The sequence below is a fragment of the Hydractinia symbiolongicarpus genome, chromosome 5 (assembly GCF_029227915.1).
Source record: "Hydractinia symbiolongicarpus strain clone_291-10 chromosome 5, HSymV2.1, whole genome shotgun sequence".
Classification (NCBI taxonomy): Eukaryota; Metazoa; Cnidaria; class Hydrozoa; order Anthoathecata; family Hydractiniidae; genus Hydractinia; species Hydractinia symbiolongicarpus.
The window spans coordinates 34,609,766-34,681,854 of record NC_079879.1 but is presented as its reverse complement, the minus strand read 5'-3'; the positions used below and the strand labels follow the sequence as shown (position 1 = coordinate 34,681,854).

Here is a 72,089-nt window from a genome sequence, read left to right as displayed (position 1 = left end):
AAGCTTATGCTATTTTAAACTTGTCTTTATATTTTACTTTTTACCACATTTATTCTATGACGAGTTACTATAGTAATTCTATACTTACAAGGTAATTAATTAGTAAAAATTACATTTATTTTTATATTTATATAGCATTCTAAAAAAAAGATGAAACAACTTTAAAAACAATCCACAAAATTTTGTAAATTCCTCAATGCTAAATATTTTACGCAAATTTGATGAAAATGTTGTGAGAATATATTAATGTTTAAAAGCAATCAATATAAAAAACGAAGTAGTTCACCATGTCAATAATTTCTCAATAATAAATGATACCATTTGAATGTTTCAGCATGTACGGTTTCCAACTACTTCTCTTGCACTTGTTTAAAAAGGGCTGGTTACGTTAATCTCAGCGGATCTAAAAAGAGAAAAGTAAAAATAACATTTCGGCACAATCTTTAAACTGGTGCTTAAAATACTTGAATAAAGCGTCAATTTAAAGGAGGTACCAAAAAGACACATCAAAATGACATTTAAAGCACAAGTTATATGAAAGCTAAATACTCTCAGAGCTAAAAGAAAGCAAGTCAGTACACGTTTAACCCTTACTGGGATTTTGTCAAGTGTACTTGAATTTTCAGTATAATTGCTATTCCTACTTTGAATGCTATTGTTTTGTGTTTGAAGACTTTTAATATCTCATTTAACAGCTAACATTTAAAAAAAAGGAAAATATCAAGGATTTAGCCATAAATGCTCTTTCTCAGGTCTATTTCGCAGAAGTAAAAAATTAAATAACTCTGGTAAATGGTAAGATATTGACTTAAAATTTACTATGAAGTATTTTTAGACCTGTCTGATGATATTTGCACAATAAGTAATTTTTTATTAAGTAATCAATGCCACGACTGTTTTTTTCTACAATCACAAATGACACAGTTATTTTCTTCGTTTCGTCACCCGCCTTTCTGTAGACATGTTGAATCGGAAACACTTCTGAATTACAGCTTGACGAAGTTAGCCTAACTTATCAAAAAATCCGGTTACCACCTCCAAGCATTAACAGAATAAAGAATGTATTATTCCAATGCACCATCCCCTAACTCCACCCTTTTTGCTTCCTTAAATTTTAACGATTTTGGTGAGATTTTTCTTTACGTCACAATATTTCTGATTTAAGAGGGTCCAGAATTTTCGCATTGGCAAATTATACTTAGGCAAGTGCCAAAGTGACCAAAGTCTAAATCTGCCCCTGGATTTAGTTTGTTTCGTATTATTTGAACAGAAAAAGGAAAGGTAGATCACGATTGTGGTGTAGCAGCGACTTAGTAACAATAGAGGTTTCGTTTTGAAACCTGTAATTGCTATTGGACGGATTTCAATGTAATATAATAAACGACAAAGTTATTACCTCGCAAAAATTATAAAAGTCTAAGCAACTTTTTTCTTCTTTTTTCTTTTCTTTGTTTTGGAGGGGAGGGGGTTGTCTCGTTTCTAAGCTGGAATAGTAGTGTTAATTTTACAACCCCAACTTAATTTAAAAATAGAAAAACGCTTTCACTAAAAACTTGGCACAAATTCGATTCTTTGCGTGTTACCAAAAGCCGTTAAACGCCATAAATATAGTTATGTGGTATTTTTACAGCGAAATTACGAAGGTGTATTATGTATGCAGGGTAGTTATTTGCTTTATACTTATTGACTAGAATGTGTCGAGACCATAGCCATCGTGGCCTAAAAATATTGCAATAGGTCAATTTTTGCAATAGTATTTTTCAATATTTTTGACAGTGTACAGTTACGTTAACTTTTAAACTACAGATAACGTTGATCTGGCATTTTGATTATTGATATAATTTCTTGTTTATGTTAATTATGTTAGATAGCAACATAGTAGGTAAATAAAGTATATTGACAGGGCTAAACTAATTATAAAATGACTCGTCGCCCCCAATAAAATTATAGTATCGGAGAGTATTCATTGCTACTCATAAAGTATATAATTTAGGAATCTTTAGTGTTTATCATAAGTTGCCAGTTAACGATCGATCGAATAGGGTTGATTTCGGACTGTTGACAAGCGTAAAATTGTCGGCAAATCGGTTTTATGTGGCCTGTATTAGCAAACCGCACAAACAAAACAGGGATCATTTGTTGATCGCTTGTCTCTGAACTTTTATTCTGTTTTATTCATGTAATGTAAGATCATTCGTATATTCCAGAGCTATTTTATTAACATTGTGCTGACATTTCTACACATAACCCATCTTAGATGTCAAGTGGTGATATATGCCAATATACTTTGCAAAATTATCCTTTTCTTAAATCTTGCCCTGCATTGGATGAAGAACGAGGAAAAGTAAAAAACATTCTAAAAACGTTTTCATCAACTTAGATCTAGGGTACGTTTAACTTTCCTTGTTTATTAAATATACATGAGCTGGAGGAACATATTTATAGCTTCGTAAAGGTAGAAGAAAAAGTTGCTCATATTCTGAATATTGTGTATCCCGCTTTAAACGAATATAAGGAGAAAGTTAATTAAGAAATGCGAAACGTACAACATGTTAATGATTACCAATCAGTTAAACAATTGACCCATTTTTATAATCGTTTTCGTCCCGCGAAATATACATGAGAAAATGCAGAATAACATGAAAACAGGATAACTTATGAGAAAAATTTTATGTTTGAAGTGTAGTAGTACAGATGTGGTGGGTTTTCTTGCAGCATTGGCAAAATTAATTTTTTTATACAATTTGATTATCAACATTTGGTAACAACATGAGGCAATAGCTTGCATCTACCAAACATTGCATTATTGATTTGTTTATTAAGGTTAGTGCTAAATGAGCATTAGTATAGCTTTTAATACCATTAGTGTAGTTAGTTGGCTGCGTTCTCCTTTCCTCCAAAGGGAACACCTTTTTAAAGTTGATAAGATCTTTTGTCACGTAAGTGTCCGCTTGAAAGAGCTGCAAGCGCAAAGTTTCATAAAAACATATTCATCATGACCACTGTTTGCCTATACAAGACGATATAAAATTTCATCTAAATCTATCTACACAAACTCATTACCGCTAATAACTTTCACCGTTTCTACTGTCATCATTTTAAAAAGTTGTTTTTGACCTCAAGTTACTTACTTATTGTAATTACTAAGCAAAATAGCCTCCATATGCATGGTACATCTAGTGTGCATATTTTCCCGAACACATTCTTTGCATGCAAATTTTACCACAGATGACTTACTGTCTGACCGATTCTGCATCAATTTGTTTCGTGATTTGTTGTAGTAAAGGGGCTTCAGAAAGGGAATTAATATTACCCTGGGAAGCAGAATTTTGTGGGTTGGTTTTAATACTAAATTATTAAATAAATTAATTTCTTAATTAAAATTCTTATCACAAACCCTTAACTAAGTATATATATCTATGGTAAAACAAGCTGAAAATTTTTTATTATAAATTGATGTCCGTATTCTGTATTAAACTTTGTTAACTAAGATGGGTGAAAAAATGTTTTAGTCAACAACAACAAAAATGTCGGTAAGAAAAATTGCTAGGTAAACTAAAATTCGGCTCAAATTTGATCACTTTATTCCTGAGCAATTATCTTTTAATTAAGGTGAGGTTATTGTTAAAATAACAATAACCTCACCTCCCTTGCGCAACAAATTGGACCATAATTGTAATAATTAATTCCCGCAGCCGTTCTTATTGTGAAAGGTAAAAAAGATATATTCATATTCTCATTGTATCAACTCTGTACAGGCTGCCATCCTTAAAACGGAGGCCAGCTTTGCCATAAAATTTTGAATTGTCTTTTAAACCGTACCAGTCTGCTTGTGCCAAAAAGTTGCGTCACATACTCGTAGCAACATGAACTTAGCAAAAATCTTTCGATATTACTAGCTTTTATCGCTTTATTAGTGAAACGATCGACCGTGGGACGAGGAGGATATGATTGTGATCTTTGGCTAAGTAGTTGTAATAAATTACGCTTTTAACTACGAGAAGTAAACGTGGAATTGCTGCGTGAACTCTGCAACAAGATTAGCCGTTGTGCTAGCATTTTATTCATGTATTAAAAACATCCGACCATTTTTAACTGTGGTGCTAATGCTAGATTCAAAAGCGCGATGAAAAAGTGAAAACTGTTTCTAAAACTAAATTTCATTGGCGTTCCAACGGTACCAGTACAATTGTGTTCAACCAGTTGCGTCACATATTCGACATAACTAGGTTTTTCTTTAAAGATAATTTTTTTATTTTTTATTAAAAATAATGATGACTAAATCATTTGTCACTGCAGTACCAATCCTAGTCTTTAGAGCTCGCCGCAGATGTGAAGACAGTTGCGAAAATTACTTTTAATTGTGTTTCTAACGGTACCAGTCAGTTTGTGTTCAAACAGTTGTGTAACACATTCTTACCAACATAAAATTGGCCATCATCTTCCATATTACTTTATTGCTTGATTGGCCGTGGGACGCGAATAATATGATTGTGATCTTTGGCGTAATAACTGTGATTATTATTATTATTATTATTAATCATATTTATACAGGTTTACATCTTTAGTATAATATAATATATCTGCACTGTTATCAACGAGTGACCTGCCTAAACGAGGCATTTTCACTGCGTAAAATAACATTCTGCCGAATTTGGAATGACTGCTTGAACTAAGCAGCGAGATTGAGCGCTTTAATAGCCCTTTATTCAAATATTAAGATAAATACTCACTTTGCTACTGTGGTACTAATCCTAACTTTTAACCCACGCTGAAGAAGAGAAGAGACTATTTCAAAAACTTCATTTCATTGGCTTTCAAACAGTACCAGTCCGTTTCTGTTCAAACAGTTGCATCACTTATTCCTACCAACATGAATGTGGCAAAACCCTTCCGACATTACTAGATTCTATTGCTTTTAAAAGTGAAACAATTAACCGTCGAATGCGAACGATATGATTGTAATCTTTGGCGTAGTAAATCTAATAAATGAGACATTCAACTGCGAGAAAAAACATTCTTTGAAGCTCAAAATGGCTGAGTGGACTATGCCGAGCGATTGTGCACTGTGCTGGCTTTTTATTCAAAAATGAAAATGAATGCATAATTATTCTCTGTGGTACCAAGTCTAGCCTTTAGCATAGGCTAAGGAAGTGAAGACAGTTTAAATAACAATATTTCATTGGCTTTTAACGGTTTATGTTAGAACAGTTGCGTCACATATGCATACTAACATGATATTAACAATACTCTTCCGGTATTACCAGGTTTCGTCGCCTTTAATGGTGAATGACAAGTAAAATGATTTTGAATTTCGGTGTAATGACTTTGATAAACGAGACCTATCCACTGCGTGAACTAACATGCTGCCAAACTTGTAATGACTGCTTGCGCTACGCAGCGAGATTGAGCGCGTTAGTAGCGCTTTATTCAAATATTAGGATAAATGAGCCATTTTGCCACTGTGGTACTAATCCTAACTTTTAACACACGCTGAAGAAGTTAAGATTGTTTCGGAAACTAGATTGCATTGGCTTTCAAACAGTACCAGTTCGTTTATGATGCAACAACTGCGCCATCTATTTGTACGAACACGAATTTAGTGACAATCTTTCGATATTACTAGGTTTAGTCGCTTTAAATGGTGAAACGATTGGCCGTGTGACGTAAAAAATTCGGCGTAATAAATGTGATAAGTGAGTCATTTTCACTGTGAGAAATAACATTATCCTAAACCTGGAATGACAGCTTTAACTTCGCAGCAAGATTGAGCGCGCGTTGACCTTGGATCGCAAAGGATATGATTGTAATCTTCAGAGTAGTAGATATGACAATCGCTGCAGAGTTCACGTAGTCAGTTTAAGTTTAAAGGTTTAAAGGGTTTCATTTCTCGCAGTTATCACACCAAGTTTCAAAATCAATACGCTTGCGTCACACGTTCCCCTTATTTCACTAATAAAGGGGGAGAATTCTGGTAAAATCGGAAGATATTGCTAAGTTCATGTTGGTATTAATATTTGATGTAACTGTTTTGACAAAAACCGACCGGTACCGTTAAAAAGCCAACGAAATGCAGTTTTCGAAACTGTCTTCACTTTTTTAACATGCATTAAGGGCTAGGATTGGTATCACAGTGAAATATGATTTATTTATCTTCATTTTTGAATAAACCTCTAGCACAATCATCAATATCGCTCTGCAGTTCACATCATGACACAAAAAAGAAATGGCACCGCTGGAATGTCACGAAAATGTTGTCTTCGAATCTTTCACTTCTTCTGCGCGTGTTACAGGCGCTGAGTAGAGGGAGAGTAAAAACTGCCTAATACTTTTTCGTTTTTAAATGTTATATTCCGCAGCCGAAAGGCTTTATTTGTCGCAGTTATGACTCCAAATTTAAAAATTATTTTACATACTAATCCAATGTGTAACGATATTGATGCAGAAAAAGGGACTGGAACTGCGAAGAATTCAATAAATGCAATTTTTGCAATTGTTGCTGTTTTTTGGGCGCTCGTTATAATGCTACACCATATTGAAAATTAATAAAACAAGTTAATGTTCCCACAATATGTTAACGCAGCGAGTACGCTCGTCTCGGAGCTGAAGCAATCGTGCCAACGGGATAAGGAAAGTTATTCTTCCTCAGTCGAAATCATTTATCTCAATTATCATTTCAAAGTACAAAAATGTTTTAATCGGGTCTCCATATGCCTATCGTTTCACCTGAGAAATAGACAAAAACTGTAATATCGGAAAATTATCGCTAAATTCGTGTTAGTACGAATGTGTGACGCAGTCCTTGAAACCCAACTGAACTGGTACAGCTAGATAGTCAATGAAATGTTGTTTTCGGAGGTGTTTTTTTCCGTTGTTCGTGTTAACTGGTACCACAGTGAAAACGACGCAATCTCTTTTAACTTTTGAATAAAATGGTAGTACAGAATGTAAACTGACCGTAGAGTTGAAAAAATGTCATTCTTCTTTTCGAGAGGTCAACTTTATTACAATTATTAAGATAATGTTTAATTCCATTCCAAACGGTTCTATTCGTCGATCATTTCACCCTTAAACAAGGCGAAACCCAGTGAAAGATCGCTGAATGCATGCTGGTACGATTTTTTGGAGGAAACGTTGAAACACAAATAAAGTGATACAGTTAGTAAATTGACTAGTATTGGAACTAACAGACATATTGGTACCAAAATATAAATTGTTCTTAATTTTCTATCAACATTATTGCATTTTCGATGACACTTAAAGACGTGGTAGAGAGAGGTGTTCGAAGTGTTGGAAATAAAATTTGCCATTAAATTTTTCACGCTTTCTATTTGTGAATTCTCATTTGTGTATTTAGCAGGTATCCAATCCTAGATGAAATTGAAGCCTAAAATGAGATTTTAGATTTAATATGGCTAACTACAAGCTGGTTAAAATCCTCATTATCGTAGCTATATTTACAAATTTACTTAAATAAAGCTACAACCAAGTGTTATTTCCGTGAAATGATGAAGACTAAGAAGTAATTGCTTCGATTGCAATTCCAACTTAGTTATTATATTGCTGGATTAACTTAATTAACTGTGAAGGCGTTTAATTATGCCAGATGCATTAAATGAGAATATTTTTCACAATTAGATTTTTTGCATTTCGCCTAGAACTGAATGAAAAGTAATTCATTTATATGACAGCCTTATGTGACATGTTTGTGTAACATTTTGAGCTAAATGTAGACCTCTTTTTCATTTCATATTAACCAATTTGTTATCACATTTGCCTCCTTGTCGTTACGCAGCGATAATATTTTGGCTTAACAGAGACAAATAAATTATGCTTGCAGGGACTGAATTGTTACAAACTGCTTTATATACTTCCTAAAAAAGAGTTAAAATGACTAAAAAATTTACACAATACTTTTTTGGGTCAAAGTAGTGACCAAATTTATCTAATGATAATAAGACCAGTAAATTTTTTCAAGACTTTACAACAAGTTATTACCGTAAGATAATACGAATGAAATTATTTTTTTCAGTTCAATTTCAATTAAGTTTGCGACAAAATGTATTAACTTAATTTATTGCGAAGGTGTTTAATTACCCCAGTCGCGTTAATTAGGCTGCGTTTTCACAAATGTTAAAAAAACAAATGTTTTAAATGGTCCGTTGTATAATTTTAAGCTGGTGCATGCTAAAGACAGTTTTATCTGTAATTTCAGTCTGCTGAAAAATCAGTTTAAACATAATTTAGGTTAGGTATTTTAGCTTGCGTAGGCACAGGAGAGATGTAATTGGATTATATACAGTCAATTTATTGCAGATTTACGTCTCGTCATAATACCATGCTACTGCTGTAAAACAAGACTTGCCTTTTACATGTCAATTTTTCCTAAATTATTGTCATCTCAAAAATTTCAGTTTTAAAACATTCAGCGCAATCACTAATACCAGTTTTTTGTTATAGAACAATGTCAATAGAAACGAATGGTATGGATTCTTGCACATTTATGTTGAACTGATACCCTTTTTTCAAAAGATTTTAAAAGAAACAAGGTTCCATACGAGGAATTCACCATAGCAGTGATAAGATATTATAGGTTGAACAGTATCGTCTTTAGCAAACATTTTGCTTTTTTTTCTCTCTCTCTCTCTATCAACAATTTTATTTAGGTACAAAAAGTACGAAAGTATTTGTTAAATTTTGTTGTTAGTGATCTTTATGCATGATGATATGCAGTTCTCTTTATGTAGGTGGATGATGTGAACTACGTTATCAAGGTCAAACTGAGCAAGACAACTATTAATTAACAATGACTGTGTATCACTCTGATGCTATTGTTAACTTCAACAAATTGCATCATGTATAATGTTGACTAAGATCAGCAAATGTTATGAGTTATGAGTTTGCACTAGTTTCGCCTAAAGTCCGGGAGTTATTACAAAGAATTGAAGTGACAAAAAAATCTCTCGCGAAACAGTTTGGAAACGTACAAGATATCAAACCAGTTAGACAATTTTTTTACAACGAACATTATTTCTTTTTCCTGGCGCAATCTATATTTAAAAAATTCAAAAAAAAGTTAGAAAGTTGTTGAAGTCTACGTGTGCATATAACTGCAGAAGCAATTTTTTATTGGATTCCGCCTCTTGTATCTGCTTCTGTTATTTCAGTGAAAATTGCTGATGGTGAGAGAATAGTTTTGACGTGGACATGACTTGAAAGATATAACTTAAAGAATGAATCTGTTTTTTTTAATTACATGTCCATATCTCCACACAGGGAGAGATAGGAGGAGTTTGCGTGAAAACATTTTCGGGAATGAGTGTTTCTAAAAATATTTAGGTTCAAAAAGGAGAGTACGGTATGACCGAATTTCAATAAAAGATATTAATTAATACGTATAGTGCATAAGCCAGAAGAGAATAAACTTATATCGGTATGACAGACACTTACAGCCCGTTTTTTGTATACAAATCTTTATTGTCCAGTCGTTAAAGTAAAAACACTTAAGGACTGGGCTATTAAATTACAGAAAACTGGTTTCTTTTATAAATTTTGCAAAAGATATATTTGGCGGGTCGAGCAAGTTTAAACTTTTCACAATGTTGCGATTTTTTTCCAGAGTTGTGGTAATTTTCCTGTCCCAGAGACATTAAATATGCGCCAGAAATAATAACGCCTATGTGAATGCGAGTTTCCTATCAGTGCAGAGTATTACAAATTCACAGATACGTCGTTCGCTAAATATACAACACACGTACAACTGGATTACGTCACAGCGTAGTAATAATTATGGTGGAAAACAAGTGCCGACAACACTAACATGTATATCGATCTTAATTACTTTAGAAACATGCTTTGTAGTGATCGTGAATGGTGGAAAACGTAATCTCTTTATTTCTTTGATGTTCCGTTAATATCCGTATATGAAGTTGCAATGGAAGCCGTTTACATGTGTTAGCACCTCCTCTTCTGTTTGTAATTATAAATTTCCTATAAATGATGGTAGTAAAGCTAAAATGCATTCTATAGGGAAACAATAATAAATTCTCTGACATTTTTCGAAATATAGAGTTAGTGAAAATATTTGTGTATCGATGCAGTTTGTTCGGCCTTATTGTCAAAAAGGGGAAGTGTCGGAAACCATCTAAATCAACAGTAGTTAGAAAACTTCGTCCGATGCTATTTGCTTAAACCACTTACACATGCCGAAGTTATGCTCTAACGTCAAAATTATTTATTTGTGCGAATAATGGGGATTTGAATTATGGGCAGGTAGATATAAGACCTCTTATGCAATTTTCACCTTAACAAAAAAATTATATAAAAATGAGGTAGTTTGATTACGGAGAGTCTACTGCTAATTTCATTTTGTTTTTGAAGCAGTCACACTAATAGCGTTACGCCGGTTTAACTATTCCTGCTAGAGAAAACTCAGTGAGAGGAAAAGTTTATTTGCATGGGTGATTTTGTACTTCTTTTTGTACTTCAAGTAATTTAAGTCTGTTAAAAAATAAAACTGTTTTCTTTATCAAACAGATAATTCATGTTCGTTCATAATTATTTCGCAATTTGTCGCAATTAGCTTAATGATTCACTTTCATTAAACGCTTCGAAAGAATATGTATCGCTCAGTACGGCGCGTGAAATTATAAAAATCCAACCAAACAATTTAAATTTCTTGGTAAGAAACTGACGACAAAGATCTTGCCCCTAATCGGCATTGTTTACCAGAGTCCTAATAATGTTTAGTTTTTAAATGCGTTCTCAAAGCAATGACTTCAAATGTTATTTCAGTTCATAATAGAATGAGTAATTGTTCGCTTCCTGTGTCTAGATAACGCAAAAAATTAACTTAATTGATACCGAATTTCCTTATTACTGCAATTGGTGTCCCCTTTGTTCTGTAAACAAAAGAATTAATAGTATATATAACGTCCCTCTCTTAGTAAATGTTAATTGATACATTAAGGGCGACTGACTCTTAACATAAAGTTCTTCATCTTCAATTTCTTTAAAAATGCAATTGGTGACATGCATCTGTGCAGTTCTTTTGCTTCTGGCTATCGCAGATGTCTCCACACATCCAGCACGCCAAACCAAAGAAATTAAGAAAGATGTGGGAAATGGCGTCGATCAGTTAAAAAATAAACTTTTTGTAAGTTGTAAAAATATTAAACTTTGCTTAAACAAAATTGTTTTTAGATACATAATATTTGCAGCGTTGATTTTAATCTTGGTTATCTTATAGACCCTTTGTAAAAACGTAAAAGCTATGTAGGAAATAGACATAAAGGTACAATTAAACATCACCGTTGATAGCCCATCTATAACTGTTTAATTACACTGTCATGATACAAGAGGCGTAATTGGGTTATCGTTAACAAAAACTTTTCTGTTTAGCATACCTATTTTCATTTTAGATTGTTTTGGCAAAAGAAAATACAAAGTACTCATTGCGTCACTGCCCAATGTTGTTTCGACGATGTAAAGACGATTGTGATTGTAAATGTTTGCAAGTATTGGCATGTATGAAATTGTTGCATCAAAAGAGATGTGTTACCAAGTATCAGTTCGATCCTATGTAGGTAATGATCACAGAGAAGCTTGCTTTTTAACATCTACTGCAACATTCCCTAACATGTTTAAGTTGTTAAGAAATACAAGATAACTAAAGAACGTAAAGAAGAATTCCCGGTCCGTTAAGAATCAGAATACATAACTTAGAACGACATTATGGCACTGAATAGACAGAATTAAAGGCCCGTTATCCGCGATTTTGCTAAAGCAAATAACGACAAGGAAAATTAAATATTCTTCTGCTTTTAAATTGTAAATGTTTCATATATACTGCATCCATAATAAACATTAATTATTTTTCAATTGCTTTTTGTTTCATAATGAATAAAATGTTTTATTATTTCTATGCAGCAAAGGTTGTATTAACACAAGTGTAGAATAAAAACAAAATCATAACTTCTGATTGTGTTGCTCTAGTTATGAAGTGCTATGGTGAAGTTTACAAGTAAGTAATTGGTATCCTTGTTTGGTATCTAGCTACACATTAAAAACCTTTCGACCTCGTGGATGGAAACCATTTTATTGATGGCTCATTAAATGTTTGACCACATAAAGACCTAATTTTGTGTCGACATACGATTTTGAGGCCAAAATCAGTGTTCATGAAAATAATAATTTCTCTGTGGCACAAAATTCAGATTGCGTTTCCGGAGAGCGGTCACACGCGCATGCTGATATTTTGACAATAATTACACAATTGTCCATCATAAGCTATTTATTTTTTTGAAAACAAAGTAGGTTCACAGCGAAATAACTGTGTGTTACATCTCCTTTGATAGACTATAGGAAAATATTTAGTGCGATTACAGTTATTGATAGATTGTTTTATGTATTTGAGAGGCCAGTTCTGTCACAATTACTAAGAAAAAGTTTAAATCAATTTCAAACGTGTCCCTTCGTCGATAATTTCACCCTTTAACGCGGCGGAATTTAGTTGTATTGGCTATCTAAAAGCTGCCTAAAGTCCTTGTTATTGTAGCTATAGTTACCAATTTCCTTGAAGACTGAGAAGTAATTGGTTGGATTGTAAATCCAACTAACTTATTCAATCGATTAACTTAATTAACTGCGAAGGCGTTTAATTATGCCAGATGCATTAAATAAGAATAACTTCACAATTAGATTTTCTTTATTACTTCTCCTATAACCACATAATAAAGAATTGCTTTATATGGCAGCCTTATGTGACATGTTTGTGTAACAGTCTGTGCTAAATTCTCTCCTCTTTTTCTTAGAAGTAATACTCGAGAGTTTAATCAATCTCCATCTTAATAATCGGCGTTTTCTTTCTGTCATAAACAAAAACATCTAAAATCAGATGGGCGAAGAGAAAGAACGACGTGGTAAAGAATTACAACAAAAAGGCAACGCTTAATGTTTTAACAAAAAAAAACAATTACCCAAACAAATTTAAAAATGAATCCTTCGGAAAGCTTTTTCTTTTTGGTGAGATTAGCAGGTCACAACGTTATATTATTCTCACAAAAACATAGTTATACCTTACACTTATTGTATATATTAAACGAAATCTAAATGCATATCTGAAATATTTCCGTTTTATTGCTATGCACCGCCATTTTTTATAGACAGCTACACCAGAACAGAAAAGACCAGCTTCATTGACTCACCTACCGTTAGTATCTTTGCGAAGAAAGAGCAATCGCTGCAAGAGATTGATTAAAAAGGGGAGACAAAATTGTTACTTTTTAAATTTTGCCCATTTTTAAAATCTATATTGACCTCAGATTCTAATTATCCACAAAGAGTAGCAAGAGAAACTTGGCCTTTTGATATAACATTCTTTGCATTGTAAATTAAGCAAGATGTTTTCACATTTACCTTTTGTCGTGATGCAGGGATATTTTTTGACTTAGCGGAGACAAATAAATTATGCTTGCATGGGACTGGATTATGATAAACTGCTTTATATAATTCCTAAGAAGGAGTTAAAATGACCAAAGTTTTTACACAATATATCTTGAGTCGAAGTATTGACAAACTTCATTTAATGATAATAAGACTAGTAAACTTGGTCAAGATTTTAAAACAAGTTATTTCCGCAAGATGATACAAACAAAACTTTTTTCTCTTAATTCAATTCCAATTAATTTAGCGACCAAATAGATTACCTTAATTGATTGCGAAGGAGTTTAATTACCCTAGTGGCGTTAATTAGGCTGCGTTTGCTCAAGTGTTAAAAATTTTAACGCAAAATAAACGGTCTCGTGCGTATTTTGAAGCTCATTCGTCCTAAAGACAATTTTATATCTGTAATTACCGCTTGCTGAAAAATTATTTCAAACATAATTTAAGTAAGATAATGCAGTCGTCGTTGGTAGGGGTGATATGATTTAATGACACGCAATCAATTTTATGCTGATTAACATACGACTCGTATGACTAATTTCATACATACAATGCTACTGCTGTAAAACAAAACTTGACTTTTACATGTCAATTTTTGTGCATTATTGTCATCCCAAAAATTTCAGTTTTAACCCTATTTGATCCGGGGCAGGCGGATTCACCTCACTGACGGTTTTTTCTTAATATCTCCTTAACTTTACGCTGCATGGCTATGATACTTACTGAGTTTCAATATTAATCTATTTGACACCGGCAAACCAAATTTCACGATTTTTTCGGATTTTTCCCGAATATCTGAAAAAACGGATTTTCAGGCAATTTTCAGCAATTTTTTAAAAGACCTATGCAAAAACTGGAAACTATGTTAAATAACTTTTTTGTAAATTTTAGAAACTTCAAACAAAATGTAAAAATTCGCTTAAAACTAAATTAATTTCATTTTAAGCAGAGGTTGGCATTTTGAATAAACTCGAAGCTTTTGATGACGTCATATAAAATGTGCTGACACAAGGAAAAAAATTGCCGACATTTTGTTTCTCTTTTGACGTAGTATATTTGTGCCAAGTTGGCTTCAATTAAGCAAACCTATGAAAAAATATTAGGAAGGGGGATCCGCCCCCTGTTTATAATATGTTAAAAAAAAACCGGTCCGAGTAGGTTTAACACATTCAGCGCAATCACTAATATCAAAATTTTGTTTTAGAACAATGTCAATAGAAACGAATGGAATGGATTCTTCCACATACAAGCAGTTCGCCATGGCAGTTATGAAATGTTATAAGATAAATAGCATCGCCTTTAACAAACATTTTGTTCTGCTCTCTCTCAAAAATAATTTTCAAGTACAACAATCGATGGAAGTATTTGTTGAATTTTGTTGTTATTGATATATTCATGATGATATGTGGTTCTCTTTATGTAGGTGGATGATGTGAACTACTGTATCAAGGTCAAACTGAGCAACACAACTATTAATTAACAATGAATGTGTACCACTGTGACGCTATTGCTAACTTCAACAAATTGCATCATGTATAATTGTGACTAAGATCAGAAAATGTTATGAGTTATAAGTTTCGACACCGCGTAGGACAGTAGAAGATGTCAAATCAATTGGACAATTTTTTTATAAGCAACTCAAGTTTTTTCTTCCCCTGCAATTTAATATTTACCAAATTCAAAATAAGTTAGAAGTTGTTGAAGTACTGTTATTACCACAAAATCCAAAATCTCTAAAACAGAATAAAAAAAACAATAAAAAAGCAGCGTATTACAAAAGTTTGTGTGCATATAACTGCAGAAGCGATTTTGTACTGGATCAAGAGGAACTCCTGTCCTGTGCCTGTCTTATTAGTAAAAATTGCTTAGTGTAAAAATATAGTTTTGATTTGGACATAACTTCTAAGGTGAAATTGTTTTTTTAATTACATGTGCATATTTCTGTAAAAGGACAGAGAGGATGGGTTCCGTGGATACATTTTCGCGAATGAGTATTTCTGAAAACGTGTAAGTTTAGTTTAAATAACATAGTACGTTATGACTAGAATTTAAGATACTATGATGAATTTAAGATGGTATTAGCTATGGTGCATATATGAGTCTGAAAGATATTTCCAGCCAATCGTTTGTATACAAATCTTTAATTTAAACTGTTTTCTTCTAAAAATATTGACATTTCGGGGGGTCGCTCGAGTTCAAGCTTTTGGCAGAGTTGTGATCTTTGTGTAGAACCTGTATCTTAGCTATAAACGGTACCTTCTTTATGTTATTGACACTTTTCCTGACTCAAAGACGATAAATGTGCGACAGAAATAATTGAGCATATGTCAACGTGAGTTTCCTATCAGTGCAGAGTAATACAAATTCACAGATTTGTCGTTCGCTAAATATACAATACACGTACACTACACTACGTCACATAGTAACAATAATTAAAATGGGAAACCAGTGCCGGCAGCGCTAACATGTGTATCGCTCTTAATTACTTCAGATGCATCCTTCGTAGTGATCACGAAGCGTAGAAAATGTAATATCTTGTATATCTTTGACTAATATCCGTATATGAAGTTGCAATTGAAGGTGTTTTTACATATGTTAGCATCTCCTCCTTCTTTTATTTGTAATTATAAATTTCCTATGAATGATGGAAGTAAAACTAAAACACATTCTAAGCAAAATTAATAATAAATTTTCTGACATTTTACGTTTGGCAAAACGGAACATTTATGAAAATTTTATAAAGAATGCTTGTTTAGTTAGCTTCTTTAAATTCCCCTTTACAGCTTAGCTATGCGGAGTAAAATTATTCGATTTAATTTATTCATAACTTGCAGGTAAAAACGAAACCTGCTGTTTGACATGCATTGGCAGACATGATTTATATAACACACATTTTATAATTCTAAGAAAAATTAACTTTTCGTTTTACAGTAGCCTACAATTTAAACCCACGTGACCAGAAAATGTGTTCGCAATATACAGTTGACATGTTTTGAAATATCTGTGTATCGATGAAGTTTAGTTCGACTTTATTGTCAAAAGGGGTAAAGTCAGAAATCATCTAAATCAACAGTAGCTAGAAATTTTCGTGAGATGCTATTTGCTTAAGCCATTTACACATGACGCAGTTATGCTCTAACGACAGAAAATAACGTCAAAATTATTGATTTGTTCGATTAATTGGGATTTGAATTATGGGGAGGTACATATGAGACTTCTTATGGAATTTTTACCTTAACACGAAAATTATATGAACAAAAAGCTAGTTGAATTTCGGAGAGTCTACTGCACATTTCATTCTGTGTTTGAAGCAGTCACACTATTGGTTTTAGGCCGTTTTAATATTTCCTGCTAAAGAATTTTTTTTGTACTTCTTTTTTTACTTCAAGTAATTCGTTTCTGTAAAAAATGAAACTGTTTTCTTTATCAAACAGAAAATGCATGTTTATTCATAATTATTTCGCAATTAGTCGCAATTAGTTTAATAAATCACTTTCATTAAACTTGTTGAAATAGTATGCCTCGCTTAGTACGGTTGGTGAAATTAATAAAATTCAACCAAACAAGTTAAATTTCTTGCTAAGGAAATCACGAAATAGAGCTTACTCTTAATCGGCATTGCTTAACAGTCATAATAACGTTTAGTTATTGGATACGTTGTCAAATCAATGACTTCAAGTGTTATTTCAGTTCGTAAAAGAATGACTAATTGCTCGTTTCCTGTGCCTAAATATCGCAAAAGTCAACTTAATTGATGCCAAATTTCCTTATTACTGCAATGGTTGTCCTCTTTGTTCTATAAACAAAAGAATTAATGGTATAAATAACGTCCCTCTCTTAGTAAATGTTAATTGATACATTAAAGGCGACTGACTTCTGACATAAAGTTCTTCATCTTCCATTTCTTTAAGTATGCAACTGGTGACATGCATCTGTGCAGTGTTCTTGCTTCTGGCTATCGCAGATGTCTCCACACATCCAACACGTCAAACAAAAGAAAATAAAAAAGATGTAGGAAATGGCGTCAATCAGTTTAAAGATAAACTTATTGTAAGTTGCAATATTTTGAATTTTGCTTGAACAAAATTGTTTTTAGATATATAATATTTGCAGCGTTGATTATAATCTTGGTTATCTTATAGACACTTTGTGAAACGTAAAATCTATGTAGGAAATAGACATAAAGGTACAATTAAACATCACCGTTGATAGCCCATCTATAGCTGTTTAATCACACTGTCATGATACAAGAGGCGTAATAGGGTTATCGTTAACAAAAACGTTTCTGGTTAGCAAACCTATTTTCATTTTAGATTGTTTTGGCAAAAGAAAATACAAAATACTCATTGCGTCACTGCCCAATGTTGTTTCGACGATGTTAAGACGATTCTGATTGTAAATGTTTGCAAGTATTTGCATGTATGAAATTGTTGCATCAAAAGAGATGTGTTACCAAGTATCAGTTTGATCCTATGTAGGTTATGAGCACAGAGGAGCTTGCGTTTCAACATCTACTGCAACATTTTCTTACATGTTTAAGTTGTTAAGGAATGCATGGTAACTAAAAGCATGAAGAAGAATTCCAAGTCCATTGAAAATCCGAATATATAACTTGGAATGACATTATGGCACTGAATAGACAGAAATAAAGGATCGTTATCCCCGATTTTGCAAAAGTAAATAACGATAAGCAAAATGAACTATTCTTCTGCTTTTAAGTATTGTAAATATTTTACACATGCTGTATGCATAATAAACATTATTTTCTTTACATTTTGTGTCCTTGCATGATTATTTAATGTTTTATTATTTCTATAGAGCAAAGAACAAGTGCAGAATAAAAAAATCATAATTTCAGATTATGTTGCTTTGTTTATAAAGTACTATGGTAAAGTTAACAACTAAGTCATTTGTATCCTTGCTCCACAAAAGAAAGAAGCATATCGTACGTAACTACTCATTAAATGCGTTCGGTCCTCAAAGATGATGCCTGATTGATGCCTCATTAAATGTTCGACATCATAAAGAGTTAATTTTGTGTTGATACACGTGTTTGAGGCCAAAATCAGAGTTGGTGAAAAGAATAATTTCTCTGTGGCAAAAATTCTTTTTGAAAACAAGGTAGATTTACGGCGAAAAAATAGTGTGATACATTTACTTTAAGAGACAATAGGAGAATATCAAATAAATTGTAAAGAGGACGCTAAAATTAAACGTTGCTGCTTGACGTAAAATTTGTTTCAGATATACTTAACCTTCCCACTAAATCCTTTTTTAAGAGCGAAAATACATTTGATAATGATGTAAAAACCATGCACGTTTAAAAGCACATTCCAAAACATTAAAAGTGAAAACAACAAACTTTTTTAATAAAAGATAAAGATTGCCAAGTATTTGTAGAATTATTTGTGAAATTACCTATATGCAATGAGCAAACCACCAATTTTAACTGTCAAGTACTTGAAAAAATAGATAGCCATTTATCAACTGCAACATGTGTAAATTGCCCAGAGTGGCTACATATTCTTGTTACAATGCATCATGTACACAATTATATACTTTTTTTGTAGTGGTGCCATCTCCGAAGGAACGGGTTAACTCGATCATTAGGCAACTACCACCGCCATCTTGTTAATTATAATAATATATGCTTACATCGTCTTTATATGGCTGAAAGGTTTATCACAATTTAGACTTAAAATCTTTAGGCTAATTACGACAGACAGTAGTTGAAAGTTATCAATAGCTTTTGTTGTTGTGCCTCCGTATTTATGTAATTTATTAAAACAAATGACTTTGTTATAAGTAATTTTAATAGTGCTTACTTATTCTCTCAATTTCTTTTCAGTATATTTAGGATACAAAACATATCAACAGGAGATTCATTAAACAAACAGAAAAGGGTTTTCTAGACAGACACTAAAGAGGAGAGATTATTAAAAGATAAATGAAACATTGATCATCACGATGTTTCATTTTTACAGTATTCCATTTTTCAAATTTAGCTACTAATGGGGCCAGTGGTTTTGTTAGAATTCCACCGCCTTTGTGTACAACTTTTTTCTTTTTCGCATATACGCCAAGGAATAAAATCTCTTCCGTAATAGAAATTTTTCAACTCAAATAATAGCCGCAAATTTACAAACTGCTTGAACTTGTTCTTGTAAGATTGTGCTAAGCAGACCATAACGCTGTTCTTTTGATGTTTAATAAGTATCTGTATAAACTTCCTATATCTGTATATACTTCCTTTTAATATACTGGAGGAATACTTCCTTTAAATGACGAAACTCTTTCAGGAGTAGGTGACCTGTTGGGAATGGAATTTTACACAATAGGACTCACACCATTTTTTGATAGAATAAAAAACGTTCCTGATATTCATATGAAATTGGTAGCTTTTGCTGATGACTTCACAGCTGTTGGAAAGTTTTCCACTATTCAGAAATGGTGGGACGAGGTCATTGTGGAAGACCCAAAATTTGGTTACCAACCACAGCCAAAGAAATCATTGCTATTTGTGAAAGATAAGAACATTAGAGGACCAAAGGAACAATTATCCAAATTACATGTACCGTAGAATGACATCCCGGAGCAGTTATTCGCAGTGAGGCTTCCGAAAAGAGCATGAGGAAGGCATTGTCGCGAAATGAGTGAAACAAATCACACTAATTTCCGAAATGGCTGTTATCAAACCACAAGCAGCTTACATGTTAGTGGATGTCAACATCGCTTCACATACTATTTACGGACCATGCCAGAAATATCATCATTACTACGAAAGTATTATAAGACACCAACTGCTGCTGGCGATTACTGGTAGTCATATTGTAAACGATGTAGAGAGGGAGCTAATGTCCTTGCCACCATGTCTTGGTAATAAAAATTCTTGAGAATGTTTCCGACACAGAATACGAGAATTCTCAGAAAATGACGACGGAGCTTGTGAATACTCTTCTCAGACAAGATCAAAATGCAAGCGAGATTAGTAAAACGAAAAGACAAATAAAGTCTGAGAGAAATAAAAGTCATCAAAATACTCTACAAAGACAGTCACACATAGATGAAAGTACTAAGAGGCAGAACGAAGTAGATCATTAAACGGGTGCGTCAAACTGACCAATAAAAGCGAGTGGTGGTTACTGCCTCACAAAGGAGCATTTTTCGACGCATTGAAAATTCGATATAACTGAAAATCATCCAGGTTACCATTTGAATGTACATGTGGCTCAAAGATCGATCTTGCTCATGCGTTATCCTGCAAAAAGAGTGGGTTTGTCACAAAATTTCATGATGAAGTTCGTGATATAACTGCTCAGCTTTTGAAATAAGTGTGTAAAGACGTACGAATTGAACCGATGCTTGCTCAACTACAAAACAAACACTTTGAACAGAAAAGTGCGATTGCATCCAATGAAACCAGATTAGATGTAAGCGCGCTTGGTTTCTGGATTCCTGGCCAACGGGTATTCTGCGATGACCTTAACGCCCAGAGGTACAGGAACATAGACATCAAACGTTGCTATGAATGGAATAAGCAAGAAAAGAAAAGGTCATACAACAAATGGGGTTTTTCTACACACGGTGGGTTAGGGAGAGAGTGCAAGAGGTTGTATCAACGTCTTGCTGAGTTGATAGCAGATAAACTTGGTATACCAACGTCGATCGCTATAACGTTTATCATAACGAAGATTTGCTTTTTGTTACTACGATCGACGTTGCTATGCCTGGGTGGATCTAGATCATTGCGACTGGATGTTGACATATCTGATATCGTCATGTCTTTGACCAACACACTATCAGAAGTAAGGGAATTCCGATAGCCGAAGTAGTATTATACAAATATTATATATTTTGAGCGGGGGTCTCTCTCTCTGGTATTTTTTGTAGTTCTTTTTGGGTTTAACATTCATATCTAGCTGCTGTAACCACTTCAGAACTTGTATCAAATATTTTTTCTACGACTTCATGTGTTAAACATTTTTCACAACTCTTTCTTCAGTGCTAATTACCCATTTTAATCTGTCGGACGGACGTTTCTTAAAAATGCATAATAAGCTGTGGTGGTGTCGATTAGAAATTTTTAAATTAGAAATGATTTTGAGGATATTTTAAAGGGACAGGTAGATTATATGAAACATTTTGCTTAACTTTCTAGCAATATCAAGCTGTTTAGAGTTTGACTCAAGTTGCTGCTTACAATTCTTCTAAATCATATTTAAAGCAAGGGGAGGCAATCTTTTACGTAGACTATAGCGAGTCTTACAAAAATAAGCAGCAAGATCAGATACATATTTTGGCCAATTGTCATTTAGTCTTTTCACTGCCTGTGTGTACCATCTGGCTGAAAGTGGAGACCTCGTCAAACGCCCTATAACTGTGGTTAGTGCAAGTAGCGACCATTCCAGAATAGCTGCATTGACATGTATCGATTTTGTTGTCAAAGAAGTTCGACAGCATATAAAGTTTAAAAAAAAATGATCCTTTGGAGTGATGGATGTGTAGCGCAGTTCTGTTCACGCTTTGTCTTCAAACTGACTGCCTCATATTGTCCAGATTTGTCAATCGATTGGCATTACAATGAGGCACATCATGGAAAGGGTCCCATGGACGGGATAGGCGGTACTGTTAAAAATGTCGTATTCCGTCACGTCAAGTCTGGTCAAGTTATTATTAATTCAGCTGAAGATTTCTACCGTGGTGCAAACAGGTTCTGCCCCTCTATCACCACATTATTCCAACTCGTATTCAGACTTAAGCGAACCCAGTGATATAGAAAGTGCACCAGTGATACCTTCGACTTTAAAAATTCATAAATTTGTTCGTGGTACAAGTATTAAAAATGATAAAACTGAAGTAAAATTTTTCTTCCTGTCAAACGAAGATGAACCATGTTACACCAAAAATTGGATGTGGACATATCAATCGCGATTTTGATTCTCTCGCATAATTTAGAAGCACTTGTGCTTATTGCTTGGGCAGACATGTGGAAGTAGACAAGACGGAGGATTGGTTACGGTGCCCTATGTGCATGCAATGGTTCCATGAAGACTGTTTTGAACAGTGATCGGTACATTAGAATAATCTGTTGGACGGATTTAATTTTCTAATTTCTGTGATTATTTTATAAATATATGATGTGTTTTAATTTTTTTTTAGTTTTATTTTACTTTCCTACAAAGTTCATTGTGAATAGATATATCCACTGGTATACTTTTATAAATAATATTTTGTGGGTAAATAAATTTTCAATTTTTATTTTTTCAATGTTTTCCATTATAGTTCCTGCATGAAATACATGTGTTTTCCTTTAGCGAATCTTCTCTTTTCGATAATATAGAACTACAAATCTGAAATCTTCAGAATGAAATTTTTATCAAATCCGTCCGACAGATTAGGTTTTTTGCGAATTCTCCTTAACAAATATGCTAACCAAGCTAATCTTAATGTTTCTTAAGAAATTTTAATGTGCACTTATCAAAATACAAAACAGAAAAATGTAGTAAATCATCAGTCGTTTTTAGTAGGCTTTTGAACTATCGAAAATACGTCCAACAGATTAACTAATTAAAAAACAGTCCCCGCTATAGAAATAGACCAAACAAATTATATAAAATAACATGTGTATGAACTTTCAAGGTATCAAGCCGAATAAACGGATGATACTGTGTAATTTTATAATAATGAGTTGAAAATAAATATTTCAGAAGTAAAAAAAGAACTAATACGATCAAATAATACTAAAATTAGCTCGTATAACGCAACAAAATCTTAACGAAATTTCTAATGTCAGGTTTAAATTTTTTTCTTCATTTTTTAACACGACTCATTTAAAAGTAAAACATTCAAAATAAACTTTCCAAAAAACAATTTGCAAAATAAAGCTTACTCACTCGCTGAAGTTGTTTGTACTGTCACTAAAAGTAAAATAAACAATAAACGGCGAGGTTCTAAGAATGGCTTATGAATCGTTTAGTCGGGCACTAAGGGAGATTAGCAGCCGAGGTTTAACGTCGTGGTCCAAACGCACTTAGGGCCATGCAAGCAACGAAGTTATTTATGTACCTGGTAGCCTAATAAAAACAAAAGAATTGAAGTCATCTATAGCCAAAGTTGATCTAAGTCACAAAAACATTGGCATTTGGATGAGAAATAAAATTAAATGTTTATGTATGTAGAAACCATGTCTTCGTATAAACATTCAATCAACCGAACATGATTTCTTCTTTGAACACAATGTAAACATACTTAAAGTTCTATTCAAAAAGTTCTGATATATGTCGTTGATGGTGTGTTTTTTTGTTGTTAAATTAAACCAGAAATTTTTAAAATTAACCAGAAATAAATGAAGAATTTGTAGAGAGATCATATTAAACCTTTTGTGAAGAGCTGGTTGATGATGATTTGAAAGTGGTGTTTAGTGCATATTTTTATCCTTGCTTAAAGAACTCAAGATGTGAGATTTTGGGAAACGGTGTGTTTTGTTAGGTGTTTTGTAGGGGTGCTTCCATATTTCGTACCATACTTCGTTTTCAGAAACTGTTGGTCAAGTATAAATTGGCCTATTTCATCGACCTCTTAAAAGCTAAAATCAATTAGTTCAAAATTTGGATTTTATATGGACGTTTGACAGCGTTCAAATTTCAGGTAAATTTGTTTACTTTTTGTGTGTACATTTTAGCCGGTCGCAGCAGAAAAACAGCGCCTGCTAACGTAATAAATGTAAGCCAATAAAAATGTCAGATATAAAGAAGACATCACGCTGTCAGGTACTAATTACAGCGGAGGGCTGAATGACGCTTCATGATGCTGTTATTGCGCTGGACGATATTATAACGTATTTTAGCAAAACACCTTCACGGACTTATTTACTAAGGGTTGTGATGTAACAAGATTTTCAGGGCAGCTGTAATAGATCCTTCATATCTTCAGAAAAGCTGAGAGAGAATGTTGATAGACAAATACAGAAACGTTTTCGAACAAAAAAGCAGAGAAAGGGCTTCCGACAGAATTTTAAAACTGCAAGAAAATTCAAAGGATTCATTCTATAATGATGACTATTACGGTGTTGAAGGTGATTAGTATAATAAAATTAAACCGTTAAAGCTGATATATTTTATAGAACACAGTAACACAGGCTGCGATTCTGCATCACTACACCACAAAGGGTAACGTAAAAGACAATAACTGTAATTATAACCCATAAAACATAGAAAATAATCTTCTTTCGTGATTATATACAATTAAGATTTCTCTGTTTGTTTCCTCAATAAATAAAGACAAACTGTATTTGGCTACTTTTACTTTTTAGTGTCAGAGATACCAAGAGCTGGTTAGATATCCGCAACCCTAATTAGAAATCAATAACAATAACTTAAAAACTTCAAGGAATATTAAGTAGATATACAATAGGTAAACATAGGTTATTGAGATTTATTAACCCGAGGTGATTTATATTCAACGACGCGCAGCGGAGTTTAATATAATGTCACCGAGGGTTAATAAATCCAATAACCTATGTTTACCTATTGTATATATGTTTTATTATATACCCAAAAGAGATTGTTATAATTAATATTACTTATTTTGTTTTGTGTTTGTTTTGTTTTCGTTTCATTTTATAGTGTAGATCGAAACATTTTTTTGTGAAATCGACATGTTTTCGAAATGTTGTTGAAATCGACACAATCGACCAATCAGAAAACGGACCACTAAGAAACAACCAATCACAGTTAATTACGATGAAAATTAATGAGGCGGAAAGGATAAAATCAAAACATGCGTTTACGAATGTTTTGTCAAAACTATTGTTGCGTCACAAGCATTGAATAATACGGGTGGAATACGATTATTTATTCAATGGCTGTTTTTGCTTACGGGTATATAATAATACAATATAATTCACTAGCACTACTTTTGTTAACACTCGAGGTCAAAATTCGAAACAGTCCTGTCTAAAAACAAATATTCTTTTTAGAAATTAAAAGTCCCTACTGAATAAAATTTGTAAACAAAACATTACGATGTTCGACACGTACAGAATAATGTGCCAAGTTAAATGCGCAGCTAAAATATATTGACAACGAATATTGAAGTAATTTTTTTAACTAGCTAGCCAAGAATAGCATGTGCTTCAGCGAGATTTATATTGACTCTGTAACCACAAAGCTGAAGAAACGAGTCTAAAAATGAGAGGAGACATATTTGTTATAATTTCGTCGTCCTGTATTTAATATTTTTTATAAAACTAGAAATCAGATCATCGTTTTTTTATGGACAATGTAGCTACAATAGGCATGTTAAAGAAGCATCCAGACGGAATGTTGTTGAATCTGGTTATTTTAACTATTAAACTTGACATTGTTGTTGTTTCTATCCTATGAAAATGTTTTTATCGGTAAATGTATTGTAGGAGTTAGATTTATATATATCATTTTCAATGCTTCTTAAAAATTGTTTTTCGTGTTTGTTTACATTTTAAGCTACCATTTTTCTTGACGACGGGTAATACCGCAAAATATCGGCCCGTCATTAAAAGCGCTAAGCCAATCAGAATGCCTAAAAATCCGTAATGCCCGCTTGCAAAATCCAGACGGTTAACAATAGGAATTAATAAACCTAGCTATAGCTATCCTGCTTAAGCAGGATGGCACCATCGCAATCTGCGTTTTTTGCTACTCAAAATCTGAAAATTGGTATACTTAAGATTTATACATGGCTAGAAAGCGTAATGAAATATTCATTTTAACATTTGGAAACACACAGAAAATAAATAATCCTATATGTACAACGTATTCAGAAGAGAAAACGATTAAACAGAGATCTATAAAACTCACACCACCACTTCAAAACCAAAATGGCCTTCGTTAGAGCAGGTCGATCATAGCATGTTTCCTCGATTGGCATGTTGAGGCCTTAAAGAACTTGATTTAGTTATTAGTTAAAATCGAACCTCGTGACTGCTCTAATATGCGTGTGCGGTCGGGTTTTTCGGGATCCAAAGTAAAGCTGCAGGGCCGCGGAAACTTTGTGTGTGTCTCGCTACTTGCAATGTCATGTTGCGCAGTGACAGACTACGGCTATTATAGAGACTAGCCGTTAACCCGTGGAAAAATCCATGAGATCGCCCGTCCTTTATATATCGCATTTCGTGTTTCCTTCGCGGACACACAGAAAAAATACGGCTATTATTAAAGAGATGGTATATCCTAGGAAATTAATTTTTATAGGAATCAATTTTACTAATTTTAGCCATTTTGGCCTATTTCCCATAAATTAACTCTCGTAAATTTTTTTTCTCTCCAAAAAATCAATTTACAATACATTACTTTCGCTAAGTGTACCCCTTTTCCTTTAATGGTATGGAAATTTTTTTTGACCTGTATCGACTTTTCAGTTTCCCTTTAGATTAAAAATTTTAAAGGCTACTTTAATCAAATATATTTTTACGAAATATCAGGACTTTCTACGTTTAAGAAAATTATGTCTCGTGGAAATAGAAAATCTTTTTGAAAAAACTTTTGCGAATGTAAAAACTATTTCCCTTAAAGAAAATGTGCAATCATATATAGCTATGAAACCTCAGCATGCTGATGTCAGCAGCACAATTCACTCGATAAAACTATAGCCTTGGTCACGTGATTGAGACAAGCGGGAGAAATTTAAAAATTTCAACATGTTGTGAACAACACGAGGCAGATAAGTGAGAATAAAATTAACTACAGAACTTTAGCTAATTAGTAATTACTCAGTTATATGCATCGCATTATAAAAATAATATAACTTTGTATTTGGAATATATTTATGTAAACAAAGTTTACGAAATAAAGTTCCAGCTGCTAAGTTTAGAAGACCTTTGTTAATTAAGGAAGTTACCTGCTGTTGATACAGAATGTTATTCCGTATATAATTATAATTTATTAATGAATGAAGAAAATGTGCTATGAGCAGGGTTTTCATTTTCGTTATAAATAGAGCTAGCCTGGCTCATAGTTCGCTCACTTGTGACAGCCACTTCACTTTTTTTAGGAGAGCTGTCATGGGAAACGCGCATTGTTTGATAAAGAAAGCACATCTCTTTTAGGCAGTTGTTCTCATTATCTGGATGTTCCTTGCCCAGCACATAAAACCTTCTTCAAGTGACCTGATACTTCAAAGAAAAACCTTTTTTTCATCACACATGCTTTAACTGAAGTAAAAAATTACATAATATTAATGACGTACTAAGTTCTTACGGCCAGCCGGTATAAGGAAACCAAAAGGAAGGAGATAAAAAGAAGAATTGAGAGGAAAAATAACAGTCCTGTGGTTACCAACTGCAAAGAATAAATTACACGTTGTCGAAATTTTGATTTAAAGGTCGTTAATGCAAGCGTAACTGTGTCTACTCACAGTAATAACTTTGATGTATAGATTGGCCTAATTGTCTACAAAGCATGGATGCATCCGATTGCTCTAATGATCTGCGGTGACATAATGAGTAACCTACACTAGTATAAACAGGAAGACCATGTGTTTATTGATTTTAAGAGTAGTGTTTATCCATATTTTGACACTTTCAATACTCGCCCTGTAATAAGCGTCATATTCAAATATGTTTAGTGTTGGACTGGTAACGCAGTAATCTTTCTTTTACATCTTGGAAGGAGAATACCACTTAAAGGAAGTGGATTGTAAGATGGCGTACTTTCAATCACTATACGGCCACTATTCGTGAATTTCCCAAAGTTAGTTTCTTCGTTTAAGACTTTCGCGGAAGTTAAACGTGTAAAAGAGTTTTTGCAACTTAAGAAAATACCATTTTATCAACAAAACAGTTTTGATAATGAAGGGTTTCACAACCATGTAAGTCTTTTAGCTCTTGCGGATTGTTCTGCTAAACCACCCTCGTTACTGTTCTTGTTTAACAGAAGCACTTACTTTATAATAACTGTAATCCACATTGCATCTGGTGTCTCGGTTGTGAAAGAGTTATACGATGTCCCCTTTATTATAAATTTGAGCAACAAAGGACAACTTTTCTTTTTATGCTGGACTAAAGGTTTGGTACTAAAGACAATAGCTTCTACCCACAATGCAAAGTCACACTATGGCGTTCACGGTACAGTTTTATTCATTAACCGATATACACAAAAGTAGGCTTGGCTGGAACCTGTTTCCAATATTGTTCATCGACCTTTCTTTCAACCAAATTGGATGATGTTCTATCATGCCACTGACTATTTAAATTTTCTATTTGAGCTACAAGATTGAAAATTGGCTATTAAGGACGAATGGAAACCTGTTGTTTGTAGAAGATTGAACCGGACCGCTTTATCCGCAGAGTTCTGTTCCTTCTATGACTACACGACTGATTTGTTGTTGTTTTGTCTTATTACTATCTCGCTTGCAAGTGTAATATTGCTTTCTAACTCCTAACTATCTAACTAACTACGTACGAAATGGGTGATTTCTACGTCATCAAGGACTTTTTTTACGCCAATTTTATTTATTGAAAAACTGCCTTCGGTTGAATTCGAGCCAACGACCTTCGTGTTCCTATTAGAACGCCTTAGGCAACTGAGCTATTACGCCTTGAGTAAAAATATTTAATTTGACGGTTTTTACATCAATCATTTGAGAAGCCAGTTCCACAGCTGGCAATTTAACCCAAAATGATTTATTAAAGCGAAATATAAAAATCCCCTCATTCCCTTCTCCGACCGAATAGGGTTAAAGCTTTTTTAGTGGCTGATACTTATTTATTATCAGCATTTGCATGCACATTCCTTTTTCTAGACAAAGAAAACTGATAACCTATTTAAATGTAAAAGAAATCAGCACGTTTCATTTACTTAGAAATTGTATGCATGGGATTGCTGTGATGACCTTATTTTAAGAGAAGGTTTGTTTAAATATTTTTATTCTGTCGCAATCTCATTTTGTCGAAATCTCCACGATAGTAATCGCGCGACATATAATTGTCTTACGATAAGTAAATGTTGTGCCGTTTTCATTTCCATTATGTTGTGCTAAGGTTGCATGACTGTCGTAGCATTGGAAAAGTTTTAATGGAAACGAAGCTGAATCAGTTTCAGATACTTTCCATTGCTTACTTCTTTTCCCAACTTTGAACTATATGTGAACCGTTGTTGAGTCATTTTGTGAAGGTAATTGATTTATAAAATTACCTGCGATTATATATGAGTCATGGCAAACTAATTTAAAATAAGTTTGTTTATCATTGTCTCTGGAAAATGTTATTCCATTACTGTATTTAGTTGTGTTATCTCCTAATTTGTGACCGGTCAACTCAAATTTATTTCATATCAGTCAATACAGGTCAACAGCAAGTACGGTATTCTACTGGGTTATCCATTTTTATTTATACTTACAACCTAGTTTTCCCTGAATCCGTTTTTTGTCTTGCTGATTATTATTCTGTCAGGCGTTCATATATACACTCTTCTTGGTGATATATTAGCGCATACAGTGAGTTAGATTTTTCAGAGAAGCATATCTTTATTTACACTTTTTCTATAATTTCTATATTTGTATATGAGAGCGTTAGGAACTTTCAAGACAGGGCGGACAGGGTTGACAGGGCGGACAGGGCGTTCTCTTTTCTTGCTTTCCTGACCTAAACCACTGGTAAAGAATCGGATCAGCATTATATGCTGTTCTCTTTCTTGAACAACTCAATGAACCTATCAAATCTTAAAGAATTGTATGCCATTGCGTGATGTTAATAACACATTGCTTTGGTTCCAATAATAAGAATAGATTTTTTTATATATTGTTGTGTATGGAATTTTAATGAAATTTCACTCCCAGTGATTTTTAAGGTACAAGCTGGTTTTGTTTCATTGCAAATCTAGTACTCAAAAGTACGAAGCAACGGTACGAAATATACCTTACCGGTAACCTATGGTTAGATGAGGTTATGTCCAATAAACATGTCTCAAGGATAGGCTGATTTCGTTTAGCTAAGTAAAAAAAGAAGTGATGGAAGACTGAAAAATTATAGGGAACATAAACTCATTGGACAGTTATTTTTATTTCGAGCACCATGTTGATACTTATTTAATAATTAGTTCCGTAACGAAGTAATTAAGCATATACGCCGACTTAAATTACTTTCAAATGGTGGGCGACTCATCCCTCATTGCATTCATATGTTTTTTCCTCTAAATGTTGTTTTATTTTTAGTGTGTTTGGCGTGAATGGTTAAATGTGCTTAGGACTGAGTCAATAATAACGTAAATATTAATAAAATATTAATTCTTTGATGGCCGTTTTCACCTTTTTTAGAAATTATGGGACCTCTATTTCTCTGTTAATGATTGCATTAAGCAGAAATTAAGTTTCTTTCAATCTGGGAGGCTCAAAGTGGCTTAGTATAGATGTCATCTATACTGAGTCACTTTTGTGGACTTTGTCAGCTCTGTAGAAATCGAGATTTCCAACTAAGAAAAAGTGCTATCAAGTTTCTTAAATGGAATTTGGAAAATTGCATCTAAGCAGCACTTTCTCAATTGCCAAATCTGATGTTTCCTGGATTTTATTTAAGTGTATCACTATATGAGGTTACAAATGAGATTAAAGCAGCATGTGTAGGTGTGTGTGAAAAAATTATAAAATAATTTTAATAACTTATTTTTAATTTTCCTTTAATAGGAGAGATCAAAGAAACTAAATTGGTTTCCTTATTTTAACAAATAACATACCTTAACGAGAGTAAAAGCTAAAAAAAAAGTACCGTAGGTCGATGTTATCATAATACACTTATCACGAGGAAATCAATATAGAAAGTGTTGCGGAGAGGTTGCCAAGGCAAAGGCATTAAACACGGCAAGGAAAGGGCACGGCAAAGGCAGGCAAGGAAACAGGAAGAGGAATCAGCAAGGCAGGGGTAGGCAAGATAAAGCAAGGCATGGGAGGCAAGGGCATAGTAGGCAGGCACCAGAAAAGGCATAGGAAGTGTAGGCAAAGGAACGGTCAGCGATGGCAAGGCCAGGGAACGGCAGGGGCAGGCACTTCAATAGAAAATCTCTCCCCTAGAACTGAAAGATTATGTATACCAGGAGTTTAGAACATATTGAGGTGCAAATATTTCAAATTAAATAGCTCATAAAAAAGGTCTCAAATTTAAATCAGGTCAATATAAAGTGAATCATATTAGCAGAATTATGTGCCAATACAAGTATTTAAACAATCGCTCATAACGCCGAAAAAACTATCATTCTTTGATCAATCTGGGATTAAAAATTAACTTGGTTCCATGACAACAACATTAAAAAGTCAAGAATGAGAAATAATCAGAGTAGTCCACGAGAAAGGCAAAAAAGTTTAGTAAAAAACACCTTTTTTGGTTTCTTGTGCCTAGCAGGTTTATCACCACAAAACTTTTTACCATAAAGTGATAGATCTATTACAAAAACAAAGCATTTTGGGCTCTATAAATGAAAGTGATAAATGTACGCAATTCCCCCCCCCCCCCCCCTACGAGTCAAAAGATTACCTATTATACTCAATATAGCTAATATCATATACTTATGAATACCTGCTTGTTGTAGATGCAAGATAATTATATTTTTCCTAGCCCTGTCCAGAATTTGAACCTGGATCTCTCATTTGCATGAGTGTCATAGCCATTAGACCAACAGGGCATGAATATATATATATGAAAAACTTTACATGTGCATCTTATATATCCTAACTTCGGTTCAAACAAACAGACAGTTAACAAGCTGTTGTTATCCTACGCACCTAAAACAATTTTACTTTGTGGAAAATTTTGTAACATTTAAAAATAAAAATACAGTTTATAACCTGTTTTTACCCTCTTAAAGCAAAAAAAAACTGCAATATTTTATGGGAAAAGTTTATTTCCTGACGTGTGTACAATATATATAGCTAGCTACAATCGTCCACGAAAATATAGCTGTCTATTCCCCCTTAATGTTAAGAACTGCCCTTTTGTGGCTAAGCAACGTAAACAATTACACGTGACATAGCTGTATATAAACATTGATCACGAGTGAGAACAGAACGTACTATCTGCAAAATATCTAGCTGGCTATGTTTGGCCATTTTGTGGACGATTGTAGCTAGAACAAGCTGTATGATGGGACATTCCTACAGAGTAGAATTATCTCACTCACTGTGTAGTATATATGTATAATAGCTAGCTAGAGGATAGGCAGAAAATCTTTCTCAAAGAATTTTTCTATGCTAGCTATGTTGCTGATTTTATGCCAGCAAAAATAGCAATTTATTGGTAGCTACATGGGTAGTTCTATCCCAGCTAAGTAGTTAATTTTATGCAAGCTTTGTAGCTAGTTTTATGCTAGCTATATGGCATTGTTTGTTGGTTTTTATGCTAGATAACTCTTACAGTAGCTAGGTAGCTAAATGCTATCTAAGTTCTATTATTATTCTATCTAAATCTGCAGTTTTAAGCTAGCTAGCTTTAGGTGTGAGTGAGAATAAAAATGGGTTCATTACATGTAAAAAATAGTGATATACTAGCGAGCTAAACATACCCTTTCTTCGTTTTCATGAACAAGCCCTTCCTCCGTCGGCTGCGATATAGCTAGCTTAGATTAACGGAAGTTTGAGTTTGAGGCGCTATGTTATCCGAGAAAAAGTCACATGATATTAGTTGAAGTGACCATATATCACATGGCTAAAGCTAACTTAATCTCAACTGGAAATCCCCACTAGCCCATCTTTAAAAATAACAAAAGAACTCCATCGCCGTACCTTAGATTTTGTCTCGCTGAATCATAAATTTACGGGGAAAATCACCACAGTAAGCTACTGGGCAACCCAGTCAAAAAAGTTGACGAAAATTGAAAATTTTGATGTATACGTGCGGAAATCCTATACACTCTCCTCCGTCCCTTATATTTGGCTTATTTAATGAGGAAATGGGCTCCGCTACGCTCCGGGCGCTGACGCGCCCTCCGCTTCTCTCCGCAAAAATATAACATTAATTCTTTTTACATTTACCGTTTCGCAAATAGTGGAACTCATTGTAATATTTTTGTGGGGCTTTAGCTTCGCAAATGATGGCTATAATCATTTTCGCGAAGACTTAATTTTGTAAAAATTGCAAATATCGCGAATTTAGCGGAAGCCACATAATAAACAGAGTTGGTTAAAACCCCTTCATCAATAGATTTACACCCGATAAACACTAAATTAAATTTACACATATCTGTTTTCAAATCAAGGCTCCATTAGAAAATGTTGCTGTCAGACTTATAAAAGCTTACAGTATAAATCGTTATTTCTTTGTCACATTCAAACTTCGGTAAGCACCAATAGATTATTAACAACAGCCAGGTTTTACAGCACCAATTTCTAATTTATAAACTATTCACATTCATCTTGCAAATATGCTAATAAATATATTCTCATTATTCTCGATAAATTTCATTATATATATATACATATATATTACACATATTTCATTCTAAATATTCATCAAGACAAAGCTTTTGCGTAAAAGGTTTCAAGAAAAAATATTGTCACATCTTCACGGAAATTATCCAGTTAGTGAGATATTGTAGGATTTGGAAAGGTACACGTTACATTGGATCGACACCATAACTGTGCACACATCGTTTTCTACTTAACAGTTTTGAACACTTCAGCATGGAGAAACAGCCACAGTCACTGTCTGTTTCACATTTTCTGAACAACATACTGCAATGACGTAGCGAGTACTTGATATTTTCCTTGGCTAGTTTCACCTATATAATAATTATAATGATCGTTTATTTGAAAAAAAGAGACAAAAATAGACTGTCGTTAACTGTATTAGGTGTTCTTGCTCTAATATGCTTACGTGTAGGCAAATTACTTTCTACACTTTATTTATGCGGTTTCTTTTATTAATAGGATTGTTTCAATGGACCCTTAATAACGGTAGTTACTTAAAGCTCTTTTGACAGGCGGCCCTTTTTTATTCAAAATAACAGTTAAATATCTTTCATTTGAATCAGTACTTTAGTACATTGAAGATAATTTAACTCTTACCATAATATTTTCTTTAAAATCATACAGGCTATCTGAAATTGGTTTGTTCTTGACAGCATGTGATTTGCTTGCTGGCAAACACCACGTATATGCGGTGAGAAGAACCATCAACAAATATACACGAACCTATATAATAGCAGTCAATAATATATTATTTATGATGCCCTATCTTTTCCTTCTTTCTATTTTACTTTGTATGCAGAATTTTTAACTCAAAATTACTAAAACAATTCTTGCAAGGTCTTCGGCCAGTTCTACATGACAACAACAAATCATATTTACCATATTAATGAAATTTCACTTCTTTGAACAGCAAAAACTTCGCTAAGTTTTTTCTAATCTGAATGCGACCAGCGCTTTCGATAGCTATGAGTAAAGTGATGGACAGTAAATAGATAGTAAAGTCTTAAACTTAGGGTTTCTTTGTTTGAATACACCAATCAGAAGTTCAGAAATAACCATCATTAGACAATGTGGTATTTTTAATTATGATACCTTTTAAAATGATTAAATCTCTGTAGCAGGAAGCTAGTAATTCATCATAGTTACTGATACATACAAAATTAATTATGGTTTGCTAAAATCTTAACCAAGTGATACTAACGGCTTTCTATATGAGGTAATTTTAGATGGTATTATTACCAAGAGACGCGTGTCCTTTCAAACCGTCAGACCATGTACAACAAGTTAGCTTACACATAATCAGCCAACAGAGCCGTAATATACTCTCTCAGATTGTAGTTGGATGAAAAAAAATTACTTAAGCAAGAATTATGATTTATAAATGCGATCGAGATTTCTACCTAAGTCCAATTAGTAACACGAAAAATGGACTGCTTTTTCGCCACCCAGTAGACGTAATGTTCAATCGTTGGTAAGTAAATAGTTTTTGACATCCGACGGACTTCAGAAAGCATCCTACATTTTTGACCTTCCGTAAGAGAAGTTTTTGAGTATCGTTTCGACTTATCAACTCAACATGTAATAAAATCTGGTAAAAATATCATACTGTATAACAATGCAAATTGTGGGAACGATCAGTTTGTGAATTCATTACTTTATAAAGTAGATGAAATTTTTTTTATGCATAAATATTTTAAGACTTTTCTTGCTAACCTCTAAATGTTGAATTAAGCAATATGGTATGACGTAAAGGGGACAGAGGCATAATAATTGCATATAATTAAAAGATGTGTGCCTTTAAGTGTTTCAAATATTTTAAATATTTCAAATCTTCACATCAACGCATATGATGAAGAATGTTAATTATTTGAAATGGTCGTCACGAACACCGCATATTTCTTCATGCTGTTGCAGCATGAATATAAGCAGGTCTTAGTTGTATGGGAAAACCATAATGTCTTTTCTAAATCACTTGCAAAAACGTGTAATGTGGTAAAAAAATGTGCGAAAGGACTATTTATGGTTTTTTCAATGAAAAATTATTTAAAGTAATTTAAATCAGGCAGGTCTATGAATGAAAACCGAAAAACGAAAGGCTAGAGATGTTCGTGTACTTATCGTTTGCATTATTTTTATTACGATTTTTATTTTATTTTTCTAAATTGCTTTCGTGTTTGAGTTTTTTTTCCTTTTCACTTAGTGAAAGTTTAGTGTGTGGTTTGTGCATAATTAAAAAGGTAGAGTTTAATTCGTGTGTTCAGAAATCAGTTTAACCAAAAAGAAGCCATCTATGAAATCTTATGAAAGGGTTGCCAAAGTTTTCAATATTCACCATATTTGTTATGAGGAGTAATCATCTGACTAATATAACAAATGTATCTTAGTAACAAGTTGCTCCTTTGCAATTAGAAAAAGATCCTACGCTTGATTAAGCATGTCATGTCGGGTGAAGCTAATAAAAGTTTTATGGCCTGTTACCGTGGGAACTTTAACTAATCAACGTTTCGGCCATACACGTACCAATATCGTTAATAAGTTTTGCAAATCAATACACATTCTAAGAAATCGTTTTGAAAGGAAAAAAAATAATAGAAGAAACAACAAGCGAAATATTATATTGCAAAGTTATACGTGGTAAAAACAAAACAGGACTCCCTTCGCAAAGGCCTGTTTCATATAATTATGACCTAAATAAAACAGGTCTAAGTAACCATTATAAAAAGAAATTAGATAAATAGGTTCTACTTAGGTACTATTTATGCTGGTCTTTTTTGGTATCGAGTATCCCAGAAGTTAGTGGATTTAACCACCACAAACGAAAATCCGCAGGAATATGTAAAAAAGATTGATTGGTGGAGATAAAAATTTAAAAGCATTATTTTTTCATTTGTTTTTTGGCTGACCATTATCATCGATTGGATTGGTTTGCAAGAGAGTTCTCTTTTCCTAAATTGTTTCTATGTTATTATTATAATACAGTGGACCCTTTCTCTATGTCGACTACTCTGTCTAGAACAAAGGTCTCGGTCCCTTGGGCTATTGTCTACGTTCTAAACTATTTTCCTCTTTTTACCTTAAATTTCTCTCTTTTTTCCTTGCGTATTTTTCTCTCTCTAATGCGGACGTCTTTGTTTTCTAAGGGTTCGTCTACGAAGCACAAAGAACAAAAAAGGTCGAAAACAAAATAAATTTAAATTTACTCAAAACACACAACATTTTATATTTGGTTAGAAACAAAAAAAAAATACTTTGTTCGATTGTCAAGATGTCAACCGTTAAAAGGAAAATTAATGAAAAGCCCTTGCAGGCTAAAAGATTTCGGATTCTTTTTCGTGTGCAATTTTGTTTCCTATATATACCGTTTGAGGTCGCCAGTAGCTTGTTTTGTATAGAACTTCTACAATCTAGTTCTGTCATTTCAAATAAACAAGCATTATCCCATGGTATTATCTTGCAAATTGTTCCATGGAGTGCGTGAGATACAGTCTAGAACAAACTAATGTGTTACTGTTAGCGGGCAAAGCCAGAGTCATATGTTAAATAGACCAAAGCAGTAAAAAAATGCAAGTAAATCAGACTTTAGAATCAGATGCTTTTGGAAAAATTTCTTCTGGTCGCAGTGACCAGGCGAAAGAGTAGGATCCAATCCTATTAACACGCCATTTGCCAGTTGCCAACCAAAAAACTTTTTGATTTTTTATACCTTTTTTTAATTTTTGATTTATTTCGACCTGGTTTTGAAATCATTTCAATGTTATTAGTTAAAATTAGTTAAACATTTCTAGTGTATATCTTCTCTATGAAATATGTTTTCTCGACAATACATTACCGTGACGCAACTTATCGTAGATCTTTAAAAAATTTCATCTATATTAAAATTAAGGTCTCCCTGAATGTACAAAAGTAATCTGTGAAAATTATTACTTAACAATACTGTGCTATACTTAACATTCGTAAGAAAGAAAGGGAAACGGTTTGGCAACTGACTAAAAATGTTATGAAATTTAAGATATCTAAGATTTGACCATAAAGTTGGATCCTACTAATTTTAAAAACAAAGGAAATAAAGTTGGCGAAAGTAACAAAAAGGTTATGACTACGTTCATCGGTTTAGAATTAACAGAATAGACTAAATCCAATTGGTTGTAAATTGATTGATTGTGATTCCATGGCATTAATATTTAGACTAGTCAGGGATCGCCACACCAGGTTAAGTCACAAGCCACTGTGTTACCTGGCGTTCAACGCCCGGAAGAGCAATTAATAAAAACCGTAAACTGTACCACACATTTAGGTGGGGCGCTTTAGTATAGTATGTTGTAAATTGACCAAGGCGCAGAACATTATGGTGTTTCCAGTGTAATATATTTTTCAAAAAATAGGCGCACAACATTATGGTGTTTTCGGTGTGATATATTTTTCAAAAAAAAAATCTCCACAACGTTAGCTGAAATAAAAACAAAGTTTGCAACTTCTTGCTACCATGTCATAGCAAAAACAGTTGACCAGCCTTTTTTTTATTTTTTGGCGAATGTTCCCGCTGAAAGTTCAAAAATAAATATTACTCTTCTCTAAGTGCTTAGTAAAGACAAACAATGTTGCTCATCCATATAGGTATAATACCCTTTTTCAAAAAAAACTTTATCGCAACTTCAGAAACACAGGAAACAGCCTGTCGTTAACATTGGACTGAGCGCTTAGTACAGGTAAACTGTTTAGGCGTAATACTACTATAAGTAAAAAACTTATCACATCTTCAATTTCAACAAAACAACAGGAAACAATCTGTTGCTAACAATGGGCTGAGCGTTTAGTACAGGTAAACGGTGTTGCACAAGTGTAATAGGCGTAATACACTTTTCCAAAAAAACTTTATTGCATCTTCAGTTTAAATAAAAACACGGAAAACAGCCTGACGTTACCCGTGCAACAAAAAAAAATTCTCCACCAATTTTATTTTGTGGAGTAAGTTTTCATGACAGTAGTAAAAGGTTTTGCTACCTACTAACTGCATTTGTAAGAAATACTGATTGAGAATTTTGTTGTAAATCTGCATTTGGCTACTTCTACTTTCCAGCCAGAGGTAGCTAAAGAGCTACAGCGCCAGCATAAAAATAAATAATAATATACCAAGCTTTAAAATAATAAGAATAAATAAAGCTAGGTTCCAGCAGGATGCTGCCTTGAAGCTAAAATCTTAAAATTGGTTTATTTTAGATTTATGCATGGCTAGCAAACGTGATGATATTTTCATTTTAGCAAGTGAAAACCTAGACCCAATAAAGAGAATATCTTAAACGTTGATAGAACTGAACTTGAGGTAGTTAAATAACTATACTAACCCAACCAAATATTTCTCTTAACTTCAAAACACTTCGCTTTGCAGATTGGTGAACAAGCTGGAGTATAATCAATATAGCGAACTCGGTCCCTCAAAAGAACCGACTCGTACCTTAACCCCTAGGGCTTGGTTTAGTTGAACAAAGTCCGCCTCATTAAGAACATAACTGGAAATGAAAATTTAAAGGAGTACCTAGCATAGCAAATCAAATAATATTAAAACACCAGTGTATAACAAAATTTGTGATTAAATTCGTAACGCAGGCTTCATTCTTTCCCACTTTTGCCAATACTAAGATAGGTACGGAAGAGGTCGCCAGGTCGGACTTTAAAAGTCGTGACGTTACGGCAATCGGTTAAAAAATTGGTCGTCGAAGAAGAAGAAAAAGAAGAAGAAGAAAAAGAAAAAGAAGAAGAAGAAGAAGAAGAAGAAAAAGAAAAAGAAGAAAAAGAAGAAGAAGAAGAAGAAGAAGAAGAAGAAGAAGAAGAAGAAGAAGAAGAAGAAGAAGAAGAAGAAGAAGAAGAAGAAGAAGAAGAAGAAGAAGAAGAAGAAGAAGAAGAAGAAGAAGAAGAAGAAGAAGAAGAAGAAGAAGAAGAAGAAGAAGAAGAAGAAGAAGAAGAAGAAGAAGAAGAAGAAGAAGAAGAAGAAGAAAAAGACCGCCCGTTTTAATAAAATTTGGATGTAATCCGAAATCCTTAAAACAAAGCCCTAGGGCAGAAATGCGAAATAATTCGAAATGTCAAAAAAGAAAAGCTAATTCTTTGGTGGTATCAGATCATGTCACAGCCACTATATTAGATTTCTGACGTTGTTACCGTAGAAGAAATAATGAATAGACAAGAAAATGAGGACAGAAGAAAAAGGATTCAAATAAAGAAATATTTGATGCTGTTGTTCAAAAGCCTCGATCAAATGTTTAATCTACTTAGATGTGGTAAGAAATACTGGCATGTTTAGCAACCGTGATAATACAACATCAGTCAACCTTCAATACCCCTTTTGCTTTCTTCTGGAACTTTCTCTACCTCAAACAATTTTTTTGTCCCTTGCGTGTTTGAAAAGAAGAACCAACTTAGTAACACGGTTTCCATGGCAACTCACTAAATGCAGAAGAGTTGCCAAACAGAAAATATTAAAATTTGATGAGTTTTTAGCCACATTGGAGCAGTATAAAACGTAAGTTTATGCTAAAGTACCCTCCATCCCGATTCCTTCCACAGTATGAATAGCGTAACTCATTGTTTTATCCGAAACATTTTCCAGGGTTAAAATTTCGTGAAAACGCGATCCCACTTAACCACATCAAAACTTTGAAGGCTATTGATAGTAAAAGTGCAAAAAGAACAAAAAAGCGTTAAAACCACCTAAAGAGCAACGAAGGTCAATTTCTTTTCTTTTTTTAAAAATAAGGAATCAAGTAATACTCAACAATTATTTTTACTTTAAAGGCTGTCAAGTGAACACTGTTGCTATCATCTACACTCAATAACCGATAGCTTAGCACGTCAATAGTCATTATCATTGTTAATTTTGGCCTGCGTAATTCTGTATTTATTTAATTCAAACTTTTTTCTTGTTTAATCTAAAAACTGTTATTGTGTCGGCATTTCTTTTATTATGCCTCGTTACGTTCAGTATTCCCAAATTGGACAGTACAATGTATTGAACGTAAAAGTGAAATTGACAATTTGGACGCGTATTAAGCCACGTGTTATTATTTTATGAATTGAAAATATTGGAATTATAAAGAATTTAAAATCTAATAAGGAAGTAGTAATATTTGTAATAATATGATTCATTTCGTGCATTATGGATTTTTAAAGGCCCTGGAAAAACGCCTTGGTTATAATTTTTGGCCCTCGGCTTCGCGTCGAGGCAAACAATTATGACTTAATCCGCCCGCCATGAAAAGTCATATGTGTATAAAACCCTTTAAAATTATTTCATTTTTATATTACTTCTACTAAAATAAAAATATTTGGCGCTAAAAAGTCTCGTTAAGGTGCGTAAAGTCGGGTTTCCACTTAGACGAATTTAGTCCAATCACTAGACGTCGATCGTATTTACACATGCGCAATAAATTTTTTACCTTGTCTCGCTCGATCGACGTCAATCGATTTCAAAAACACGATTGATTTCTCTTTTTTCTTTGATTGATTCAATTTATACCAATCGTCTGTCTTTTTAACAACGACCTCGAAGTCAAAATATTCAAAACAACGTTGCGAAAAAGAAATCAAAACAAAAAAGATTTTTATAAATATTTCTTTTCTAATGTTTATAAAGTATACAAAGAAATATAAAAAGCAAAAGATGTGACTTGTAGCGTGTTGTTTTGATTTAGATTTGACCTGTGAGTTACTTTTCTATGGCTATAACAAGAACCTCTAACTAAATTTCTTATGGCTACCAATCTCTCAAAGTATAGTTAAGACTGGAATTTAAAAAGCTGTCTTTCAGTTTGCCCGTCTACCCATACTTTTTGTTGATTATAGTAGGCAAACGTGTGCAGCAGTCACATTGCGATAATATTGAAAAAAGGAGAAAGAAGGAGGGGGCAGTTTGAGAATTTTTGTGTGAGATTGAAGATGTCTTTGCTTTTTATTAAATTCCACCCTCTGCACTAAGACACTAACCTTTCATTAAACCTGAAAGTACTACAAATAATACTAGGTTTGGTCCAATGTGTTTTACAGATTATAATTTCTTAATTTTTTATTAAAATATGTAAGCCTTAGAAACAGCAACGACAATTAAAATATTTTAGGGTGAAGTAATGATATTTCATAGTAAAATGATCCTTATATTGATCTCACATAATACTTTTCATTATAGCTAAACAATTTTAAATTTGTTTTCCCGATAAGACCACGTTAATGTTAAAATTTGTGTTCGATCAAATGCAAGTGGGAAAAGTTATGGCGGTAATCTCTTTCAACATTCGATGTTGATCAATTTGACTACATTCTTTCAAGTAGGAACCACGTTCGCCGACATTTTTCTGTTTTTACTTCCTTGCTATCAAATTATTTTTCATATGACGTACATGTGCTACTAGCATAAAGGCAAGGTTAATTCTTATTTAACTGTTAAACCATAGTTGCAAGAAAAAGAATAGGATTTTATGTTGCGTTCTCCGATTTTCTAGTCACCAGTCCTCTCTTAAGCGCGTGAAATGTGAACAGCGGGAAAGTTTAAATTATTTATAAACTGAGCACTTCGCCTGGTGCTATTTGCTCCTTTTTCAAATGTTATGTATCTAGACCGTCCCCCTCCGCCTGGAGTCTCTGTATTTAGAGAAGAAGGAAAAGATATTTGTAACTCTTCCACACCAAAAATTGGAACCATGAGGTTAGTATACTCCAAAATTATTGCAATTTATAGTCTATTTTTGAGTGAATACTGAAACTAACAACCATTGTAACTCTACTATTTTAGGACGCACGTAATAAAAAAGCCATAAGATTAAATTTGTAGATTTGCGAGCCAAGTTGCCTAGAAGATACATAGACATGGTAGAAGGCAGAAAAAGCATGGTGATATTGAAAGAAAATTCGTAGGGTGAAACAACACAAGGAAATACAAATATATTTAGAGCAAAATATCAGACACACGAACAACAGATTCATCTGGTAAATACGCCTTGTTTTTTGTGCACAATATATTATAAGAATCCGGAGAGAGAGTATTTGGCGAATAATTTCTTACCTGTACTTTGTCATATATGTCAGATCGACAGCAATACAGTACATATCCGTTTATTCGACTACGACTTAATTCGAACATTTTCAGGTCTTCAACAAATTTTCAGGTCGTTTGGGTTTGGTCTAATAATGTATTATACTTTGTGCTTCTTAATATGAACATCAACATTATTTCTGCAGCACAAACAAACATATCGAACCAAGAAACCAAAATTGATGATTCAAAGAAAAAGTCTGTTTGGATTAAGATAAATAAACTATTTCTTATTCACCTTAAAAAGTTATCGTATAATATAACATGACACCATCACTTTTAAACTAAATTTTCGCAGCATGTTTCCGTTTTTTTCGGGTTCTGCCGTTATACCATAATTACGCTGCGCACAACTAAGAAAGAGAGGTCCGTAAAAATCGGGTTTTGTGCTTTTTTTTTGAAAAAGGCTGCGCACAACCATTTTGAACAGAATACAGCTATTGTGAAAAATTCACGCGTTCGCCGGTCCGTTAAATTTGCTCGTCCTGACAAAGTGTTAAAAATATGTAGCATTTAATCCAAAGAATCCGGAAAAAATTCATAATACTTGAAGAAGAGCAAATGGAATAACAAGAAAAAAGTAATATAATCGCAGAAGAAAGTAGTGACAAGATATGAAATCAATCGGTGAAATATTGTGTAACTGATTTTATGTTTCATCTTTTTTTCTTTAATTTCAAAAAGTCAAAAGTTAAGAGCTAAACTATCCAAAACGGTTTGATTTGTCACTGATTCGTCATACGCATAGATTGCACATAAATTCCTTAAAGCAACGTTTCCATATAGTTACTGTTTTTTTTGCAAACGTGATTAACCATTGAACGTAGCAGCGGATTAGGTGGTACAAATGCGAAAACTTTCACCAAGAAAGTAAGGTTTATCTTAGGAGCCTTTTCTTAAAAATATAGTTTGCATTTTAAATATTTCCACGCAAATAAAGTGTGTGGTGTGTTCTTTTTCTTCTTCCGGATAAAAGTCCCGCTTCGATAGTAACATGCGTTTCTTGTAGCTCTCGGCTAATTATTTTGGACAATTATTGCGCAGCAGTTGTTGTTTGATCAAAGGTAGTAATACTGGCTTTACTTCTTGGACCACTTAAAACTGGTGCATCTCTTTAGGAAAACATTTTCTGGTGCCAGTGCTAGTGCAGTCCAGTGCAAAGTTCTAATGACCTGGCAGAACAGTATAGGAACAACATTTAGGTGATTCATGTAGATACAAATATTTACCGAATATTCATACACGATATGCACGTTTCAGAGAAAAAATATTATTATTAATGTGTGTCGTGTTTTGCAAAAACCCTGTCGATAAAAATGCTGCATATAAAATAGTTTTATGTTGAAATAGTTAAAGTTATCAAATGAAATGCACAACAAAAAAGCCACAATAGGAGACTGAAAGAATTATCTCAAAACAAAAGCTTATTGGTGACTTCAACGAAACATTTACCTTAATTGAATATTTTAGCTGGTAATTCTACAAGGTTTTTTATATTTTTATATCAAAGGTTTTCTAACTTTAATTTAATTTAATTTCATAACGGATATTATATGTTTAATATTTTCATATATAGTTAGTAGGTACCTAGCTTTTCTTTTATTTTAGAGCCAGGTATTTTTAGTGCTTTTTCCATCGTAGCTTTCTACAGCCACCCAAAATGTTTTTTATCAAAAAGTTATGTAATTTATCATGACTATTTTGTCATTTTGTAACAAATCAGTTTTCACGAAATGTCAGAAATGTGTTGTGTGGAAATGATTTTATACACAAAAAGATATACCTCGAACTCCTTTATACTTAATCGTGGCTAACTAGAGCACTGGAAGGTTGCTATACTTTCAATCTAAACCTACCCTATTAATCACTTTTGTTTTTCAGCATAAGTTACTGCAAGAAGAAGTGTGTTTCATCTCCCTGCGTTTTCCTTTTTTATTGAAGTCCTTTATTTAATATTTTTAATCTAGATCTTTTATGAAGTGGACTATACAATATGAAAGAAAATTCACAAACCATGTTGATTGCAATTATGCAACCCAGCAACATCAAACATGGTTGAAAAAATGAAATTTGAGAGAAGAAAGTGTTTGCAATATGCGGAAGAGGTTATTTGTAGAAAATGCAAGAATTTCGCAATATGACTGATCTGCTTCTTCCACAAACACTTTCTTACTTTAAAGCAGTGATTTTATTGCAGTGGATTTTTTTAACTAGCTACATTATATGTTTTTACTTAATTTTTATATCACTTTATATATGACATTTGATTTGTACAATTTTTGTGAATTTTGTATATTCTTTGGTTGTATTTCTTATGATTTGATGATTTGGTAAATATTGAATTATTTCATTTTATATATAAGTATACTAGAACTAGCAAGTTTTCTATCAATGAAAAAAATATTTTTTTACCCATTTAGCAGGCATAAAAATATTGTCTTAGTGTTCTGCAAGTTGACAATTAGATATTGACGCAATAAAAAAAATTATTGGATAAGTTTTATTTACAAGTTCACACATCCTGGTATTTCATTTGTGTAATTAACAAAAAAGACGTACAAATTTTATCACAGATAGTTATGTCGACAGACACCTGCGTACGGTACCTAATATTTATGCTGCAAAAAGTGAAAAATATGTATTTGAAATAAAGGTCACAACTTTGCCAACTCAGATTGACAAATTTAAGAGTTGAATTTTAAGTGCTTTTAACTGCTACATCGCGTTAAAATCATTTGTCACCGTTGAGGGACTTACAACGCCGTTCCCCAAACTTTTTGACGCTGTTTTGCACCACTATAAATAAAAAAATATCCTTAATCCGCCCCTTGAAAGTGCTTCATAAATTTTGTTTTATATAAAGCCCAGTTACCTACACATAGCTACCTACACTTCCAGGCATAATATTTTAGTACTCTGCAGACAGTTTATTGTTTAAGCTTGGTTCCAACAAATGCATTTATTGATAAACAAATGTTTATAAACGCATGATAATTATACATGCTATAAATATATGTTTATGCATGCGTTTAATATCAAAGAGTTTTAATATTAAAATCATGCGTTTAACATGAGTTTATTCAACATCAAAGAAATCTATTATTTTCAGCGCAAATGCTCAAAGTGAGAGTGGCTTTCATAAGAGCATTGAGTGAAAAGTGAAAGAACGACAGCGACAAAAAACGAAAATAATAAAACGTAATGAAATCTGAAATAGTAGCAGAGAAAACACTGGCAGAGCTGTCTCTATAGTCAGACATAGTCAGACAAGAGAATGTTTGAAAGATAGAGATTAAAACTAGAGCATGAACAAGGTTTGGGGTTTATTTCTTTTTCTTAAAAATTGGTTTGTGAAAGTTCAAATTTCTTCACTCAGTAATAAACATATGTTTAATAATAAACGCGTTTGATGGAAACTAGGCTTTAGGCGCATTAAATTACCGTTTGTAACTCCAAATTCATAAATCAATATTGAGGTTTGGTAAGGACTACAACAAAAGGAACTGAAGCAAATAAAAAAAATTTCGAAGCATTTTGCAAGTTGAAAGCAAAATTAAAGCCAGCTAATAGTTGTACTTAGTGCCTTTCGTTTCTACGGCTGATATGTGAGAATATATCAAGACTCAATACCATAGGCGTAGAAGAAGACTGGGGACAAGGTTGTAAAATTAACTCACTGCTTTTAAGAAGGTACAAAATATTTAGATTGCGACAAACTAAAAAAAGGTAGCTGTACAGAGCTGTAAAACATAGACAACGCTGCATCAAAATAAAACTAGTCCTTAACAAATTTCTCAGACTTGTAGAAATTTTCTTCACACCATGTCTGAAAGAGGCGTTCTATTGGACTAGCCTTCAGCCAATGAAATTCTTAAATTTTTGCCCATGATATATCTCCTTGTCATCCCTTTTTGGGGCTTCCTTGGCACAAAATGGCATTTCAGCTACCATTTTGAACAAATTAGGCATATTATTATTGATCTTGCTGCTCAGTGACTAAACAGAAAGGTTCTACAATTTTGGCAGCCTGTTTTATTTTTCCTCCACAAAACAAGCATCAAAAGCTCATTTTTTATTAGTTATGCTATTAATAAAGTAATTACAATGATTTTCTAGAAAAATTAAAAATTACTTTTTCTGGATCGTTTTTAGGTGATTGTTCTTCCGTAAGATAAAAATTCTATTTTCTTGTATTTTCTTTTGTTTATCCAAGACATCATTACCTCGATGGAAAACAAATGAAATGTGTACGAAATCAACACTGTTGAGTGAATTTTTTTAATTCAATTTGTTTAGTATCTAATGTTTTCGTCCAAGTTCTAATTTTGGACTTTTTCTGAGTAATTTCTTCCTCAAGTAAATTTTTTTGGCATTTTCTGTACGTGTCGGTGTTCTTCACGTTTCTGTTAGCTCATTGAAGTTGTAGAAATTTAGGAGTCAATCACTGTTCTATCAATGTTGTAGGAAATCAAGATTTGTATTCGCTTTCCTCAACTTTATGTCATCTTTTTCAAATTTTCAAAAAAAGTTGACCGTTTTAACGTCATAACGATTGCGCGATAGTTTTGACAATGACTCCGAGGATAAAAAGAGGAAGGCGGATCGAGAATAAAAATACGATAACTGTCACTCTCAAAAACATAATTATAATAACTTGCAGATATTGAATTACGTGCAAGATGCGTCGTTGATTTATTGATCGAACTTGTTGGTTTTGGCAAGGACTAATTTGGAGAATAAAAACGACATTGTTTCGACGCGTTTTGGGTGTCAACACCCATAATTAAGAATAAATAAAAATTATATTGTTTTAGCTATATATTATTGGTCAAGCTTTTTTGTGTTGCCTCGAGCTGAACATTCAGTACTGGTAAACAATTTCACGTATTTGTTTAGGTATAAATATCATTTTCCAAAAAAGTAAACAGCCCTTCGTAACACTGTACTAAGCACTTAGTAGCCGCACACTGTGTTGCAATTCCGAATAGGCACATGACCTTGTTCCAAAATAATATATCCTAACTTCAGTTTAAATGAAAACACAGTGTACAGCCAAAACAATAAAAAAAAACACAGTTTACAACTTGATTTTACTCTGGTCAAGCGAAAACATCGTGCAAAATTGTTTTACTTTGCGGGAAAAGTTCCCGTAACAGTTTAAAAACTAATCATGACACTGGGCTGAGTGATTAGTACAGGAATTGTTCGTACTGTAAACGATGCTCTTGTTGTTACTTAAAATGTTTGAGGTTTTTATAAAATCTCTAACATCAAAAGTGTTGTATTGTAAATAATAAAACTATTGTTAGTGCTACAAAAGATGCTTAGACATGACTACGGCTCAATCTGTCAGACCGTCCTAGGTAGACTTAAAAAAGGAGCAAGTGACATGGTAGATAAGAAATGTAGTATAGCTACTAAAATCCTTCAAGATGTTTGACAGGATTTTCACACTCATTTTCATGCCCATTTGTTAACTTAACTTAACGATAAAAACAAAAAAAAATTAAATCTTAGGCGATACTATGGGAACTGTTGATGAGATATGTATTCTAATTTTACAAATATTACCACTTATCTGTTCAGTCTTCGTCATTGAATAATTTAAATATTATCATGTCATGAACATGCGAGTTTATTCTAGGCTACGTTTCGACAGCTACAGCTTTCATCGACGGGCAATGATCGTAATCATCCTTGCCTATATATTATTTGAAGAGATAAATAGAGGATCGAAATTAACCAATCAAATCACAGCAATTAAAGTAATTAACCTTTTCACGGACCAAGATGGAAGCGATAGATTGATTAAAATCTTTCGTTTTTCTAAAAGTTCGCTTTATGTTACGTTGCTTTTCTAAAATTTCGCTTTTTGTTACGTTTCTCCCGAACCATTTTTTGCACTTTTTCCTAAATGTTCGCTTTCCGAAGTGCGGGTAACCATATTTCTGGAGGTTAATAGGAAATACCATTGATATGAGTATTTCTGTCTATACTATTTATGGTTTCTTTTACTTTTTTTGCTGTCCAATCAGGCTCTCGGTCTATGATCTTTTTATTGTCCCAGTCTATAACATAATCATTCTTCCAGCTATGGTCCGCAATCTCATTTTTGTCTGTATCTGCGTTGCGTACGGCTCTTTTGTGCTCTTGCACAAGTTGTTTAAACATTCGTTTTGTTTCACCGACATAAACAGCATCACAATCCTTACACGGGATTTCGTAGACAATATTACATTGACTCTCTAGACATATTTCGTCTTTCGGATACGACAGTATACTACGTAGCGTGTTTTTAGATTGAAACACTAGCTACATTTTATGATTTTTCAATACCCGACAAAATATGTTACATACTGTGGCTACTGGTTCATTTTCCGCAACTCTCCGTCGCTGCTCTTATCAGTCCTTTTCTTGATTTCCCTCTCAACCTTTTTAATGGCCTGTCTCGAGTACCCATTTGCAAGTAAGGCGTTGTTTATATGAGATAACTCTTTCTTTCGGTCATTCTTTCCACTGACTACATTGACTGCTCTGTCCACTAATGAGGACAATACACTTTCTTTGCATGACATTTGGTGATTAGATATGTAGTTGAGATATTAATCAGTATGAGTTGGTTTGCGGTATACTGATACTGATAAGTTACCACCGTTGCGAGATACTAGAATGTCTAAGAAAAGAAGCGCACCGTTCTTCTCATGTTCAATTGTAAATTGAATCTTCGGGTGCAAATTATTGATATGTTCATAAAATTTGTCCAGATGTGCTCCTTTTATTATTAAAAGGACGTCATCCACAAATCTTTTCCAAACTCTTGGAGCGTGTTCTACAGTTGTTAAAGCTGTAGTCTCATGAGCCCGCATATATATTTCAGCTACCACAGAGGATGTTGGGCTACCCATAGCCACACCGTCAGTTTGCGTAAGGAGGTTACCGTCAAATACATACCATGTTTTTGTAAGTACAACTTGGACCAAGGACATTAGTTTGTCAATAGGGATGCGTGTTTTGTTCTCATGCTCATCATCATTTAACAGTAATTCCCTGATGATATAAATTGTGTCCTTTATCGGAACATTTGTGTAGTGAAATAACTTCAAATGATACCATACACACGTCGTCCTCGATCCGTATGTTTCTGATAAATTCCGAAAACTCTTTCGAGTGTTTACAGTGATCACTCTTTGTGTAATTGCTAAGAATAAAAGCTAGGTATTTCGATAAATTATACAAAGGCGATCCTGTACATGACACGATTGGGCGTATAGGAATTCCAGGTTTATGTATTTTAGGAAGACCATAGAATCGAGGCAGCCTCTGAAGGTCTAAGTTTGTAATACAGTCTATCATCAATGCTATTGTCTTTATTTAAACGTATCAGGATATTCCTTGTGTCATGCTTTGAGGCGTGCATATGGACCATTTTTAATGTGGTCATAACATTTATCAAGGTAATCATTTTTGTGTAAAATGACCGTCGTTCGACCTTTATCAGCTGGCAAGATCATAATATCTGATATAAAATCAGATATTATGTATTTTTGTCTAAAATGACCGTCGTTCGACCTTTATCAACTGGCAAGATCATATTATCTTTGTCCCTTCTTAATTGGACAGTGTGATGCGTTCCTGTTTCGTCATGTTGTCTTTTGGCACTTTCGCATTTTGTAGAGTCAGGCTAATTTTCGCACGGACAGTGTCTGCTTCTTCCTTTGACAATACTTTAATTGCCTGTTCCACACTCGCAAAAATTTCTTCAGTTGGTAAACTTGATGGAGTTAGACAATAATTATCCCTTTTGATAGAACACTGTTTGAAATAATATTAAATATTTATCTATTATTTCCTTTTTCAACTTTCTCGAACGGAGAACTAAAGTAGAGCAGATACAGATCGTCATATGTACATATCGATTAAGATCGCTAACAACGTGATTTAAAGAACGTTAAACAATACAAGTCGAATAGAGGACGCATATTGTTTTTAAATAACTGAATTGTATATCCTCTTTAAAGATTTTCTAATAATAACAATAACAAGTTATATACCACGCAAATGCGCCCTTTGGTTTTGGCAGCTACCATTTTGGTCTGTAGATTAATCAAAGTCACATTTGATTCTCAGAAAATAAAAATCAATCAACAAATTTAAACACTATTATAGACATGTGGATATTAACACAGTTAGCAAAGTTAATAGATGGTCTTACTTCTGAGTATTTTACTATGAGCAGTGTAACATTTTATTTGTTTCCAATGGCTGTACAAATATTTCTCAAAACCTGTACATCAAAATCAGTCGCGCTGCATTATTATCATGCTATACGCGTCCTTTTAAATATTGTAATACTATTATATTTAAATCAGAACAATATTTTAAGAAGTTAACACGCTATAAATAGTCAACTATTTTCATGCTCTGGAGACTTAATCAAGACCGATCTTCCTTCTCAGCAAAATATCAAAGTGAACGCTATAGTATAGCATGTTAAAGGAATAACGATTTCATTCAGGTGTAAAGTTGCTGGTACTGTTATTTTTTTACTTGTTTTTTGTTATTTTCGTAATTGAATTTCCGCGCCCGAAGGCGTAGGAAATTCTTTAAAACAAAAAATTAAAACTACTTTATTTTCAACACAATTTGGTACAGTTAACAAATAAAGTATGCTGAACATGATGGTGATATCAAAATTTTGATTTCTTGTTACCTAAATGTCATTCTAGGCAAAAATTTGTCCAAAAATTAAAACTACTTTATTTTTGACAAAATTTTGTAGAGTTAACAAAAAACGTATGCTGAACATAATGGTGACATCAAAATTTTGATTTTTGTCACCTAAATGCCATTTAAGGCCAAAATTGGTCCAAGAATTAGAACTACTTTATTTTCAACAAAAAATGGCACAGTTAATAAAAAAAGTATGCTGAAAATGATGGTCACACCAAAATTTTGTTTTTTTGTCAACTAAATGCCGTTAAAGACCATAAACGTTTCAATCGCAAGACTTTCAACCATGAATGATAGGCTGTATTTTTTCTTAGCAATTTTTTTTAAAATGTGAGTTTATTATGACACGTTTCGTTTTGTTTGCGTTTGTTGTAAGATATAATGTCGCTTGTGTGCTTTATCTTCAGAGCTTCTTGCACCAAACCCCTTCGAATGTTTGGCACGATAACACAACGAATTAGCAGGTTTTCATCAAATATTTTGGTAGTGAGCGGAAATTCTTAGAGCCCCCAGGGCTTCTTGTTGTTATTAAAATCAGATGTGTGATTACATTTCAATGTATTTTATTTTGTTAGTAAGTTCTTTAACTATTACATTTTCGTTTCCTGTTACACCTCGCCATAATTTTAAGTTATGTTATGTAGCCATGTAGGATTTGTAAGTAACTTCTTTCACTGTGTTGAAATTGTTTTTATGCATTAAGTATGAACATATTTACCTGCCAAAAAATACGTTTTTGTGAGTTTTTTCATACCTCGGTATACGTGATTATTAAATGCGATCCAAAGTAAAAAAACAGCAAAAATAAAAGCAGTAACCGTATTAACAGTTCTAAACTTTTATAAGAAAACATTACATTTTAATTCAGCTTAAACTTGTCTAAGAGGTACCACGTAACCCCCAGCCTGAACCTGAAGCGAAAGCTTATCCAAGCCAAACATATTTATATCCACTCTTCTTAGGGCCTGTATATTTATGGCCTTTTTGTTCTAAAAACTTTTCTCCAACTTAACGTCGTGTTTTAGGCGATAAAAATTACTTACACGCCCCTTCACCGAACGCGTGCGGTATTAATTTTATACTAACTTAAAAGTAAAGTTTAGGGGATGGTGAACTTAAAATATAAGGGAAAACTTAATAATTATTAGTGATTCCATCTACAAGATTTTTGTGAAGTGAGCTAAGCGCAGCGGAGCCCATTTGACATTCAAGCGCATATTTTTTTTCTATTTTTTTACTATACAGCGGGAAAAAATCAATTCTTTAAAAAAAAAGTCGATGAAAGTGTCAGTTTTTTACTAGATAAGTCAAATCTCCTTAGTCTCGGTTATTCTAAATTTATTTCCTGCTTCCTTAAACGTTCTGCGGGGAACATGGTTGCTGATCTATTTAAAAATATCATTCCAATAAAACTGTGAAAAACAAAACAAACTGGAAACGTTTTTTTCTTGTTTATATGAGTTCGTAAGTTAAGTTGGTGTAATATTACCAAATGATTGGAATTTTATACCATCATCTAAAAACAAGTCAAATAAGGTTAGTAGTTCGAATAATAATAAGCTATAAAATTTTCTCCTTAAGACACAAGCAAGAAAAAATAGATTTAAGTTGGTCTGCAGCTTTTTGTAATTTTTGATAAGTATGGATTAGCTAGCTAGACACATCAATTGAGATTTTTAATGATTTTCTGATATGAATACACAGTATGATAAAAATCATCTTTAACCATAAAACAAATTGACCTGAATTTTTTCTATAAGCGTTGCTCAGTTCAATCCATCGCAGATTGTATATTGCGAAAATATATTTTCCAAGGGCTTATTTTTCGCAATCTGATATGTCGCTAGTGTCACGCCGGCACACAAATATCAAAAAGCAGAAAAAAAGCTTTGGGGACAAGATGGCATTTTACTTGAGGAACTCCTTTTAAGGTCATATTTAAACTGTTTTTTATAGCAGATAAAAACTCTTTCCATATTTGTTATGGAGCAGAATAAAGTTTCTCACTTGCGAACATAGGAACCTGTTCCCGCTCTGCAACCTTTTATAAATTTGGATGTTCAATGTGATATTAAGATTATTACAGATGCATGGTTTTTGTCCTAGGTGCTAGTGAAATTTTTTACTGTTGTTACCTTGATTTTCGATTGTGTTGGTAAAGTCAAAAATTAACATTTTTTCGTTGTAATTATATCTTTAATTTTTTTGTTATTGAGTAGCCATATCACGTGGTTAACATATAACATCTTCGTTTGTCACCCTCACGTAAGAGTTTACATGTTAACGTCCCAGTTCTTTCCTAAGCAATTTTATAAAAAGTGACAAAAAGTTTGGACGAAGCTTATCTCGACATCTCAGTTCAACGTATTGGACGAAGCTGATCGTCCTGAACATGTTCAATCTGATCTCTAGAACCGTTGTCGTTAAAATTATCGTAAAGGCGAAAGTTTTTAAAACTTTGGTTGCGTAATAACAAGAATTACATTTTATGAAAGCAGACTAAACATGTCGAAGAATCTCTTTTACACTTTCTCACCAGTTTTGTTTTAATAATTTTAAGTAATTTTTATACAACGTTTTTTGACCTTGTTCAAATTTCTCTATGGTTAAAAAATATTTATTCTGATAACTATTGTGTTGTGGATGCTTGTTTAAACTAGAAACTGATGTTACTGACAGCTCGAGTTTATCACTTTTTCTATTGCAAATGTGGAATAACTTAAAATAAAACTCTTCATTAGCCCAAACAGTTATAGAAAAATAATAAATAGAAATGTAAGTTGATTACTAACAGAATAAAATTCATTGAATAAAAAAACAAAAATGCGAAAAGGAATTGTATAGTTGTGACGCACATGACGAACAGAATATATAAAGAAAACAGTAAGAATATTTACAGCATTCTATGCCAAACATGGAATTCGAAAAACACTGAGTGACCAGTTTAAAACTTTATTTTTCGATGTAACCACATCGGTTTTAAGTAAAACAGGGTAACCTCCTCATTTCTTCTTTAAAGCGCTTGATTTTAACAGACAAGCATGGATGATCCTGCAGCATTACAAAACGCAACATCACCAACTCTTTCACCTTCTAAGTGGTTTATGGAATTCAGATGGAAAATAATACTTATTGCAGCCTACAGTTTTGTGTTCTTATGTGGCATGGTTGGCAACACCGTTGTATTGTATGTTATACACCGAAAGAAAACACGCAACACAATGTCGGATGTATTGATCGCTTCTTTGGCTTTTGCTGATTTCTTGGCATCACTAAATGTACCGCTTGTCATGATATATGACTTACTCTGTCCTGCATGGCATCTTGGTTATGCTTTATGTAAAATTTTACCATCGATGAATGGATTTACCATATGCGCATCAGCATGGTCGTTAGTCCTTGTTTCTGTAGACCGTTTAAGGTAAAACTTTTAAGGAAGAATATCAACCTCACATGAACCTGATCTTTATGCCCATCCTTTCCCGACCCCGAATCAAGATTTAAGAAGGACAATAGTTACTTTCAAATGTTAAAAGGTTAATGTGCTGTTTCCAAAGTAATTTAAAACGAAGCAATTTGAAGCCATTCAAGGGTCTCGAAAAATGTATTTATGGCCCTTGCACTCTGAAAACCGCGTTTCCGGTCCTGAAATGTGCGCGTAAATAATAATTATCAATAAAGGTTTTTACAGCATATAAGATGGATAACCGGTTTATAGTCCGAGTAACTAAAACAACACCTCAAATATAAGTGCGACTTAGCTACGTAGTCGAAGTAAGGATCTCTTTATGTGCATTCGAAAGTGCAGTGTCTAATTCATTCATGACTTGTACTTTTATTTTAGGATTATATTGTATCCATTCAAAGCAAAGCTATCACGGTCCAACAAAATAAGCAGCGTGTGTTTTGTTTGGTTTTTATCCCTCTTGGTTACATATCCTTATTGTCATTTCCAGGAATTGAGAGATGATATATGTGCATCCATGTGGAGCAGCCAAAAGCAGCAGTTTATTTACTTTACCATTTTTATTATTGTTGTCAGTTTTATACCTGTTATTGTAATGGTCATAGCCTACACATTATCCGCATATCATCTCCATAAACGTGTGAAAATTCACCATAACAGCATTGCTACTGCCAAAAGAATTCAGCAAAATCGACGCATCACAAATATGTTTGCTTTAATTGTTTTTGTTTTCGTCGTTCTTACGACACCATATTGGATATTTGTGTTCCTATACACCGCAATACAAGCATTTGATTGGACAACATTTCAAACATACAACGACATGCTTGTCTCCTTGAATTATAGTTTGTTTACATTGTACGCATTCAACTCGTGTGTGAACTTTTTTATTTATGCGCGGATGTATCATTCCTTCCGAAAAGTGTTTAAAAAGTTTTTACGACACATTCCGCCGAACAACCTTTAATCTGCTAAAACTATTTTATAAGGACATGGCTTTCTTGTTCGAATATTGCGAGCATATGCATGAATTGTTGGAACATTGTGTAAAATGTAGCAACTTCTTGACCTGTTGGATGAACGTATTTGCATATTCTGGTAATATTTGAATAACTAACTACCTTTGTAATGCAATGTTTTCATTGAGTTAAATTTATCGTAATGTTTTAAAATTTTCTAATATACAATTCAGGACATAATATTTTAGCAAACACCTTTTTGGCTATTTCTCCAAGAAACAACATTGCTTGGCAAATACTCTGCAGACGGTACGCTGTAAAGCTGTAACCATAGCAGTGGTGTAGGCTGAGTAAACAACGCTGACTGCACTTTCCACATTAACCGCATTATGAAATGATCCGCTACGCGACCTGGAAAGGGTGCATAAAATCGAACGATCTACACGTGCTGCCGTTGACAAAAATTAGTACCAACATGCACTAAGATCAGAATTAAGTCAGTTGCGAACATAATCAAGTTCTGAGTGTGTGTTACTAATATAGAAACGGCTTTCCAAATTGCTTGTGGTTACGAGCTTTGAAATTCCGCCCAATTTATGTTCGGGATGGTGCTGAAGGAAATCGCTGGCATTACATTCGATGTTTTAATGTTGGGTTGAAATTACCTATAAATTCGAAATCAACTCAAAGTTTAAAAGATCAAACAATCTATCCGAGGATATCGAAATGGTATTTAAAACGATAAAGACACGACAAAGAAACATATTATAAATTTGAAGTGAAATAAAGGTTCGTCTGGAAATTATGTTCCGGCAAACGTATTAAAGCAGGTTGTTGATGCGTATACTAAAGACCATACTTATCTTTTCAACATTGAATGTGTTTACGAACAAAGTTTTCCTGATTTATTGAAATGTGTTGACGACGGCAAAAAATTAACACTTTAGGCCTATTAATATGTTCCTATCTGTCTCTGAAATATTTTAACGTGTTTTAAATAATCAGATATCAATTTTTTATGTTGTGTAAGATGTCACTGTTATTAAGTGGTTTCATGAAGGGCTACTGTTCACACTATGCCTTATTACTCATCCTGCGCGACTGACATTAGGATTAGATCGAGGAAAACATGTAGTAACTGTTTAAATAGATTTGAGTAAAGCATTTGACTGCATCATGAATTACTTTTTGCAAAGATGCTTGCAAATAGTTTCTCAAATTAGGCTTCACATGTTCTTTATAGGTACCTCACTAGTCGTGAGTAAAAGGTAGGTGGCAAATATAGCTCCTGATTTGATCTGTTTATTGATGTTTTTCAGGGCTCGATTATTGGGCATTTGCTTTTTAATATTAATTTGAACGACCTTGTGTTAGATTTTAGTGATAATGACGTAGGTATACCCCCCTATGCCGATGAAAATATCCTTTTTGCATCGTCTACTGATATCATAAAGGTGAAGCAGAAGTTAGAAAAACCTTTGTATTAGTATTTGTGATAGTTTTCTAGAAATAGTCTTCAACTTAATGTTGATAAATGTTAATTATTAGTTAGTTAATTTTAATGAGAAATGTTTTAAAATAATGTGAAATTGAATAACTTTTGACAACGCGCTTTCTTTCACAAAGCATGGTAATGAATTATTTAAAAGGGCCAGCGCCAAATTATCTGCTTTAAAACGAATATCGGTTTATGTCATTTATTGAACGAAAAGTTATAGCGAATTCGTTTGTAGCGTCAGAAAACAGATATTGTCCTCTCATTTACTCATTCACTACTAATTCATCTCTTACGAAAAAAAACAGTGCATAGCAAAGCTCTTAAGTTGTGTTATGACCCTGCACAAGAGAGATCCGCCTGCAAAAGAATGCACCGTCATTTTTGTGAGATATTACTTCAGGAGGAAATTAAGGCTAGAAATGGCTTAGGCCCATCCTATACGCAGAGCGTTTTCCTTTTATAGAAAGCTCACCATACAATTTGCAAAGAGGATTGTGAGACACGGTCTACAATATGTTTCTTATACTGGTGCTCAGTAATGGGATGGTCTTCAAGTGGCAATGAAAAGTGAGAAGTCTTTTAATGTTTTCTGCAAAAAGATTCGGCAGTTGGATAGTCTACACTGCAAATCTTTAGTTTAGGTTATGTAAAATAAATTTATTTTTACTTCTATTTTTAATATAGTTGATCTTAATTAGACGTAATAGGCTAACCAGCTTTCTTTCCAGAAAATCCAATTACTTAGTTTATAATAATGTTTGCAGGGAAATGGTTCAGTTAAATTTTATTTCCCTTATAACATATTGTACTTTATCGACTTGTAAAGTTATGTTATCTGGTAAACTGTTCTTTTTTTGTGGCTTTTGCTTTCAATCTTTCCAACCGACGCTGATAATATTGCGATATATTTAATGATTTCTAATTTTATAATTAATTTGTGTGAGAGCTAGTATTACAATTCTTCAAATCTGTTTTTTTCTGAGCATCCTAATTTTCGCATAATTTGTAAAAAAGAATATACCGCGCATATTAACTGATCGTGCAGCAGCTCCACGCAGAAATATTCCACAAGATCCACCATATTACCAGTCTTTTGATGCTTTGTAAATTTTAGTTTACCTTTAACATTTCTGCTTATATTTCAAAAGGCTCAAAATGACCTTGCTTCTATTTCTTGCAGGATTCTCGAATTGCGCAACATAAGAGGTGCGTGCGGTGGCGTTGCCAAAAGTAACTAATTTGTCATTTCGTATTATCAGCATATTATTATCACCTTTGCAAACAATCTTAACATTTTCCAATAACCTGGGCGGCGGTGAAATTTTCATCAGTTTATTGCTTTCAGGTTTTCTACATTGCATTGTTTATACGTTGTAATGATTTTCTTATTTGTGAAAACAATTGTCTTTGTTTCGTGAAGTTGTTCTGCTATATTATTTCATGAAATCTCTCAGTAACATGCTGAGTCCTGATCTACCTGCAGATGTCTCGTGGGAGGCAGATGTCTCATTACACTTTATTTTTCCAAACTTGAGTGAATTATATTGTATTGGGTTGATTGTAATTGCACAGAATGACCAATGTAATTTTATATTTCGCATTCGCTTAACCTTCTGTGGCCAAAAGGCTATTTTTTTAAGCCTGAATAATTCTTTTCAACAAAAAAATACTTTTTTATTCACTTGAATTAATTTTTTGTACTTTGTGTTGGGTCTCTGTTACATTTTTATGTTTTTTACAGTCAATTTTTTTCTTAAATGTCCTTGTTAATTATTGTTAGATAATTTTTAACATTGCAGCTAGTGTTGATTTAAGATATAGTTAACTCCCGGCAATTTGAACTTTCATTATCTCGAACCATTTTCTTTGATCCCTTACACTTTCCTTAATACTTTCTCATAAATAACTCCGGTTAAATCAAACCTCAGATAACCTCGAACCCCCCCCCCCCCCCTCCTCTGGCTAGCTTCTTCGAAAAACTCGAATATTTTGCTGAATAAGAAAAGGAAATCAAAGAAATTTATTTGTATATCTAATTTTAAATGTTTTCAGTTTTTATTAACTCTATGCCTTATCTATATAATAATACGCTTGTGTGAGTGACCATGTGAGTCCACTACACGCAAAGTACGGGTCACTTTCTCACGACGTGGCATTACGCTAAAAATTACCAAGTTAGAAAAAACGCAAATCAGGGGGTTATTACATAATAATTTAATTCTTCTTTCTTATTACCTTAAAAAATAAAACTCTATTTTATTGAAAACTTTATTTTATTTTAGTTTACTCATCATGAGGTTAGAATAAAGCTTATATTTGTTTTTTTTATATTTTCTATTTTTGTGCTCTGGGACCGAGGTTGCTTCTTTTTATAGAAACTTTATCGGATTCAAATATGAATGTAATTCGAATCTGAAATGTCAAAAACAAACTGTTGTGTTGTTGTCGAACGAGGTTGGTGTTGTAGTTAAAAGATATTTCTAAAGTACAATAATATAACGTCACAAAAAGAATTGTTTGGCAATGCATCAGACAATTGTAGCTATGCATCTTCAATTCGTTCTCTTTGTGATGAAACGAAGTAAATGACTGATTGGACTTTTATTCAGCCTTGCTAGCGACTTACTGAGAAAGCGAAAGAAAAGCAGCTATGTTGTCTAAATTAGTTGATAGGAAAATGAACTTGGGTTTGTAACGAGTTTCTAGCCGTTTCTTTTAAAGCTAAATTTTCCTTAAATATTAAGTTTCTTGTTGTGTCTGGTGCCAGGAAATATTTTCTTTAAGCACTTATTTTGAAAGAATATACTCTGAAAAATGGGTCAGAAGTTTAGAATACCCTAAGAATATGCCTAAGCTTGATAGTTTGTTTTAAATATAAACATTTGTATGACGCACAAAAGTTTGTGTATCAAACGAACTTTTTTATGTCCAAGCAATAGGCTGTTACATGTAGTAGAAATTGCCATTAGCTAGCTCATAGTAAATTATAGCATCCTTTATTTTATTAAGGCATTTTATATTTTCAGGCTTTAGTCATAGAATAATTAGGATAGTATTTGTCAAAAAAATAAAGAACATCGAGGCTAAAACTAAAGCACGCTATTCTTATAAAAACAGCGTATATATTTTAGGGAAGAATTTACATAAACTGTAAAAAGTAACTTTTCTGTTACTGTTTTCCACAGTGTAATACAGTGTTGATGTCGTTATAAAAAACCTGGACTTAAAAATTTAAATCAATGTTTACATCTGCTACGTTATGATCGTATGAAATATATTCGATGATTAAATTCGAAAACGATGCATGTTATCTTCTTTGATTTTATGCGTGATTTTCTTGATTATAAGTTTGGGTCTGTATGGCAAACTGTTCTTTTAATATTTTGGATTGAAATGTTTTAGTAGATATACAATATACCAAATGATTAAGTTTTTATATTTCAACTATTAATTTCTTATATTTTAAGTAAAATTTGCCGTTTGCCGTATGCAATAGACTGAATAGCTTATTTTGTATGACTTAACGAAAAATGTTGGATTTTTTTTTATGCATGGTATTCTCTTTTTCCCTGGTGTAATTCTGAAATAGCAAAGCATGTGTATAGTTTCAGCGTATTTCGATTTTTACGTAACGGTTGTTAGACACCTTTGATTTTTTCGGACATTTTCAATTTTTAGTTTATAGAATAATGCAGATTATGAGCAACCTCGACTGCAGGGCTTTTTCTGTTAAATGAAGTTCTTAGCATAAAACGGAAATTGTGTTTACGAAAAAGATGGCTGTTCTTTTTTAGTATTCTCTACTCTTTCCTTCAAAGTAATTCAAAATAAAAAGTATTCGAAGAAGAGCATGGTTTTATAAGTTAAGGTTTCTGTAAGGTTTGTTTATGTTTTTTTCAGTTTTAATGATATTATCAGGCGCGGATCCAGGGTTTGTCAGATAAGTCGCGTGACTAAGTATAAATTTGACGAAAAATGTTAGGCAAGCGAATAATGTCGACAATCCAGGTGTTGCAGACGGAGCGCGTTAAAAAATCACATGTAATTTATTTACGGCGCAAAGCCATGGTTCACAGCCCTCTTCATTTCGCCTATGGCGATGTTGACGTCAAAGTTGTGACGTCGCTACCATATAGACTGAGAGGGTTGCAAATTATAGCTTACAGATTTTGACTGATTCATTTTGACTAATCAGTCACTCAGTTAGTCAAAAATCAAATAGCTATGGCCCGCAACCCTCCCCATCTCACCTAAGGGGCATGTGACGTCAAAATCGTGACGTAATTTTCACACTATATGCGTAGTCCAACAATATGTGGCCCGCAGCCGGCGTAGGAAATTTAGGTTCCGTACTGCGTGGTTACTTATAACCGTTAGGCTATAGTTTTAACTCCCGTCCGTCAGGATTAGTCAAAGACTCACGCCTTTTGGCTTGGATTCTTTCCGTACTATCATAGCTACTGCGGACATGTTGGCGCGGGTGCTTACTGATTTAAAGTGTGATAATGTTGAATCTGTTTGTAAAATCCAAAAAGAACTTTTAGAAAGTGTTTATTCTCGGACATTTTTGTTGTCTGGGGATATTTATCCCTTGGTTGGTAAAAGTCTTCATCGGAATTCAGGTACATAGCTATACATTCCATCTGAGGCGAGGTGTGAAGATAAAGGAATTATTGCTTTAAGGTGAGAAGTATGTTTTTTACTCTTCAACACACCTTGCATGTATTTAAGGGTTTTCAGTATATTCGCTCCGAAAAGCTAGTTGTGGGAGAGCTTTTTACAACAGACTATCAAGAACAAATACAAAAAGATTTAGCTAATTAGCTATAGCTAGCCAGAGCTGGCTAATTGTTTTTGTAATATGACCTTTGAACAGAATTTTCAGCATTGTGGAGGAGTTCTTTCTCAATTAATATTTGTGTTGGTATTAGAAGCAAGAACTTGACATCTGGTTAAGTAAGGTTGGTGAAGAAAATAAACAACTCTTCTAATGGCTATTAGGAAACAAAGTTTGTTGAGTGAAAGGTCATGGTAAAATGTATTATACAGCTCAGCATCGTTGGTATTGGTAGGTGATAATTCTCTTGTTGATATTTTGAGAACCTTGACATCCATAGAACTTTTCTTGCATCCTTCTTTTTATTCCAAGCATCCTTGTTTTCAATTGCTTTTAAAAACCAAAAGGCAAATATTTTTATATCTGAAAAAAGTTTATTCAGAGTTTCCCTTTCCCATATTGTTTGTGATATGACTTTTCTCCTGAGGAGGCAGTTAAACCCGAAGCAATCAACATCTGTACCCCCAGACGTGGTCTTCTTTTCTATCAATACTTGCCTTGTCAACAGTAATAAAGAGAAAAATTAATACGTTTTACCCACAGCTCGGCTTTTTACGGTTTCGAACTCTCTTTACACAGTGTATATTGCCATGCCCATCTATTTTACCTGATGGAGATCAGTTAAAAATTTTATTTTGTTATGAAGGTATTGGTGTAGACTTCAAGCCTTGTTCCAGGTTGCAACCTTCTTAAGCGAAAGTCGCATTTTCCTATTTCAGCATGCAAAAAAGCAGAAAATTGCCCTTCTTAATTCTTCTTAAAGTTCAAACGAAACTTGAGTTCAGCCCTATGAATAAACAAATATATCTGAATATAAATACATGGGTTGAGGTGTATGTATCATATCACGTGTATGTACATTTCATCTTCATTATCCTGATCTTTCCATATTCTTATTGTTTTTGTTATGATTGTGTTATATTTTGCTGTCCATGGCTGGTGTGATCACCTAGTCATGCTGATGAAGCCTGATATTGGCAGAAACAGCAAGAGTTTATAAATATTGAAATATATTTACAATTGTCTCACTTTATTGTAGTTAATCCCTGTTAATTTTAGTGCTTTTATCTATCTTAAATAAGACGTGTAGGACGGAGAGTTGATTCTTATAAAAAATGTTCTTGGAGATTTTCTTATAGCTTACCGCTTCTTTTCGTCAATTTTATTAATAACTAGATAAATCGGTAGACAATTTTCGGCGATTTTTGTACCCGCAAAGCTTAAATTAGTGAAAGATTCTGACCCCACCTGGGAGGGGGAGGGGGGGCTTACAGCGCCCCCAGGACCCCCAGCTGCTAAATTCAAGACTTTGTCCAAATTGACTAAGTCTAAAAAAAGTCTGGATCCGCCCCTGATTATTGATGCGATACATGTTTGTTTGCTAGCATCATAAAAGCCAACCACCAACAACAACTAGCTAGCTAGCTAGGAATTTATATATATGTAGCCCTGTTCTTTAATACTAGTTAGGTTTCCAGTTCATATTTAAGTGACCAGTTATTAGCTGCTGTAGCTAGTTAATGTTGCTAGGATATTCCTGTAACTTATTTGACCTTTTAAGCTTAAATTAGAAGATATAACAAGCCATAACACCTTTTAAGAAAGTATTATATTATATTTAAGGTTATTCTTTTTTATGCAAATATATATAATGTATTATTTCACATTTTGTGTAACTAAACCTACGTCGGTTGAATGCAATATGACAAAATAATTTTTATTTAACATGTAGTGCTTCTGGTAGCTTAATTGTGGTGATTTTTATTGTTTTAGATGACTTAAATGTTTTTGTTTATGACATTCCGTGTTATTTAAAAAAGTTTAAACTTTTTTAAAGGAGTACTACATGGTAAAACCGAAAAAACCTGTGTTTTTTTAATATTTACTTGACAGAGGTTTTTCTCATTATGCGGAAAATTTACGTAGCTTTTTCACTTTTTCTGCATTTTTTTTGCGGTTTACATGAGTTTTTTAATATTTATTCTTATTTTTTTGGAAGAGGTGGGGAAAGGATTTACATGTTTTTTTTTTTACATTTATGGTAAGAAACGCACGAAGAAGGCCGGGGTGACTTTCCATTTATATACATATTGTATATAGTATATACAAACTATTGTTTTTTTTTTTTTTGAGGATCATGCAATATACCTAAAGAACTAATTTTTGTAAAATTTGACTTTGCACCTTGCAAGCCATTCGTGTATTTATATTATAATGAGAGATTCAACTCTGACATTATATATATACTAGCCGAATTCCCGTGAAAGAATCCACCGAATGTGTCTATGAAATGCATGTAAGTGATACCAAACAAAAACATATATACAGCATGGTAATTTGGTAATTTTATATTTATACCCGTTGAAATCAAAACGTTGAAATATAAGCAGGTGCAACAGCAACAACATTACTTAAAAAGCGAAATCTGCTAAAATTTATACTTGCTTTGTCATGACAGAAGTAAAACAGGAAAAAATATCAGACATTTAAAAAATCCAACATATTTTGCCCAGTTACACAAATAAAGTTATTTTAAAATTTCCACACTGTACAGTTTGTAACACGTCATACCAAAATCAGATAATCAGTCTATTGCATACGGCAACCCTTTCAAAGTTTTACACAAAATATAAGAAGTTAATGTGAATTCCCGTGGAAGAATCCATTGAATCTCTCATTAAACCGATGTAAGGGATACCAAACAAAAACATACAACACAGTTATTTGAATTTTCAAAACTCACATTTCAACCTCGACCCAAGGCTCTTTGTCTCTTTTATAACGGGATGGCAAAAAAATAAAAAAATGCATTGGGGCCGAGGTTGCTCACAATCTGCATTTTTCTATGTGTATAACCGCTGAAACAAAACGTCTAAAAATATGCGCATGTGCAACAAAAAAATAAATAAACAAATAAAATTGTAAAATAAAAATGGAAAATGTCCAACAAAATCTAACAACCGTTTATAAAAAGCGAAATACGCTAAAACTATATACTTGCTTTGCCATTCTAGAACTCAAAATATAAGAAATTAATAGTTAAAACACAAAAAGAGAAATATAAAAACTTGAATCATTTGGCATATTGTATATCTACTGAAAGTTTGGGTCTGTTCTTCAAAGAACAGACCCAAACTTATAATTTGGAAAATCACGCATAAAATCAAAGGAGATCTCAATGCAGCGTTTTTTAATTTCAGAATCGAATATATTTCAAACGATTGTAACGTAACAGATTTAGGATTTAGGTTTAGTTTTTTTATAACGACTAAATTACACAGTTTGTAGTGTTAAAAACAGTAACAACGGAAAAAATACATTTACAGTTTATGTAAATTCTTCTCATGATATGCACCGTGTATTTTATAAGAATTTTTCCGTTTCAGCCTTAATGTTCTTAACATTTTGACAAATACTATCCTCATTATTCCGAATATATTCCTAGCATGTCCATGTCCTGAAAATATATAATGCCTTAATAAAATAAAGCTTGATATAGCTATTGGCAAATTATTTTTACATTTATAACAAACAATCGAGCTAGGACATATTCTTAAGATATTCTTAACTGACCCTGGGTATATTCTTACAAAAAAAAATATGTTCAGGCGCAAGACATGTTTCACTTCATATTTAAGGGAAAGTTTAGCTTTGAAAGTGTAAACGGCTTAAATATCGTTATTCAACTAAATTCTCTACCAGATAATCTAAACAACACACCTGGTTTCTTTCGCTTTCTCAGTAGGCTGCTAGCTAGCGTTCTCTGGATAAAAGTCCAATCAGTTTTTTACTTCGATTACTAAACTTCGTTCATCCCAAAGAAAACAAATTGAAAATGTATAGCTAGCTACAATTGTCTGATACATTTCCAATCAGTTCTCCTTGTGGCGTTTTATCATCGTACGTTTTTCTTCTTTATAACAAATATTTGACAACAACGTAATTTTTTTATTTTCGCTCGACAACAACAGTCGCTCTACAACAAAATTTGTGTTTTTTACATCGGAGAGTCGATTTACATTCATATTCGAATGCGATACAACCTTGGTCCCAGAACACAAAAAGTGAAAATATAGTAGGAACCAATAACCTTTTACCTAACCTCATGATGAGTAAACATTGTTTGAAATAACTTTTTTCAGGATTTCTTTGAAAAAGAGACAACCTTCTTTGCTTCAGTTTTCTTTTTTCAGTTGATAAACTTTGTCTCCGTGAGATAAGGCGCGCACATGGTAAGCCGGGGGTAAAATTAAATTATTCTATCTATAACGACCAACGAGGCTTTTAAGACAAAGAAACAAATAAAAACATTTGAGAATATAATAAAAATTAGCTTTAATAAAATAAAGAAAAAGAGTTTTATTTTTTAAGGTAATAAGAAAGGAGAATAAAAGATTTAAATAGTAACCCCCTTGATTTGCGTTTTTTACTTGGTAAATTTTAGCGTAACGCCACGTCATGAAAAAGTGACCCGTTTATTGCGTGTCGTGGACTCACATCGTTACTAGCACAAGCGTTTTATTATATAGACTAGCCGGGAGACCCAGCGTCGAAACGCTAGGTTAAGCCACAAGTAACTGTTGTTAAACACCTGGAGGAGTGCTTAATAAGAACTGCAAACTGTGCGACCCGGTGATGTGGAGCACTTTAGTACGGGCATGCAGTATGTCGCAAATCAAGTGGACCGCACACACAATTGTAGTGTTGCGACTGTAAGATATTTTTCAAAAATAACTTTCCCGCAACAAAAGCTAAATTAAAACGGAGTTTACAACTCCTTTATACTCCGTCATAGAAAAATCAATCGGGCAATATTGTTTTATTTTGGGGAATAAGTTTCCATGAAAGTTCAAAACTTTATCATGACTGCGGGCCAAGAACACATAATACCCTTTTCAAAAAAAATTTACTGCAACTTCGGTTTGTGTTAAAACAACGGAAAAATCCAGTCGTTACTCCATTCAGCTAAAAAAATTCCATAATTGGAGCGCTTTATTACAGGTATGCAGAATATGTCATGAATCGAGTAAATCTCACACAATGTTATAGTGTTTCGGTTGTACCATATTGTTGCCCAGTCATAACAAAAAAAAATTAGTTAATATTATTTTATTTATGCGAAATAAGTTTGAGTAAACCTTAACAAATTAATCATGACACCGGACCAAGCACGTGTAATAGGTTTTTCCTAAAAAAATTATCGCAACTTTAATTTAAATAAAAAAACACACAAAACACCCTGTTGTTAACACAAGGTTGAAAATTTATTGCAGGTAAAAAACTTTATCCCAACGAATTAACCCTATTCCTGCTGGGTTTTTTGGGGGCTCCTCAATGCTGGGGGGGGGGGCTGATTCGACCCCCCCTGTGTAATTTCTAAAATTGTTGTCCGTTGGACCTGAAACTTACTACAAGTGTTGTCCAGGTATTAATAAACAATTTGATGAAAAAAATCTTAAATTCGAAAACGCTGCATTAAAAATGAACTAAAAAGAGAAAAAACTATTAACCATAAAAGACTACTTTTATATAAATTTTAAATGGTGTTTTTTTTTACTTTCGTGAATCTCTTATAATAATACAGAGACTGTGTTTGTTTGTAACAGGCAAAGTGGAAAAATGCATGTCTAATATGTTAAATTTTCTGACGTTACGGGGCGACGTCAATAACACTATTTTAACGCCAATATCGGATTTTAAATTAATGAAGCCGTTACAATGCATCTAAAACTTTGAGGCCAAATAACTTGGACACAAGGTGGTGATGTCAATGATTTTCACCGTGTGAGTATAGGGACAACCTGCGACCAATTTGGGTAAGTTTCCCAAACCTGGGTCCCCGAATCTGTTTCGAAATGGACGAGTTGATGACGTCATCACAAACCTTCAAACCCCAGTATCTCTGCAACCTTTTATACGTGTTCCTATAAATTTTCTTGATCATTTTGAACATTTCAAGTTCTATAAGATGAATGCAACCGGCATATAAATGCCTAAAATGTTTTTAGGTTTTGACAGGCTATTGCTGACGTCAGCAAAATTTTTAAATTCTTATATCTCATTAACCGCTCATAAAAACGCATGATCATATCCAATTTCTTGATCAGCATTATAAGCTCTACCAATCGAGGCAACGTGAAAACAAGGTTCTAAATTATTTTTTTATGGATGGGTTGCGTACGTCATCAAAATTTAAATGAGGCTTCTTTTTCGTGGATTTTTCCACGGGCTTTATCGACTAGTATAAAATAAAAACTTTAAAGCAAAAAAACATAAAGACAAAAGACTAGTAACAAGAAAACGAAGACGACGTTAAAAGAAGGAAGCTGCTTAAAAATACGCAAATACAAAATTTCATATAACAAGCCCTCTTGTTTACTTCATGAGGTTTCAATACGTGGTGAATGCAATATAGGTTAGTTAGCTAATAACACGTGTTCATTATAAAAACAATAACATTAATTATTGGTGTCTTTACCAAAAATTCGCTATGCGTATTGTTTCTTCATCATTTTGTCGTCTCCAAGAGGCCTAAGGGGAAATTGGCTAAACATATTCTGTCGTTTCATCTGTTTGGCGTCTCCAATAGGCCAAGGGGAAGATCGGCTAAACACATTCTGTCGTTCCATCTGTTTGGCGTCTCCAATAGGCCAAGGGGAAGACCGGCTAAACACATTCTGTCGTTCCTTCTGTTTGGCGTCTCCAATAGGCCAAGGGGAAGATCGGCTAAACACATTCTGTCGTTCCTTCTGTTTGGCGTCTCCAATAGGCCAAGGGGAAGATCGGCTAAACACATTCTGTCGTTCCATCTGTTTGGCGTCACCAATAGGCCAAGGGGAAGATCGGCTAAATACATTCTGTCGTTTCATCTGTTTGGCGTCTCCAATAGGCCAAGGGGAAGACCGGCTAAACACATTCTGTCGTTCCTTCTGTTTGGCATCTCCAATAGGCCAAGGGGAAGATCGGCTAAACACATTCTGTCGTTCCATCTGTTTGGCGTCTCCAATAGGCCAAGGGGAAGATCGACTAAACACATTCTGTCGTTCCATCTGTTTGGCGTCTCCAATAGGCCAAGGGGAAGATCGGCTAAACACATTCTGTCGTTCCATCAGTTTGGCGTCTCCAATAGGCCAAGGGGAAGATCGGCTAAACACATTCTGTCGTTCCATCTGTTTGGCGTCTCCAATAGGCCAAGGGGAAGATCGGCTAAACACATTCTGTCGTTCCATCTGTTTGGCGTCTCCAATAGGCCAAGGGGAAGATCGGCTAAACACATTCTGTCGTTCCATCTGTTTGGCGTCACCAATAGGCCAAGGGGAAGATCGGCTAAACACATTCTGTCGTTCCATCTGTTTGGCGTCTCCAATAGGCCAAGGGGAAGATCGGCTAAACACATTCTGTCGTTCCATCTGTTTGGCGTCTCCAATAGGCCAAGGGGAAGATCGGCTAAACACATTCTGTCGTTCCATCTGTTTGGCGTCTCCAATAGGCCAAGGGGAAGATCGGCTAAACACATTCTGTCGTTCCATCTGTTTGGCGTCTCCAATAGGCCAAGGGGAAGATCGGCTAAACACATTCTGTCGTTCCATCTGTTTGGCGTCTCCAATAGGCCAAGGGGAAGATCGGCTAAACACATTCTGTCGTTCCATCTGTTTGGCGTCTCCAATAGGCCAAGGGGAAGATCGGCTAAACACATTCTGTCGGTCCATCATTTTGTCGTCACCGACGTCATATCTGCTAACGGCATATTCATCATGTTCATATTCATCTTCATCAACATCATTACCAGTTGATGTATGCTCACACGCAAGCAGAAATACAATAGGTATTATTTTGAAAAATTTCATTTTGACTTTCTTTCTGGAAATTACCCTTCCAACTGAGGGATATTTATTTAGTGTGCAAGTAGCTAACAATTCAGTTGAGCAGATAGTTTACGCTTGAACAGTTTAATTAAATAATTAACCGCTCGGCATAGTTATCATGCAAAATGTATTAGTAATGTAGAAATAAGGCGTAATTATATGGATAATACTTAATACGACCTGTTTAAAGACAAAATTGTTTTAGAAATTAATAGCCGGTTACCACCAGCGTCATCCACCAGGCCTTTTTCTCTTTTCTGAATTCTTGGACGACGGAAAGAATTAGCCATGGCACCGACTGATTATTGTCGTAATCTAATTGGGTATTAATATTCGTAACATTCCCCTCGAGTTATACGTTGAGGATACAAACTAAAAATTAAAAACAGCGGAGCAAAGCAAACAAACGATAAAGACATTTTTAAATGTTAGAAAAAGTGAAGGCAAGGAAATAGTTGAAAATATTGAAAATAAATGTACATAGCCACATAAATACATTTGGAAAGTATTATAACAGTAATGTACAGACGATAGCTAAATCTGCCTCCAATCCGGTCATAGTACGTTCGAAAAACCTCGGACCGAATAGGGTTAAAGTCAGAATTTTTTGTTGCTTCGTTTATATCTAGTGAAATTAAATTGCACAAATATTAGTTTTCTTTCTTTAAACTGTAAAAATAAAAAATTGAATAAATATTTTCAAATTTAGACTTTTTGTTTTTTGATGATAGGTATAGTAAGATTTACAGTAGTTTAATTTCTTAAACGTCAACATGAGCTTGATTAAAAACAAGAATCAACCACCCACAATTAAAAATCATAGCCGAAACCATAGATAACCATCTCATCTTATCCTGCTTATTGCTGTTTTTGTTTTACCAATTAACCAGAGATATTTAATCTAATCCATTAAATAGAGTGTCTCATCACTGCAAAAGTGCAACCAAATGACGCATACCTAATTTTAAAGCACACGTGTTCGTTTAGCGCTTTCGCAGAATTATTAAATAACCAACCCACCGTTCTTGTACAGCACATGTTTGTTTAAGCGTGCAGCTTTCTACTCCTTCTCGAATAAAAATGTTATAGATCAAAAGCGTCTTTTTCATACATACACATCGAGATGAACTTCCCAATAATTTCCTAATGTTCAGTGAGGAGTACCGTAGCTTGATAAAGGACACAATGTCCTGGGTTGAAATTACCAAGAAATCGTTGTCTTCGTCATGAAAAAAAAAGGAAAGTGTATCATACATTGATACAGTTCTGCAGGTGTAGGGGAAGCAACATTGTGGTTAAAACTTTCCTTGTCCTCCCATATCCAGTACTTCTTGTAAATTAGAACGCGAGAAAAAGAGCCATCCAGGAGAAAAGAACGCAAAATAATATATACTCGGGTGACAGGGTATTTAAAAAAACACGAAATTTACATAAGTCTCTTTGAAAAACACAAGCCTCTGATTTTTAAAATAGACCAAAATAAGAAAGCCACAGGCTCACATAGTTGCTTGTACAACTAAAACACTTCTAAATTTTTCCATAAGATAAGAACATTTATGGAAACGAATTCCCTTACAATTTTTTCTAAATAATATATTTTTTACTTTCGGTTGTTCTTTTTTCATGTATATTGACTGCTATGTAATATTTATATCGGCATTACAACGCTATTCATAAGCACGTCCCATAAATAAGTACAAAATAAGGCTGAATTTTAAAATTATGCAACCTCGTTTCCAACGGCTATTGGTTCTTTTTCATATTGGGAAAGCGACAAAAATACAA

At 33.5% G+C, this 72,089-nt stretch overlaps 2 protein-coding genes across 2 annotated transcripts; one reads left to right on the top strand and one right to left on the bottom strand.

The window, feature by feature from the left end:
- Positions 1 to 49,551: 49,551 nt before the first annotated feature.
- Positions 49,552 to 49,935, bottom strand: LOC130646158 (uncharacterized). The gene has a single exon (XM_057452298.1). It carries the CDS (start codon positions 49,933 to 49,935, stop codon positions 49,552 to 49,554), a length of 384 nt encoding a protein of 127 aa, XP_057308281.1.
- A 4,477-nt stretch (positions 49,936 to 54,412) lies between these two features.
- Positions 54,413 to 60,852, top strand: LOC130646241 (neuropeptide Y receptor type 4-like). The gene is made up of 2 exons (XM_057452415.1): positions 54,413 to 55,100; positions 55,524 to 60,852. Exons 1-2 carry the CDS (start codon positions 54,721 to 54,723, stop codon positions 56,110 to 56,112), a joined length of 969 nt encoding a protein of 322 aa, XP_057308398.1. The 5' UTR covers positions 54,413 to 54,720; the 3' UTR covers positions 56,113 to 60,852.
- The last annotated feature ends 11,237 nt before the right edge of the window (positions 60,853 to 72,089 follow it).

Bases quoted from the DNA above. Each gene is read 5' to 3' on its own strand.
- LOC130646158 (XM_057452298.1), bottom strand. From the start codon at position 49,935: ATGTCCTTGGTCCAAGTTGTACTTACAAAAACATGGTATGTATTTGAC.
- LOC130646241 (XM_057452415.1), top strand. From the start codon at position 54,721: ATGGATGATCCTGCAGCATTACAAAACGCAACATCACCAACTCTTTCA. The intron at 55,101-55,523 runs GTAAAACTTTTA...CTTTTATTTTAG, and splicing joins GTTTCTGTAGACCGTTTAAG to GATTATATTGTATCCATTCA.